Source organism: Macrobrachium rosenbergii, chromosome 53, assembly GCF_040412425.1.
Source record: "Macrobrachium rosenbergii isolate ZJJX-2024 chromosome 53, ASM4041242v1, whole genome shotgun sequence".
In the NCBI taxonomy this organism is placed as follows: domain Eukaryota; kingdom Metazoa; phylum Arthropoda; class Malacostraca; order Decapoda; family Palaemonidae; genus Macrobrachium; species Macrobrachium rosenbergii.
Window position 1 is genome coordinate 51,351,085 of NC_089793.1, and position 68,035 is coordinate 51,419,119.

The following is a 68,035-nucleotide window of genomic DNA, read 5'->3' on the forward strand; positions in this document are numbered from 1 at the left end:
GAGAGAGAGAGAGAGAGAGAGAGAGAGAGAGAGGAGGGATGACGTTAAATTTATGAAAAAAAGTGAATGCTGTATATGAACGAGAGAGAGAGAGAGAGAGAGAGAGAGAGAGAGAGAGAGAGAGAGAGAGATCACATGAATTTTACAGAAAAAAAGTTTGTACATTGTACATAAAAGAAACAGAGAGAGAGCGGGAATGGCCTTTTGACAGCACAGGCTCTTGCTTGCGTGTATTATTTTCTCCATCTATGTAAAAAAACTCATCATTTATCCAGATTCTTTCAAAAATGTTCATCCCAATTCTTACTTGTCAATCAGATAACGGAATAATAATAAATAATAATAATAATAATAATAATAATAATAATAATAATAATAATAATATGTACTGTTGAATGTGATTGCTGCGTCAGCTGTAATAATCTTGTAGGATTTTTCTCTATATTTCTGATACTGCTTTTTCTCTGGTACTACATCTGGCGAGTAACGTGCCGATGTGATTCATCTTCCGAAGGGAGAAGTCAGTATACGGGAATTTCGCTGATAATTATGTATTTACAAAGTAGTCAAATAAGGACATGATCCTTAGAGTTATAGACAATATAGAAAAAATTTAGGTAGAAGTCAAATCAACGATATGGCCAACGTTTCATTCGGCTTCGACCGAATATGATCACGGCAGTGGTTTGGAGTAGAATGATGACGCTGGTGGAGTCTACTCATTTTACAGTATAGTTGATGGGTCATCAGGGGCCAGGTCACATGCTGAATTTTCATTGGCCAGTGGTGCAATGCTGGTCACCTATTGGCTGGAGAAAGTTCCCTGCAAGCCACTTCTACGCTTGCAGGGTTATGTTACTGCAGCCTGGCGGACCAACGAGGCTGGATCGTGACGTCATGGGGTTGTGTGTGACGTTGTGTGACGTCTCTGTTGCTCAAATTCTCATTGGCTGTGGGGTTCCTGTCCCTGGAGAGTCTCGAATCTCTTCTAAAAACTCCGCTGAAGAGCGCAGGCTGTATCAGTTTGGAACATAGGGTGTCAGAATCTGGTTGAGGTGCTTGGCCAGTCCAGGTGTGGGGGCAGAGGGGATTTCCGTTCTTGTCGGTCTTTACGTTTCTGTACAAATATCTCAAGCTGTAGTCTCCGATGGTGGGAGGGAGGTATACTACTTTGGTCGCTGCAGTAACACTGCTGATGATGTCATTGGCATCTTTCTTTATGCCGTCAGTAGGGTTTCTGGAGAGGCACTCAACTTGGTGTCGTCAGACAATACATCCAGCTTCTGATGGTATTCCGCTGTGTTGATCAGGACGGAGGCTGCTGTCTTGTCTGCACAGCACACTGCGAGGGCTTCAGCAAGCAGGAGAGGCTGCAGGAAGTCAGTGGTCCAGACAAGGTTACGGTTCTCATACTGCTGTTTGGAATTGAGCAGCAATTCAGTCTCTAGGTGCTTCTCTGGGGGTTTCGCCTTTACGATGGTATGGCAGTTGAGTCCTAACAGCAACAGTTAGTTTTCATCGGGAGTAGGCTCATAGTTGGTGAGGTTAATATATCCTGTGGTCTGCTGCAGCATCTGGAGCTTGCCCCCATTGAGTGAAATGAGCTTTCATATGATGTCCCACAGACGTCTTCTATCTTTCCCTCTAAGATGGGTGAGGCATGCCTTGATGTTCTCGGGGTATCTCAGGTCTTGGATTGGTATGTCATTATCTTGTTGGTCATTATCTTGTTGGTTGTCTCTTTCTTGCGTATCAAGATGGTCCTCTCCTTCATGGATGCCAGGAAACTGCAACAAAGAGAGGACATCACCATGTGTCGTGCAGACAAGACAGCAGCCTTCGTCCTGATCAACACGGTGGAATACCATCAGAAACTGGACCTAACCTTGTCTGACAACACCAAGTTGGAGCGCCTCTCCCAAAACCCTACCAATGGCATAAAGAAAGAAGCCAGCGATATCATCAGCAATGTTAATGCAGTGACCAATGCAATACACCTCCCTCCCATCATTTGAGACTACAGCTTGGGATATTTGTATGGAAACGTAAAGACCCACAAGAACGGAAATCCCCTCCGTCCTATCATTAACCAGACGCCTGCCCCCACATACAGACTGGCCAAGCGCCTCAACCAGATACTGACCCTCTATGTTCCAAACAAATACAGCCTGTGCTCTTGAGCAGATTTTTTAGAAGAGATTCGAGACTCTCCAGGGATGGGAACCATCACCTCCTTGGACGTAGAATCCCTGTTTACGAGCAAGCCTATGGACGAGACCATCAAAATCATCATGGACCACGTCTACAGGGACCCCACTACATGCCAACTGAACATCCTGGAAGCACCTCCGCGGGCCCTCCTTGAGATATGTACAAAGGAGGCCCCCTTCTCCAGCCACAAGGTCCAGATGTTCAGGCAGAAGGACTGTGTTGCAATGGGCTCGCCTTTGGGTGTTCTTTTTGTGACCTTCTACATGGGCACAGTGGAGGAGAGGGTCTTCTCTCATATAGGGAAACCCCGCATATATGCCAGGTATATAGAGGACATCTTCATGCAGGCAGAAGACGATCGATGAGGTTGAAGCAGTCCGTCACATGTTCCACCAGTGTACTTCCTTGAACTACACCGTCGAATTCAGCAACAACGGCCGGCTCCCCTTTCTCGACGTCCTTGTCTGCAAAACCAAAGATGGCCTAAGAACCTCTATCTATACCAAGCAGACAAACTTAGGCCTGTGCCTGAATGGAGACAGCGAGTGCCCTGTGAGGTTTAAGAACACCACCATCAAGGCCTATGTCAAGAGGACCCTTACCCACTGTTCTTCCTGGCAGAACACTCACCAAGAACTCAGTTGCATCACCCAGATGCTCATTGATGATGGATACTCGAATAAGCAAATATCCAGAGAAGTATGTACAGCGCTGGATCATTGGCACAGCGAGAGTGAGAGACCGCAGCCCCAACCCCACAACCACATCAAGCTGTTCTGCAAGGCAAGAATGTACTCGCAATACGGAGAGGATGAGGATATAATGAAGAGGATCATTATGGAAAATGTAACCCCTACCAAAGTTGACACCAAACTCAAACTTATCATTTACCAACAGAATTGACGCACCAGGGACCCAATTATGAAAAATAACCCGACCCCGCGACAAGAGACCCTATGAAGCAGACAAATGTGGTCTACCAGTTTTCATGCCCTGCCCATGGATGTCCTGGCACTTACATCAGAATGACCACCATGAAGCTGTCGAAGGGGATCTCATGCCATGCACAAGAAGGTGCTACAAGAAACCACACAAGAAATTTACACCATGAAGCCATCTCCCACGAGAAAATTATCCAGAACACCAAGATTATTGGGAGGGGGTCCCCCACCATCGATGTCTGTGCTTGCTTGAAGCGTTACTCATCCAGCAGGAGAAACCACCACTGAACACGACGCAGGAAGTGCTCTTTCTCCCCACTAATTTAAGAAAAATAATACCAGGACAAGAAAGTAATACCAGAACGAGTGACACCCTTGGCCTTGTAATACCTGATGAGACAAGCAGTCCCTCAGCCAATGTGAATTCGAGCAACAGTGATCTTACACTACGTCACGCACCACCCATTGACGTCACGCTCCAGCCACGTTGGTCCTCTAGGCTGCAGCGACATAACCTTCGAGCCTAAGAAGCGGCTTGCAGGGAACTTTCTGCAGCCAATAGGAGACCAGCATTGCACCGCCACCCAGTGAAAATTCAGCATGTGACCTGCCCCCTGCTGACCCGTTGACTATAAAATGAGTAGACTCCACCAGATTACATGCAAGATATCGCATTGAAGTGATCAACTACCGTTACCACCGACTTGCAGACAGGGTTTGGCAGAAGCTCTCTGACCAAGACGAAGAACTAACGACAGACAGCTTAATTTCTTTAGACGATGAAGACTATAGAACGCACCTCTGGTGGCGACGACTTTCCAGATTCATACAGGACGATTTACCGGACCCCATCTTTGTAGACACTGACAGTGATAGCGACAGGGACAACTAAGGAACTAAAGCATGCTTCAACTAACACTCAGTAACTTTAATCTAAACAGTGGACATGGCTGTGTGCGTGAGCACTCCTGTTGTAACCACAGGCTTGAGTGCACATGCATGCCCACTCGAACAGGACTGTCAAATTAAATTAATTTCAGTAGACGACTGACCACACTGCCACTCTTCGAGAGCGAGAGAGGGTGGGAGGCAGTAGCCTTCCCAGCCCCTTATTACACGATTTTGACATTCGCGCGTCACGTGTGTATGTATTCTGAATGACAGTAGGTGAAGGAAGCATTTTGAATGGATGTGTGTGTGAATGGTAGCCCGCACTAACTGTAGAAGATACTAACACTAACCAAAGGGGAAAGTATAAGGGAAAGGCGGTAATTAGAAAAGCAAGAAGTCTAGTGCTCTTGCTTAGCTAACCCGCCCCCGCCATAGAAAAAAGATATATAAATAAAAGAAAAAAAATAAGGGAAAGGCAGTAATTAGAAAGGAAAGGGGTCCTACACACTTGCTTAGCTAACCCGCAAATGAAATAAAACAAAAAGGAAAAAAATATAAGGGAAAGGAGGCGACCTGGAAATCCCAGTGTAATTCCACCCTGGTATCTTCAACCCTCCCCCGCCAATGCTATAGCCTAAGTCCTACTGCTAACACTAACTAAATGTACTGCACAGTGGTTTGAGTCCTCTTTCCCTCTCCCCCTACAGGGAGGGATGACGATTCCAGTATTGAGCCTGATCGAACAGCTTTGGCTTTCGCCCTTTGCCATACCTTCACTGCACCTAGATAGCCTACAAACACACAGAAATAACCGACAGACCCTAAATTGTAAACTAAATGACAAATGGGTCTGTCCCATTCTTCTTTCCTTCCCCTTATACCTTCCTTTCACCCACCTTTAACCCCCTTCCAAAACCTTATCTCCCTTCCGGGGGACCCTCAGGGGTTTAAATCGATTTGTAATCGAACCCTCACTCTAACCTATCGCCCCCCCCCGCTCTTACCGTACCGTACCGTGTCATCATTCTACTCCAAACCACTGCTGTGATCATATTCGGTCGAAGCCGAATGAAACGCTGGCCACGTCGTTGATTTGACATCTACCTAAATTTTTGTCTATAGTGTATATAACTCTGCAGATGTCCTCCTTATCTGAAACTCACTTTGTAAATACATTATTATCGACGAAATTCTCCCTTACTCGCCAGATGTGGTACCAAAGAAAAAGCGGTAATCAGAAATATAGAGAAAACTCTCTGTCAGCTTGCATTAATCTTGTACATTCAACAGTACATGTCTGGAAGAGCGCCTCTTGCCAGTATACAATAATAATAATAATAATAATAATAATAATAATAATAATAATAATAATAATAATAAGCTGTTTCTATTAGTTATGTTAACTAGAGTGAACTTTGATGATTCTCATCTATAGGATGAAAGCACGACTCACCTTCTTCATCTCCTCTCTCTTCTTCTTCTTTATCTCCTCTCTCATCTTTTTCTTCTTTATCTCCTCTCTCTTCTTCTTCTTCTTCTTTATCTCCTCTCTCTTCTTCTTTCTTCTTCTTCTTCCTCTGTTCACACACTGTCCATGATTGCACTTTCTGCTGAGTCCCAGAATTTAATGAGGGCGTATTCTGTCACTGAATAACACGTACTACTTGGAGTCCTCTGAAAGAGAGCGAGAGAGAGCGCGCTCTGAAGGATATTGCATCACTCTATTTCCTGAGAGAGAGAGAGAGAGAGAGAGAGAGAGAGAGAGGAGAGATGTCGACGAAATGGAGATAATTATTCTCTGAATTTTTTCTTCAGCCTTTGTTGTTTCCCGTTTTTGTCTAAATGTCACCATCGCCATTACTGTTGAATGGCCACGAGAAAACACACGGCACAGCAACAGTAAACAACAACAAAAGAGTGAGGGAGTGTGTGCATCCTGTCTCTGTCTCTTCTTCTTCTTCTTCTTCTTCTTCTTTTTATTATTATTATTATTATTATTATTATTATTATTATTATTATTGTTGTTGTTGTTCTTGTTCTTGTTGTTGTATTTGTTGTTTTGTTGTTGTTGGAGTGTTCTTATGGAAATGGATTCCCCACGGCTGCATATCGAATGTCTACCATTTGGCTATAGAGGAAGCGATTATTCCACAAACGCCAGCATTTAAGCTCCTAGAGAGAGAGAGAGAGAGAGAGAGAGAGAGAGAGAGAGAGAGAGAGAGAGCTGCAGGTATCATATATAGACAGAGCGTCGTCTGTAGCTGGCAGTAACCGATGGGAACTGCTGCAAGCGACGACAGGAGAGAGAAAGCTCAAGTGGGATTTGCTGTGGTTGTGAGGAGACGAAGGACAACATTATTGCTTCAAGTGTTGCCTATCGGTATTCTGCTTCACACTGATCATTGTTGCTATATATATACCCCTTACGGTTGCTTGGTGGAAGTTGCTGCAGGTTTTACTGAGACAGTTGCTGTAGCTATCAATGTGAGCAATGCTTTGAGAATGGCTATAGAGTGCACTCTGATGTGGGATTTCACATGGGCTCTATTCAGTGGTGTTTCTTCGGCGTTGCAGTCATGTTCATCAGAGTTAGATTGGCATCTGATTCATCTCTTGCTCAGATGTTTAGAGTCTCCTCCTTCCCCCCACCCCCTCGATTTTCCTGTGACATTGCCTTAGCTTTTCTTGACTGGATTGCTCAGCGTGTTGCTTCGGTCTCTTGCAAGGGTGCTCTAGTCATTGCTTTAGCAATCCTTTGGGTGTTGTTATAACTATAGCCTTGGGACTTGGTGTCTCAGTGGGTGTTGCTGCAACAGCATTTTGCATAAATTCATTGGTCTTGCTGAGGGCCTTTTTGTCCCAGAAGCCAACAGAGAGAGAGAGAGAGAGAGAGAGAGAGAGAGAGAGAGAGAGAAGAGAAAGAATGAAGAACATTTGAAGTTGATCCTTAGGGTCAGTGTTCAGTCAAACGCTTTCAGCTCTGTCTGTCACCCTCGGAGTGTGAGAGCGACTGACGAACGACGGAGTACCCGACAACCAGCTCTAACCAGTTCCATGCAGATTATCGCGACCACGTGGTCGCGTCCTCCTTCTCTGAAAAAGGATGCTTTCCCCTAAGAACATTTCCCAGAAAAGCGCCACTGGTGCCGCCATCTGTCGGTGGCTCCTGGAAACGATAGCAGCAGTCTTCTGTGTTCTTCTCGCCAGGCGTCTTTCTTCAGCAGTGAGGAAAGTCATAAGATGTGAAACGTAGCCCCTTGAAGCATCGAAATTTCATTCTCTCTACAAAGACTCACTCACGATTCATATCTTGATTCATCTGTAACTCTGTTTCACCAAAAGCCTGATGAAGCAGCAGTTGTGCCTCCAGTCCTCTCTCCTTGAGTCAGAGAGGACAGAGGAGGTGGTTCTTCCTTCTCTTCAAAGGCCACCAAATGCAGCCATTGTGGTCCTTGTGAAATTCACTCTGACTCAGTTTTTTCACCCTTATGAACGCTCTCCCTTCCCTTGCACTCTGCTTGGAGTGAATGGAAAGGTGTAGCTGTGACTTCCTTACAATAGAAAATATAAAACCAATGCATACCAAAATCATCAGGTCAGTCATCTTCAAGAAGATTATTACGATAATTATCCAGAAGATGAAGAACCCTATTCATGTGGAACAAACCCACAGCAGACACTGACTTGAAATTCAAGCTTCCAAAGAGCATTAAGGTGTCCATCAGGAAGAAGTGAGAGGAGGTGAAGGAAAATACAGAATGAAGAGATCTCTTTAAAAATAATTAATTAACTAATAAATAGATACAAATGTATTAAAACGCAAGGAGAATAGTATTAGGGTAGTGATGCATTGCATCTTCGCTTGAACTTCTGAAGTTCCAACTGCACGACATCTGCAGTCCAGTGGTGTGAAAAATTAAGGGCACAATGTAGAAGCACAATTTTTCTTGCATTTGTAATATCTATAAAAACAGAAGAAAGAAAAGAAAAAAAGAAAAATAAGAAGGAGATAGTGACTTATGAAGGCTTTCCCGGCTGACAAAATTACCTTTCCGTCGTCCTTATTGATCGACTGATTATGAAATTTAGGTGTTGAAGACCAAGCGCCGGAACCCATCGGGATTATTCAGCGGCGTAATGAAGACGAAATATATAAGTCAATGATATGACTGATAATGATTAGGGTAAATGGCGTCAGTCAAGTCGTGATGTGGAAAAGGGTCTCAGAATAAAAGAGCAGCAAGAGAGACTGACTGACTGACGGCAGAAGGACTCTGTGTGAGTCACAGATCCTCACAGGAACGGAGGATTTCCCTGAGAGTTCGCAAAAACTCTGTTCATGATGAAAGGCATCGTCAGTAACCTTCAGGCGGGGACGTGCAACTTTCCCCTTGTGTCACTTTCTCTCGAAAGTTCTTGGCTGAGTGGTTCGTCTCCTGATTACGAAGTGACAATCAACTAGAGACTGATTATGTTGCTGGCACGGAACAGGCGTTGATGCCATGTCAGTTTCACTGGTTTTTCCTTTGCTGTAATAACTCTCTCTCTCTCTCTCTCTCTCTCTCTCTCTCTCTCTCTCTCTCTCCTCAGCACAATTTTTGCCACCGACCTGGAGAGTTCTGTCTCTCTCACTTGAGCAGCTGCTGCTGTCAGAGGAATAGGATTATGAGGAAGAGGGTCGTTTGACATACATTTCAACGCTCCATAACTATATACTATTTATTCTATAGGAACTGTCAATATATATATATATATATATATATATATATATATATATATATATATATATATATATGTGTGTGTGTGTGTGTGTGTGTGTGTGTGTGTGTGTGTGTGTGTGTGTGGTAGCCGGTAATTTGAGGCCTGGTAATTTCACTCCCGGTAATCTGACTCCAGGTAATCTGCCTCCCAGCAAATTTCACCCCCGGTAATTTCGCTACCAATATTAGGAAAATGCAAAATGTATTAAAAACCTGTTGAAAACCCATCACCAGCCCAAAACATTAAATTAATATTTGTTGTATAAGCAAGTAACTATATAAATGCACGAAAAGGGAAACAAATATTACTAAAAGTCGTCAGTAATATTTTGTAATAAAAAAAACTACTATAAAAATTAAAGCATAAATGTAATGATGTCAGGCTAAAATAAGATGTAAAGTTTTGTAATAAAAAAAGGTAAAATAAAAATTAAAGCATAAAAATGCTGAGAGCTACTGCTCGTAAAAAAATCCATCTTTTTTTCGGGACACTAAATGAACCCAATTGAACATGAAGCGTGTATAACTGATAAAATATAGTTGGTACCAGTGCTTTACATTCGCTAAGTGACCAAGCCCTTTATCGGTTGCAAATATACAAGAAACCTGTCCACGTCATTTCCCCCACTGTCAAACTGCAGGAAAAGTTCGCCACTTTCAAGGAACTCGTATTCATCGGGTATCTCATAGCCAAATCGACTCTGAGGGATTGGAGGGGCATTTACTTTTGCGTGACACACGAAGAGGAGGGCATGTGAGCCACTTCATTTTCATCGAGCTTCTCACGAGTAGTCGCAATTCATGAACGCGAACATTCCGGGGAAGAAATTGCTTGCGCCTTCAAGTCCGCTCAAGTATTGCGAACTCTGGGTTCTGCAGAAGCTCGCGGACTATGATGATGTTCACCAGCGTGCTTAATTGTGGCATCATCTTCGTCGTGTGTCATGGTGGGGACTCGAGCTCTTTCAGTTGACTCTATTACTCTGTAAATCAACAACCAAATGGGGAACAAAATCACTGAAATGATATCGGCTAACTATATTACTCTGTAAATCAGCAACCGAATGATAACAAAGATGGTCACATTTGGGAGTCAAAATACCGGGAGTCAAATTACCTACAACATAGGCCTATATATATATATATATATATATATATATATATATATATATATATATATATATATATATAGGTAGATAGGTAGATAGATAGATAGCAGAGGTCCAGGAGGAGACAGTGTGTTCACAATTCATAACACGGCTGCTTACTTCTTCACAAGGGAGGAGCCGCTGTTCAGAAATGGAGAGAGAGAGAGAGAGAGCTAGAACTTTATTTCTCAAACAGTATTTCTCTGATGATGACGTAATCACCCTCCATCGTGATTTCACAGCCTAAAACGTCGTGTTCTTCCTTAAACGGGTCTCCGGTACAAGATAACGTCACTTATTTTATTCATAAATGTACACGTGGAGTTTTGATAACTGAGAAAGACGCACAAATCCGTTTCTATCAGTTCAGTGTGGAGTGGTCCTTATAACGGGGCTTCTTTCAACCTTCGCTGTCATCCGGTGATTTTGATAACTTGACGCTTTAGGTGACACTTTCTCTCTCTCTCTCTCTCTCTCTCTCTCTCTCTCTCTCTCTCTCTCTCTGTGTGTGTGTGTATGTGTGTGTGTGTGTTCCTGACGTATGATGGTGTTGTTTTAAAACAAGTTGTCTTTTGAATACTGCTGAAATTAGAATATCAAATTACTTATAAGATTGACGCTCGCTTGAAGGGCAGAAGCAGGGAGAGGTTGGTTTCGGTTACATTGCTGAGTTAACAGCAAGACTTTCGTTTTAAAAGAGGTTAGACTTTAAAAGCTAAAGTTGTTTGTATCAAAACTGCCGGAAATGTGTATAATTTAAGCTTGTACACATTCAGACAGACAGACAGACAAAAGGACCCAAAATAAAGGTAAAAAATAAAATACAACCAATTGTCTCTGTGGACTGACAGCGGAGAACCAGTCATAGGCCTATCATAGGCCTATCAACATGCTTATTTCCTTATAAATATTATCTTATAATGCTTATTTATTCATTTGCCGAGTATAATGTACAGTTGAATTTCAACCAAACAACAGGTATATAGTAACAGGTAACAATTGATTCTTGGCCACGTAAACAAGTCTAATCCTTAGAGGCCCTAGGAGGGCTTCCGATTGTCAGCTCGGTATTCTGTTAAACTTAGACGCTACTTGACTTTTAACACTGCTTCTACTTTGGAGTTGTGGAGGCTGTCAAGTATTGCAAATAAGGCTGGACAACACTCATCTGTTCTAACCTGTTCCAGCAAGCTGATGGTTCACTTTCTCCATGCTGCCAACCAGCCAGAAAGGAGAAGATGGTCGTAATATACTTTCATAACAAACCCATCTTGGGTGAACACAGGCTTTGGCTCCGCTGAGCACTGAATCACAACACGTCGTGCAACCACCACTGTTTTCGAGAGGGAAAAGGTGATCCCGGGACACATGAGCAACGTCTACAGGTATAGAGCCGATGTGAAGACAGTTTTGGCACCTGCCGGCTTCAATGTCTATGAACTGTCAATGCACGAGTGAGAGACAGGTGTCTAACATCATGAGCTTATCAACACTTACTGCTATTGATCCGTAGTGAAAGAAGACACAGTGCTTTTGTCACATACCCAAAGAAAGATAGTGTTGCTGAACATATTATTCGGCCTGTTAACTGAAATGTCTTCGGCGCTCCAGATGCTGTGCTGGCTATGTAATACCTGACAGTGCAAAAAGTATTAAACTGGTCGTCTACAAATGAGGCTGCCAAACTATGGGTGGCGAGCTGATTTTGGTGTCTGCTGATTCAGGATTATTCAGGCTGTTAGCGTGATCTGGCACAGAGAGTGCTGGCAAAGGACCGCCTGTACTCTTTGATGAAGGCAGACCGGTAATGCGTCTGAGAATTCCCTGGGATAGAGCACGACTCAGAAATAAGTACTCAGCCCAATTGAAACTAGATATCGAAGGCTGTTCAAGCTTTTGAGGAAAATGGGATGAGGAAGTGCTACTCGTGTGCGAAGACAGCTCTGGCGGCTACTGTAACCCTTGATGTTGACACAAGTAACTGCTCGCCCAAATCAGAAATGCGGAAGTTGCTGCCGATGGTGGATTTCGGCCGGTGGAATGTTGCAGTCTCGGCCCGCTCCCCTGATTTTTATGTTTGTGAATCTCTGTGGCTGCTAAAGAGTCCGGTATGGACAAGGGACACCGGTGGTGAGTGTTGAGGACGTTGTGCCGAGAAGGTGTGCTCGACTCGGCGCTATCGGGTTCCATTCTGCGTAATGACATGAAGAGCCGCTGTCGTACGAGACTAAGTCGATAACTTGACAGATCGACAAATTTGAACTCCCAAGAAATTGATTCAGAAGCGATCTACGACTTACAGATGTAAATAACACTACAACACGCTTATTATTGATGCGAAACGTATACATATTCACTGGCTTGTTTAACTAAATTCAACATCAAAAGCTGAATCTGTATTTCATTACTCTGCATTCAGTATTTTGACCACTATATTGTGCCATTAATACTACATTAATAATACTGATATCAAAAAACTGTTTAACTGATATCATGGGACTTTCCACAGAATTTCTTCTTGCCAACTGAAATCTGAGTGAAAAATAACTGCACAACAAACTTGCTAGGCTGTATCTTTCCATGACCATGTCTTCACTACCGTAAATGTTCATATGTCAGCTTTAAGCCGCTGCTGGTACTCGCCAATAATCTGAACTTTTCCAAATCTCAGACACAGAGGCCCAAGCCACGTCTATACAATTCTCCCAGGTTTTAGCTGAAGATGTCTGTATCTGTTCCCGACCACCATCTCACATATTGCCTTATATCCCGTCTACCAGCCTTGGCACTAATACATTCTTCTAAAACTGACTGTTCGTCTATATTTAACAGAGACTAACTAGTATGTATTATTACATACGTATGAATGCAACCACCGTCTCGGTTGTTTCATGGAAGACCATTTCGGTGCAACGCTGCGAAGGAAAACATTTGCTACGCTCTTGAACCTTGGTGAAATAAATCACGAAACAATCAGTTAACACGGGCCAACATAAGTGGCTTTGCGAAACTATTTTATGTTAACTTAGTCACTTTCTGTGGTACAACAGCTTGTTGATCTTCGCTGGCTGTCTTTTTATTTGAAATGATTTCATTATCTACCTGGTATTTCATTTAATTTGCTAGAACACTTGCCAAATGTCAAACATTGAATATATGAAATGGTCATGGAACCTGATGTCAACATTCTAATTTGAATATCATAACGCTCAAGCTACTTACGTGCAAATCAATTCGCTGTACCTGCTTCCCGATTTACAAGACAAAGCAAAATAAAATCTTACTAGTACATTCATGCAACACCTGACTAAACAAAGTATTTTCTCCGCTTCCTTTCTGCCTGCTGCTTTCATTTTGACTTCTGTTACTGCTCGACCTCCACTTGCTAACGACATGGGACTAAGCGAAGACCATCTTGCACGACACCTTTCCGCCACGCTCCTTCTTTCTGTGCGCTGATGAGACTAAATAAGACGCTATCGGCATACGTTCCGAAAGGCATGGGGACGAACTGGGTTGGTTTTGCGGTTGACTGACGGCCTTCGCAGGTTCGGATCTCTGTTAAACTACTTGCTGGGCGATAATCGTTAGGGCGTCGAACTAGAAAACTTCAAAATAATAAACTTATTTAGGCTTGTTCGTACCTGACTTTACCAACTGAAGAGTTGCTGAACCATCTCAATGCTGTATTTTGTCGCACCGGGTGCTGATGAGTGACCTTGCTGGCTACTCAATGGTATCCCCAGTTATTTTTGCTGGACTCTTCAATATTTCTAACGAGCATTTTTCACCAGTGTGACCTGAAGGATGGCGTGGTGTCGTCGCTTGTTTTTCAAAAGTCTTCTCACTGATCAGGCACAGCTTCCTCTAACTCGTCAGACGATCGTGCTGCTCAGCGTCAGTACTCTGTTCTCTTTCACCATTAGCGTCTGGTAACATTTGAAATGTGGCTCACTGTCTGATGAGTGGCACTGGCTCAAAAGAACTCTCACCTATTTTGTTGTGCCTTAGGCAGTGCCAATTTGTGGGACAGTTGTCTTTGTTTGTCGTTCCGAACCACACTACGAGGCGTGATGTGCCCAGATTTGAACTGCTGCACGTCGCCAATCGGCATCTTGATCGTCGGCAACAACGATCCGTGGACTAACTATTTCTCTCTTGCTTTTTCCTCTGATCAAATAAATCAAACTCAATGTCTTTGAGCAGCTTTGTTTATGCCTGCTAACATCTGAAAGATAAAAAACTTGAGCACTCAAAGATAATATCTACGAGGTGCAAGAAAAATATTACAATTGCTGTCAATTAGCAAATTTCAAATCAGGGCCAGCCAAATCAAGTGAAAAATGACCAGCCTTGTATCAATGAGCTTAATTTCTTTGCATAGAATGAAACTGAGCTTCATGACTGGTATGTGTCTGACTGAATATTTAAAATTACTCCAAGCAAAGCAAGTGATCATATCTTTTAGCAATTTTGGTGATGGAGCATCAGTGAAGCTGTGAAAAAATGGTGTTTGTGAGAAGAGAGGAAGACAAGGGAGCGTGAAACAAGACAACGATCAACGAGACGAATGAACGCAGGCTGCTGGTTATTCCGTAACATTGCTTTATAACTCAGAAACCGCACAGTACATACGATTAAGAGGCAATGTCATTGTTTTGTCTAAAGTCAGACGTAAATAAATGCAAAATATCTGAGACCTGCGCATGTCCAACAATTACTGTGTAAAGCTGCTGCAAACAGCCTCTTGTGGAGTCGAAGCACCACCTCGTTTTAATCCTTCATGAGACTTCGCTGAAATCAGAAGCGACAAAGTGCTCGTGGAAGGCGATCTCTATATTCTCTGAACTTATGTTTGTTTTAATCATGAGCTGACGTTGCTATCACACTGGCTTTCCTGAATAGTAGTTTGCACTCAATTCAAATAGTTGACACAGTCCCATACCTAAATTCTCATAATTTAACACTAATTTTCGTGTATTGAGATGGCTTTGAATCAGGCCAAACACGTGGTCATCTATGAAGCTACACAGTGCAAAGGTGTGGAGAACAACACTACAGCTTTGAGAACTTAAATGTCTGTGACCTGTTAGCCCCATATCACACTTGGAGTATTTCACATGCATACATTGCACTGAACCGATCACGAGAACTACGCAATAGAACGTTTTGTGCTGAGTTATATCTTAAGAGTCAAATTCTGACCAATCTTCCATACCCAAATACAAGTACACAATCGCAGATGAACAGTCTATGTAACACGGCATTGCTATCGAAGGATGTGGTATTCGCTACGAACTGGAAGGCAAATGGCAACATTCGTTTGATCACTCGTAATCGTATTTTTGGAGCTGTTCGACTTTTGGACACCTCACTTAATACAGATTTATGGTTGAAAGACGAAACAGCTGCTGCGCATATGAAGCTCGGCCTTGCGGAAAAACCAGGTTTTCTCTAACAAGGTAAGCGGCTAACAGCTAATTCGAGATCTACCACCCGCAGCTCTGCTCCATGTTTACTACCCGCGTGTAACTGTGTTTCATGGCGTCCCCTCTGCCCTATTTCTGGAAACGAACTGAAAGACCGTTGGAAAGATATTCGACAGACGGCTGAACGAAGGCTGCTTGGTGTAGTGCTTATAGGTAGAGGAGGCTGTGAATTCTGTGAGCCACATTCGAATGAGGAAGCTGCTTACTCACTAACGCTGAACAGACGATCGCTGCTCGACACTGCAATCGACGGCTGCGTCAGTATCGCGAGGCGCGGCTCATTCTCAGGATGACAAGGAATCCACGCCGACAGTTTAGCCACGGAAGGCTGATCTCATCGGCGGATATTGACACAAATGGGTCGAATGGTGGGCGGAAGTAACGCAGCTGAATTTGCAGCTTCAACTGATGTAACTTTACTCGCGATGATGGAAGAAAAAATGTTGACATGCAGCGAACTTCTAAATCAGAGGCTTGATTTGGAAGAACAGGCAGTCGATGAAAACGGCTAACAGCTATATCTGACGATCGGGTGGCCAGCTTTCACACGAACGGCATCGGCCGACCTGTCGAAGAACACAGGAGATTTTTAACCTAACGTGACAGGAAACTGCTTAGCAAAGAGGTGTCGTCTGGAAGTCAGGAATTTGCACGATTAGAGTCAGCGTGATTGCTGGCTCAAACGATCTTCGTCTGAGCTTCCCTGTCGGAATGATCATGAAGGAGTCACAGTCTTTAGAAGATAACTGAACTCACAAATGCGATCATTTCGTCGAAAAGCCTGACCTCAGTCACTCCTGGACACGAGTCCCCCACGTGTAAACAACAATGTTCTGCTGCTGAATTAAAGAGGTTTTGATTTCATCTACCTGCTGACTCAGTGCAAAGCATACACAGCTCGAAGTAACAGTTCAACTGTCTAAAATTTTAAATCTTAAATAAAATATAAATGCCCAGTGAATGAAAACATGGCATAGGAACTTGGTGACTGTTATGAAAGCTTTGGACGACTAAATGTTGGACACGGTGGCTGCATTCGTCAACATTTGTGAGAGAATGAAATAAGATGAATTCACTGATACGATGGAAATCGTATAACGAAAACTATTTCACGAACAAGCCGTTTCTGACTTTGCCTGCCGAAGCGTTAGTAATGGCAAGATAACATGCAACAAAGACTACAGAATGACAAAATTAGCGCCGCTAAAAGCAACGTGGCGCTCATAAAGCGACGAACGCGTCGAAAGACAATGTATCCGAGATTCTCTTGACATGACGGTCGTACCAACTGAGAAGGTTTTGGAATTACTATGATAACCGGCAGATAACATTGAGAACACAAATGGCAATTGAACGATATCAAAAAATCAGTTTTAAAGCTTTCAGACCCGCTCGGAATGCATGCCAACCGAAGCACGCAAAGAGGTTGGCTCTTGAAATGGAGCCGAAATGGACAGGCAAAGTCTGAACATTGAATGGAAGAAACCAAAACACATAAAAGCAAGGCGAAGCTGTGTAACAAGTTCAGGGTTGCCACAACGGGCTGGAGCGGTGATGCAAAGACACTAGCAATGGTCATTCTGTGGCTAAGGCTGCTGATTTTTTTTTAAAATGCACCGATAAGCACACAGAAAATGATCGACCACCGTGTGATAGAACTTATGGTGTTTACTAGATAAATCGGTTGAAGACTACAAATCGGAAGAAGATGAGCATTTTCTGCATGAGCTCCATTTCACTGCATTATTACTTGTATTGACATAACTGGTACATCGTATTCACTATCGGTGTCGGCTTACTATTTTGACTCTGTTTGTCGTTCGATTTTCAATAAAGGCTATGACTGAGCGAAATTGACCGAAAATGAGACAAATAGCGAAGCGTTTGATAAGTCGAAAAATTGAATTTTCTGTTTCGCTATACGAGCTCTTTCATTTATGTTCTCGGCAGAGTTACGGTAAATACTTAATGTACGGTTATAAGCAAACCACTGGCCTGCTGTCACTGAAGTACACTATTAGCTGCGATAATGTAAATGATATTCGTATATCGGCTGGTATTTTCAATTTGGCTATCAGAAAAACGTGTGCTATGTTATCTACGCAGAACGTGGCCCGAGCGAAGAATGTGCCCACTTTGGTGATTGGTGGCGGCTCGGCTGCCGACTGGCACTAGCTGCCCAGCTTGCAGATCGATGTTTGTTTTGCTTTGTTCGGCGCGCCTCTGATCAGTACAACCATTTCTCTTGGCTTTAACAATACTCTTTGTTCAGAAAGGCTCATGCTGAACTGAAAATTTAACACAAACACAGGAGTGATGAACAACTCTGTTTTACGGACTCTTTCCAGAAGAGGAAAAATAATGTCTGGCTGTAATATAACATACAAGGTATCATAAACTCAGTAACAATTGCTGGCTGAAATAGTGGACAGACAACAGTATGTCGTCATACGAACATTTCTCAGAGCAAAGGATGCTCGACTTCAAATGAGACTCGGGCGTAACAATTTATCTGTGAAACAAAATAAGCTACATGAAACAGTCTGCTACAAACAAAGATAAGTTTTTGTCCCAAAAATATTTTCGGTTTTTTCCACCAATCGATAGAAAAATTTTCAAAAATCAAAAAATTGCTAGCAAAAAAAATAATGAAAAAACGCTCTATCACTTGTTGTCTATATGCTGTCTGCAACGTGTTGCTCTTGTTTTTAAGGGAAATTTTTGAAGGTGAAGAGAAAACAACTGTTGCCCCTACTTCGCAATGTTAAAATTCAAATGGTAAAGGCCAACAACAAAGGCTGTTTTCAAACGCTATAATATTCCACTTTTGTATGCTAAGACTATGTCAATGATCAAACTGCTGCAACACTCAGGCTACTTTTAGCTGGCTCTGGAAAAATGGCGAGGCATGTATCTTCTCGATAAGTAACGAAAGAAAGAAGCGACCATCACACCTTAGCTCAATGAAAATGATGATGACCTTGAAAGAGATTATGCTAACGGCACGAGGACTACTCACCTCTTTTTCTCGGGAATTATTTAGGCTTCATCCCAAACCCTGTAACTCAACCATCGGCAAAATGTGTCACTGATGCAAATAACAAACCTATGTAAATGAAAGACAGCTGTAATTACTCAAGGATGAAGACAACACACCTTCATCTAGAAGGAGCTCTGAAAAACAATGTGCATACAGTAGCAACTTTGTTTGTAGGCCTGTGACATGATCAGACCAGCTTTTCAATTTTAAAGGACTTCATCTCCCAACACTGTCTACTCATTGCAAGAGTACTTTGTTTAACTGAACAGACTATTACAAACTCAAAGAATGACTAAGATTTGTTAATTTTGAAGAATATGACATCAGAAAAAAGTTGAAAGGAAATTTAGATCTGAGGATGAAATAATGTCAGGTAGAAAATGTGCAGTTGGCTGAGCCTCTTGCAAATGATATTCAAGTCAATCTACTTTGCCGGCTGCGCTGTCTTTCATTACATAGCTAAAGGCTTTGCTATGAGCCAGTAGACTGTGACCCGATAACTGTGATAGAATTTGCCTTGACTAACCTGCCTGCACTGTGGCTGTGGCCTGTGATCACTGTTATAAAGAACACATGCAGGAAAAGCTGAGAAAATTGCGCGAGTTTTCAGATGGTTACTGCTGAAGGTAAGCTATACTCATTGATCAAGAAATAAACTAAGAAGTCATTGCAATAATGTGACCAACAAATGCACTGTCAGCTTGTTTAACATAATGGCAACTAGACATAGACACTGATGTGTCTGCCATGACCTTATTATGAACAGTCATTTCAGACACTGAGCTGTTTCTACTAATTCAGACAGTCCCAAGAAATTTTAATTTTGAAAGGTGAGAAACAGACTGAAAAGACAGTTGAACAGCTGGCTGTGTAACACAGGTATTGACGAACAGTGGGCAGCTGTGCTAAGGGCATTTTCGCTCTGCAGTGTGCAGAAGCACTGCTGCTGAATGTGCTGCTGATGTGCTGCTAAAGTGGCTTCTCATCCCGGCCTTACCTGTTGCTGGCGCTTTTGATCTGCATGCCAGCAACAGCACTCTTACTAGGTATCTGGTGTCTGAATAGCTGACACAAGCGCGATAAAATAAGCTTTCTCAGGCATTCGGTGGCTGATCTCCAGCGTAGACAGCTTCGGGAGAGAGCTTTATGCGACCATCCTCCACCTGGGAGGCCCCAAAATAGCAAACTCAACCATTTTTGGTAATGCTCTGCTTCTGCAAACTATGAGTTTCCTATCCCGACTCTTTAAGATGGTCGGAGCTTCAGTGACTTGATGGCTATAAACAGCTCATTTCTCTCTATCAGTTTTTGTTCTTCGACCGACAAAGCTGTAGTGTGGCACTCTAGGAATAAGTCATTGAGTTGTTGCAAATATCTCTTCATCTAGACACTATAGATAAACGCTCCATGACTATTTTGCCGGCGAAAGCGAAGGCTTTGGCTCGCCTCTTTGATGCTGTGCCAACTCTCGTGGTCCTCTAAATCAAACGAGAGAATTTTCATGTTGGAATTCCCCAAGCGAGGAGCTGTGCTGGCTTGGTAATGCCATGAGCAACCTAGCTGCACACCGCAATTGCTCGGCAACCACAAGCTGGCATCGCAGATGTCGATCAGCTACACAAAATGTCAGAAGAGTGCTGCCGGTACTCACTGGCAGTGCTGAAGGCTACATTCAACAAAGTGCTGGCGAAAAAATAACTTTGGGGCATTTCGGCAACACAAGTTTGAAGCGACAACCGCATTTGGTCGAACACTGAAATAACGATAGCATGAACAGAGGTTCAAACAATCAGCCAAATGAAATATTGAGCTATATGGGTTTCCTGCTCATTGTCCTCGGTCAGAACGGAAATCTGAGTTCAGATCAATCAGTTCTCCTAATGTGTCCCAACTCTACCATACTATTTGTTTTCTTCGTTTGTGTGATATACTGCTGCCTTGTTCAAAAGAAAATAAATGGTATCGTAGATGATGTTCCTTTTCTTCTGTGCAATATTCATATGAAAAACTAACTAGCATCGAAAGAAAGACACGTAACTACGCCTGGTTATCAAATCATTTGATGATGATTTTAAAATCTGCAGTTTCAACATGCCGTATAATTCCAACTGGCTCTCATTCTCTGCAACATTGTTTGTCATTTAAGTTTTTCAAAAATAGTCAAGCAAGCCAGTACCTATAGATGCAAATTTTGAAAGTTCAAGCAATGGCAATCTTCCCAATAACATAAACACAAACATTGTCATTTTCATACTGTTGAACAACAGTATTGCTCCCTATATGTCGACAACAAATTTCGACATGGATCAGCTACAGTGGAGTGATGGAAGTGAGCTCTTGCATTCTCAGTGACATTGAATGTTCTTTTTAATTTTACCAACAAGTGATGCATTTGTTGTTGTTTGTGTTGTTTTACCAGCCGTAGGCCGAAGCCAGAAAGTCTCATTTGTCATATTTTGCTGTTCTGTAGCCGTTACATAAAGTTTATATACAGTAACGCAATTCAAATAAGCCCATGGTTGCTAGCTATTGTGAAATATTTCATATAAATCATGATAACTGCCAAGTCAACCTTCGGTCAGCGATGCGACGAAAATATTACAATTAGCAAACTTACATTCTAGTAATGTCCAATCATTACTGTAGTACCAACATCTCTAACTTTATATTTCGATTTATATTAATTTAAACTTTTTCACTATCGCGCTTGCTTCTTTAAAATCACGTTAATCTGCGCACCGACACAGGTTTTATATCTGAAGGTATTGATTTGTGAAATACAACACAAACAACTCATGATTGTAGCTGTCGAACGAAAATGACACTGCATATATCGATAACTGCCAAACTTCAAGCTTGTCAACTTTTAACTAGACATATTGCTATTATAAGCGGCTCTTACATTCTGTAGTATTCAATCTTCATTTGCAACAAACTGAAGTCTCCCAGCACAATGTTTCGATTTATGTTACGAAAAAAAACTTTTCATTCATCTGTAACATCAATAACTGGCGAAACATCTCGAGAAGAACTAACAGAATCGAGACCAACGTAATGTTTATGGGCCGACCAGTCGTATAAACATATGAAAATGCTGTTTCGCGCTGTAGAAACCCAACAAGCTGCTTTCATGGTCACCAACTTTTATCGAACGTATTTTCGCATAAATCACGATAACTGCCAAACTCGGCGCTACGTCCCGGCGCTGCTTTCATTTGAAATGAACGCTGCATTGTAATGACTAAATCATTTACAATTTTTGCAGCAAGTGGAAGTGCTAACTGTATTTCGGGCATAATTTTGAAAAGCCATTCCTGTCGCGTGTGCGTTATCTCGCTCTTCGTCGCGTTATGCTGTGACACGTTGCAACCGAGCCATGCGTGGCTTTGCTGCTGTGAAAAATGTGCGCAATTTCGCTCAGCAAACTACAACAGAAAGCCAACTTCGCTGGTAGCTATCGGACACGAAATATTTTCATATAGGCCTGACAACTAGAAAATTCGACTTTCGTCAACACAAACATGTCGAAAACTACAATTGCTAACTAAAGCTGCACCAATCTGTGTATTCAATCAGTGGCACTCGTCAACAAACGGAAGTCTCCAACTTTTAATATTTGGAACATGATGATTTAAAAAAACGTTTTCGTCGGCGCATTAATACATCATTTTGTGATAATATTTTCTGCGTTGCGCGATACACAATTTGTTATATACCAAAATCATAAGCGGTATTGCTGTACAATGAAAAGCTTAGATTAACTTTAACGTTCTTCACGGCGCGTTTATCATAAAGTATATGTAATTTTTGCGCTTTGTCTTATGTTTCAATATTGCTATATGATAATGATATATTTTCATTTCTGATAGTTACATACCGAGCAATAACGAAGGCAAACTGAACTCTTGACTAGCGTGCTGTTTTGAAAAATTTTTTCGCTTTAAACCTTTCCCAGTTTTGAAATGGAAGGCCGGCGTTAGATTGAAACGGACTATCACCATTTGCTCAGGTAATAACCGCTGTTTTTGCTGTACTTCGATGCTTGTTGCCTTCGGGTATCGAAAATAGCTGACGCGTTGCCTATCGCTAATAACGAAGGAAATATTTGGTATCGCCTGCGGAATAGATAGAAGGACATGAGCTTGGTGTTGGAGCGACCTCTGAATAGAGATAAACAAACAGCGCGATCGCAATGGTCTGGAAGTTGCATGCCTGAAAAAATCTTAGATTTTAAAGTAGGCTTAACTCCTAACTGAAGCCGGTCCTTACATTAAGTGACTTTCGTAACTGAAAGCGGCTGGATGATTACAGTGGAGTGTTAGGCACAAATTAACTTCCGTCCGGGACAATCACCCAGATAAGCCCATTCAATTGCTTTGGCCCCGGGTGTCGGAAATGACCAGTGAGCATAATGTGTAAGGACTGCGGGTTTTGTACGGTTGAAGCTTGCAAAAAACGATTTGTTGCTGCCATACTGGCCTACACTGTTGGAAGAGGAAGGGTATCTGAAGCGAGCTCGGAAGTTCGCCACTGCAATTCCTTCTACAGTGGGCAAGCGGCGAAGAAGCTGCACCTGAAAAATGATGATCGGGCCAGCGAAATCTTGAGATCAGTATCGAACTTTCTGAATCCTTTTGCATGGTGATGTCGATTCAACTGCTTTTATTTAAGGCAACCTTGAAAGTCGTGACAATGGTGGTTTATGTATTGTCATGATCGCTCGCTCCTTTGCTGAAGGAAGGAGGGTGTCTGTGTCTGAGCGAAGCAGAAGAACTCCGTAACACTGTCATTGTGATCAACGTATGGCTGCGTCCTTGCAGAGAAGAGCAGATGAAGAGAAGGAAGAAGACAATCACGTCACAACTGTATCTTGGGCAGTGCAACCTGTCTGATGAGCCGGATAACCCACAACTGACGGTAGCCACCGTGTCAGGCCTTGTGAGCAATATCAAAGATAAAGTGAGTGTTTATTTGAACCACGCAGCAGCTTTGTACGGGCTGTGAAAAGAGATATGGACAGCTCTTTGCGAGACTGTGAGGAAGCTCTTGAGAAGCTGCGGTCGTGGTCTTCTTCCAACGGCGCTGTGCGCTGCTCGCCATCGCGACCGAAATGGTGGCTCAACTAGACCAGCAATGGTTGTCAGCACTCGGGTCGGAAGATGATCAGTTCTTTCGAGATGGCGCGCCAGCATAGCAGGAACTCGGCTAACATCTCACCTGAACGTACACTGAGGATCAGGGAGGGGGACTCCAGGCCGGTGTCCTTTACGAAGTCGAATGCGGTGGGCAACATCAGGAAAATCTTTGTGGCGCAACTCTCTTTGCGCCAATGCCGAGACAGCTTTTGAAAACGTGGGGTCGATCTATCGACGACTCTCATAAAGCTCATGCGTGCACGAGTCGGGTAGAAGGAATCGCGATCCCGCGGGGGCCTGAATATGCTGGGTGGGCAAGACCTCTTGAAACTTCTCATCTCGAAGTGAGAATATCTCACCCTTTCGGCCGCAAGACCGACAGTGTAATAACATTGTGGTGCCTGCCGTGAAGATGGTGAAGTCGCGACACTGCGAACAATAGCTCCGACGAGATGCCGTCCGAGCACCGCCCACGAAGATGGACCACTTTCCTGTTATACTACTGCGGAAGACTGTCTGGTATCAGCCATCTCCCATTTGCTGCGGAAGATTTAAAGCCTCTTTGGTGATGGTCTTCCACTCATGAGAACACGAAATTCTGCCAAATGTTACTACTGTTTTAACGGAGATTATTTTGAGCAGCGACAGTAACGGCGTACGTGCAAGAGAGAAAGTGTCTCTCTCTCTCTCTCTCTTTTCTCTCTCTCTCTCTCTCTCTCTCTCTCTCTCTCTCTGTGCCTCAGAAGGCTAGCAAGTCGGAGGATACAAACAACCTGAAGCATTTTAGGAGCCACCAGAATCATCCTTAGATTAGGGGCAATCATCCTTGGCTGATCACCTGCGGAAATCAGACAGAATGGAGGAAGTGTAGATGTCAGGTTGGAGCAGCGTCCTCCACAGCCAGATGGCAAACAGATCGATGACTGGATGCCCCCACAGGCCGAACAACTCTTTCCGCGATGTCTGGATGAAGGGACCACTCTGTCCCAATCACCTGATTCTGGCAGCTGAGCTTGTCTGCCACTACATTCCTCTTGCCTGGAATGTACCTGGATGACAGCTCTACTGAGTGAGCCAGCACTCACTCGTGCACCTTCATTGTCCCAGCTGGTGAAGCGGGAGACACTGAAGCCCCCTGTACATTGACATATGCCACTACTGTGGTGTTGTCACTCATACCTGGGGTGTCCATCACTCAATCCTGGAACTCTTGGAAACCCAGGAAGGCTGCGTTGAGCTCCAGGATGTTGATGTGAAGGTGCTTGTTGTCTTGGTGCCACACCCCCGAAGTCAGCAACTCATCCAGGTGTGCAGCCCATCCCTCGGTCGATGTGTCTGAGAACAGCAGCATGTCCGGAGGGGAGTATGTGGGCATACTCCTATTGAAATTTCTCTCATCCAATCACCAGTCTAGGTCTCTCTCGCCTCCTCGGAAAGAGGGATAGGAAAGGACTGGGGGTCTCGGGACTGGGACCAGAACTCCTTCAGTCTCCAATGTAGAGACCAAAGGTGAAGATGCCCATAAGGGACCAGCTTCTCCAATGACGACAGGTGACTGATGATGACTTGCCACTGCCAAGCTGGCTGTTCCTGTTTGAGACAAACAGCTGTGCAGTATCCTGAACACTCCTGATCATTTGAGAGTCCAAGGGAAGACTACTGCTGTTACGTGTGTATCGAGATCCAACTTCTCAAGACACTATGATCCCAAGATCACAGCAAAACTTGAGGAGGCGATCTCTGTCCTGTAGCAACTGTGAGCAGGAGCTCGCCAGGACTAGCCAATCATCGAGATACCTCAACAGACGTATCCCGTACGAATGGGCCCAAGCTGACACCAGGGGCCGGTCCGAGAAACCCAAAACAAGTGTCCTGAATTGACTGTCTCCCGAAGATAAAGCAAAGTACTTTGCAAAGAGGATGGATGAAAGGAGTATTTAAAAATATGCCCTTCCAGTCCACCATGTAAGCATGAAGTATTCTCCTTGATGGGGCAAGCCACGAAATGCGCCGTCTCACGTGAACCCGAGTCCTGGCGAATTAAACGGTTCAGGGGAGAGAGGTTTATGGCCAGTCTCCAACCCCCCGAGGCTTTCTCTATGAGAAAGATCCAGCTGTAAAAGCCTGGGGACCGATCCAACACAACTTCTACAGCACCCTTGCTCAGCATGGCTTGCACTTCTTGCATCAGTGCGATTTCCTTCGAAGATCCAGGAACGTAGGTACAGGGTGAACCAAGTGGCGGTGAGGGTGGCCGAGACCAAGGGAGTAGATATCCCTCCCGAAGGGCATCCACTACCCAGGTCTCGGTTCCGTATCGCTGCCATGTTGCCCAATGGCTTGACAGGCACTCGCCGCCCTTTGGCAGCAGCTGGAGGGGAATGCCAACCCCAGCATTTCCCCTTCTTCTTCCCCTTGCCCCCTTTACCAGACTAGAAAGCAAGCTGAAAGGGGCGTGACTGCCCACCCTTTCCTGAAGAAGAAGAAGGATGGGTATTACCGCGGGATCCCTTCGAAGTCTGGGACTTCTTAGGGGCCGAGGGAGTGCTAGTCTGGCCCAAAGACCAGGCTGCAGTGGAACGCAAAGACCCAGAGGTCTTAGTCACTGCCTGGTGGACAAGATGGTCGCTGTCATCAGCCGGATATTTGTCCACCGCAGCATCTACCAACTCCCTAGGGAGGAGAGAGGCAGAACCCAGCAACGGTCCATTCCATAGGGTTATTGCCGACTTGGGTCCCACAGACATAGCGAAGTGAGAAAGAACAGCGTCTCTTCGCTTGAGAACCCAGACTGGCCCACAGGTTTGCCGTCTGGTGGGCAAGGTAGGAAATGGCACAGTCTCTCGAAAATGGAGCCTCCCGGGCCTGTCGCGCCCGAGAGGCAGCCACTGGATACTGTGGACGACCACAGATCAACCAAGAGGCTGCCTGGGAGCTGCCATGGCGGTGGCCTTCAGTCCAGACCTCTTAGACAACAATGCACCTTCCAAGAAGGCGTGTAGAATTGCTTCTGTCGAGGCAGAGGAGGGGAAGAGACTTGTCGGAGTGGTTCGCATGAAGCGAATTGTCTTGCCCAGGGACAAGACCATTCACCTGATCAAAAACCCCCTCGGCAAGTGTGGACCATGGCAGCCCCACCAAAACCTTGGGTTCCTTCTTCATACCCCAAAAAGATTCAAGGTATGAAGAACCATCTACAGATGAGACTGCGGCCCCTCCCCCGAGGTCGTTGTGCTGACGAATCAGCGCAATGACCTCTGCAAAAGTCCTCTGTATCTTGGAGGTGTGCATGTCCTGGGGCTTCAAGGCTCGGTCCTCCTGATTTACTCTCCCGGCAGGAGGAGGAACACCGTGAATCCCTGGGATCCTTCTTGCACTCTGTGGATGTATGATCTGGTTGATCGAGGACCAAACCAGGAGTGTAGCCTTTGTTGTCAGACTACAGAGACAACTCTTGAAGTTCCTCCTGTCTGACTCGCACCTCTAAGGAAGACCAGGAGGTTGAGACTGAGGCGAGGGAGGATTGGGCACCCCACCAGTCTTGCCCTGTGGAACCAGCAGGAGCAGCGGGCCAAGAGTAGTCACCAACCCGCGGTGATGACAGCATCTCCAGGTCAGGGAGAATGCTTTGCCTAAGCGAGTGTTGTCCCAAGGAGCAAGTGGTTCCGCGTGAGCTGAGCCAGGCTGGCCATGCAAACGTGACCAGGGACTGGGCAGAATTGAACGATGCAGCTGGCTGGCAAGAACTTGCGCTGTCCTCTTGACGGGCCCCAGTCTTCCTCGAGGTCGGGACCTCGCGAGAAGACTGAGAAGGGAACCTCTTCTCTGTCTGTAGTGTTCAGACTTGAGAGGCGGAAGCACCTGGGAACTGTAGCGGCATTGAGGAAAATTGCTAGCAGGAAGAGCAAGACATCTGCATGTCGGGCTCGCTCATCTGTGCCGAATCGGTACAGAGGTCTCTCGGTGCTGGTCGAGATTGCGAGTCTCCCTTAGAGACCCAGGTGCTCGGCACAGCTCCGCGACGAGCATCCGACACAGTGCCAGCCTTAGGCGAGCCTAGCAGGCACTGCAAAGGTGTGCAAACCCAGGTCTACGTCCTCGGCTCCCGAAACGCGACAGACCCGGGGTCCAGCGCGATTCCGGTTCCCTGGCCGAGGCCGGGAAGAGCCGGCGAGAGATCACTACCTCCTGTGGAGGGAAGGCAGTCCCTTAGAAGTCACAGGGGTAGGATTTCTGGGGGAACAACCTTTTTCTTCTTTTGACTGACGAGCCTTGGAAGAAGGGGATTAGCAGACGACAGCGATGAAGATGGCTGATGACACCTTCCGAGACCTCTTCTTCGACTTCTTCTTTGTCGTCTTCTTCAGGACGGCAGTCTAGTCCCCCATTCAGGAGGGAGCAGCAAATGTCACAGGAGTAGCCGGGGTGGCCAGGGTAGCGGGAGCGACCCGGGCAGCATAGACGTCAGCAGAGAGCCAAGAGGCAACCAGGAGTCAGTGCAACACAGGGCCAGGAGGCCGTCACGACATGAGCAACCCGACTCATGCAGGGCAGGTACAGGAGCCAGGCAGACCATGAGCCAGGACAGGTGGGGAACAGGAAGTTGGCAACAGCAGGAACCATGAGATGGGACGCGGTTGAATTCACCACACTGGAGGGACCTGGCTGGGATAATGGGGCCAGGAAGCCAGGAGGCAGCAGAACACCATGGTGGGAAGCAGACACGGCTGTTACCTGGGTACCCAGGTGAGAGGCGACAGTCACCGGCATCTTGGCAAAGGCATTCATGGTGATGGTACACGTAGTAGCTGTAGCCACAGCATGGGTCACCACTGGACCGCCAGACAGGTGAGACAGCAGACCCTCCAGAGACCCAGGTGGAGCCAGGTAGAAGCAAGGTCTGGAGCCTGCCCCTCAAGAGAAGCCTCTACCGCCATACCTGAAGACAAAGTCGGGTCAATGAAGGGAGACTCCTCTCACTCCGGGGAAAAAGTTTCCCCCCCCAAAGCGAGGTGAGGCCCCTGAGAGGATGTCCCTGATGTCCACTCCCCAAGACTTTCAACACCCGGCAAAACAGTGAAGAAGACAGAGTCCTCACCCAAAGGAAGGCAACAGAAGAGGAAGCTTGCCAGGAGGAGAAAGCGATCCCAAAGGGTCAGCCACCCGAGGAGCCATCGGGGGCATGTAACCCTTGGATGACACAATGGCAGGCTTCCTTTGATGCTGTCTCCTCCTCAAACTACCCATTGCTCTGCCCGGACCAAGGAACAGCCTCAGAACAAGGAGAAGTACGTGAACACACTCGCCCCCTGCAAGAAGAGCAAAGGTTCTGTGGGTCCATGTCAATACTAGAGCGAAAGCTATTACACTTCTTACTGCCCACCCAGGACACACATGCTGGGGGAAGCTGGACTTACGGGGTTTATCAAGGGCTTTCATCATAAAAGTACAAAGCAACAAGAAAAAGATCCCACCGGGAAAAGGCAGCTCAACGGAAGTCCGGGCAGAGAGCGAAGAGAACACGTCTACCCCCAATGACGGTCGAAAGCAAATTGCAATATTTACATCCAGGCAGGCAGGACTCCTGCCTCCCAGACAGTATTCGTTTCAGCTTCACTGAGTAATTCCTAATCGCCAAGGACCGACAGTTTATGGTGTGTCAGAACAAAAATAATTTAACCAATACACTATATTACATTTGCTGGTTTTGGATTCATCACTTTTCTCCCCTGATTGTATGAAGATAATCTGCAGTGAAGGTATGGGATAGTGACAATAATGAAAAATAGGCCCACGAGCCATTACCAGGCCATGGTTTCTGGATGCTCATGTTTGTTATGGAACCGATTAACACAATTTTGTTCTCTAATTTTGTTCTCCTATGTCTTTCATTATATACCCTGATCTTACATTATTTAATTAATATTTTATTCACTTTTCACTTATTACTTTTACAATTCAAATATAAGCATCATAACTACATTAATAGTTAACCAATCCAATAAAGCATGCACCCCTGTCCTTATGGAGGTTTTCAAACATCTTTCATCTTCTTTCTCTGATTTACATCCCTGTCATACAAAAGGCCAGCAATAAACTCACCTCACGCATATCCGAGAGTGTAAACACGATGTTGATCCTCAGTGCTGGGCAGATCTTCGTATCAGAAAAATTTTCCCAGAGCAGGAATGCCTTCCTTGTTCCTCATGCTGCAAGCACATTTTACCTAGTGCTACAATAGCAACAGCCTGAAATAAGCAGTGAACAGTTAGTCTGAAGAAAGAGGCCCTTTTAATAATAATTCAATAGCGCAGCTCTGAAAACTTTGTAATGTGCGCATTCATATACTTGATTAAACTAATTTTTTTCAGTTTCCTTTTCCTATAACAGACAAATTTCATCTATTAACCAAAGGTAGCATTCTGCAATTACTATATTTGGCATATAAGACACATAAAAAACCCAGAAAATCCACAGCACATCTTATAAGATGAAAGTGAAAGTACCTTAAGTAGAGTTGCTTCAAAGTAAACTGTAGACTTCTTCAAGCATTACTAATATCCCTTTGTTGCCTAACACAACAATTATAACAAAACTTACTTTGCAGGTTATTCCTTCAGCAACTTAAGACTGATACCCTGTATATGTTTATTGTTTATAGTGTTCTTTACAGCACACTGTACATAGTACCAAGGTTTTCCAGCTTTCAGCTGGCCTCAGTTGCCTGCTGCCTGTGCTTGTGCCTGCCTAGTCACTGCCTGCTGCCTTAGCTCTGCTTTGTTATCTCACAATCCAATACTTTACTGCCTTATTGTAAGTCTGGCTGGCTATGCACCATGCACGAGAGATGTATCCTTGTATGTTGTCTACCACCAGAGATCTGTTGGCGTTTGCCCACCGTGGCAGAGCACTGATGTTTTTGTGTGAAATTGAATTAAGTGTAAGTCAGCAGTCTTTGCAGATCTTGCGTTGGCATGAGATAGGTGGCTGTGAACTCTGAGTCTGAGAAGTTGGGATTACGAGAGGCCTCGGCTCTTTCCCAGCTTGTTGAAAAATAATACTCTGAATCAACAAGAACATTCTCTTGTTGACCTTACGAGGACATAACATTGACGCCTCTCCCAAGGTGAAGATACGGCTGTGAAATGACAAAGAATAAATCAAATTGTAAACATACTCAAACTTTGCTTCAATAAATTTTAGAATGCTTCCATTAGCTTTTAAGCTATTGTTTTGTTAGCAATTTTTCTTAATTTTAACATCTTTAATTTTTAAAAATATTTTTAGGTACAGTACTGTAATTCAAAGTACTGGCTACGCATCTACAATGAACAATGTCCAAATCATCAAGAGTTCTGATTCTCTACAAGTCTTGGGCTGCCACAAGTTAAGTAGGATAGGAATACAGACCACTAGCTCAGAGATCAAGATGGCTGGACACATGACATGGAACAAAGCGCAATCCTTTTGGGACAAAGATTAGTGACAGGGCCTAGGAGTCGAGGAGAAAGGGCATAGATGAACACCTGAACTACAATGAGATTATGACAAAGGAACTCACTTGATATCTGACTCAATATAAAGGAAAACACACAATATTATATGAAGATGATAAAAATTCACTCGATAATAAATCACTTGGTAAAACATACCGAAATAGTTTCTCTTCTCCTTCAGCATCAAGCCTGGACAGTGACTGATGAAAGAGGACACTTGCCAAATGGTCATCACAAGACTTCAGGATAGGGGCGACCCATTTCTCCAACGCTGCCAGACCTGGGTAAGTATGAAGTTGACAGTAAGTCGCTGATTCATGTTTAAGAACCTATGAGGTCATTCAGCCCTGAAAGGGGGAACTGACAGCAAGAAGCACTGCAAGGCGTAACAGGAGGAAAACCTTGCAGTTGCATTAGAAAAATTTTTTTGAGGGTGGAAAGTCAGATGACAGTAAAAGACTATGAACGGAGATACAGTAAAAGAAACGAGAGAAGTTGTAGCTAGGGGCCGAAGGGACGCTGCAAAGACTCTTAATTAATGCATACAGTGCACCACATGAGGTGCACTGATGGCACCACCCCCCTACCGGGGATTCTATTGAACCCCTTAATAAATCGCCATACTCAATCTTTAATGCTTTTTAATGGTTCCAGAAATACAAATTAACTCAAGTTTTTAATATTCAATCTTGGGCACGAACCAGTATTTACTACAACAGAGAGCACTGGCCCATTGAGTATTTGGCTTTACTAGCCAGTGTTCCCAGTCTGCAGTTTAACAGTACTCAGGCTAAATGTCAGACTATACAATTACTTCTTGCTATAAAGTATATGTTTTATTGGATTTACAATAAAGGCAGTTGCCCATTCATGTGGAGGGCTCTGTTCCCAATAGCGCCGTAACCAACAATCAACTGATAACTGAAAATCGGCAATAGTAACTGGTAAACCACTTAACGGTGCCGTAACCGGATATAGTACCAATAATCGGTTATCAGTGCTGATAACCCGTTACTGGTGACCATAACCAGTTAACAGCACCTATAAACCACTTACCGGTGCCGATAAACTGCTTACCGGCGCCAAAAATCCAGTTAACAATGTCGCTAGCCTAGAGCCATAACACGAATGTCATTAAATGATGCATGCGTAAGCAGGACTGCTATTCTTAATTTAGAAATGCAATCTGGCCACTTGTGGAGGCTTAACTTAGCATTTGAGAGATGCTTATTATTATTACAGGCTAGATACAGTAAGTCTATATGCTTTAAAGTGTAAAACTTGATCATCCTGTCTAGCATTAGTCTTGCTAGTTTTGAGTTTGTACCTGCAGACTTTGAAGTAAACTGGCAACACTTAAAAAGAATTATTTTCAACTTCAGCCCATATTAGACACTTGTTCATTACAACCCATTAGTCATAAGAAGCCTCCTTTTATGCAGAATGATCCCACTTGCATCAACACGATTCAACTAAACAGAATGCTCCAACTATGTATGGTGGTACAGTACATTCATCCTCATTCCTCTGTGCCAGTCTACAGTGAACATCTCATTTCTCAAGTAACTACCGTCCAAAAAAGATAGGTAGCACAAACAAGGCAGAGATTGGTTCAACCAGAAAGGAAGACGGAAGTAGCTGCAGGCTTGTGGGCCTTCTCTCCTAGATATAATTAAAGCAGCAACTATTTGACAAATAACTCTAGCAACAAAGGAAGCAAAAGGTTGGCTATATGCACCATTAGAGATAAGTCACATAAAACTTCCACTGCTCAATAGCAGAGCTGTGTGAGGACTAAACCTTATCCTGATCCTGAAAAGTGCTCTTTACAAAGGAATATAACATAGTTCTTTCTTTTATTTCCTACCTTCCTCATTTCCATGCATACTGTACGTGAGCAAGGTTAATGTGTCCATCATCGGGGATATCAATGCGCCAACATTGAAATGGGTTATGGGACGAAGGCAGCTCATGACCTCCCTCAGTTGTTGGGGATGTTCTTGATGCTGTTACTCAAACTTTCAATACCTGTTGAAGGTGTATGATCCACCTGCAAAAAATATCGCAGGGGATTGTACAGAAAGCCATGAAAAAACTAAATTCTTCTAAGACAACTTCTCATTAGAGAAAAGGTCATTCAATCATGCTATAAATTTAATATTACAAGATTTAAATATCTAAACTTTCCTAATAATATAAAAAGGTACTCTTTGTCAGATATGACAGTGGTGACAGAAACACTGTGTCATATATAAGGATGCTTTATATAACTTCTAGATAACACGAGAAAATTAGCACTTCAGAAGTTTACAATAAATATAAGTGGATAGAAACAACTGGAAACTATCACAGCCACGTACAAATCTCCAAACCACACAAAGCCATCAATTATATCTTACAGACCTATGTCAACAAATTACTTTATCATGAAAAAAAACCTGGTAATCTTCTGACATACCAGGACATTGCTGCAGTTTTCAGACAGATCCTGTCTAACAATCACAATAACAACTGCATTACTATCAACATTTTGATAGGAAGCAAGTCTGTTTATGGCATAGGTTTGTTAGTTTGAATTTATTTGCATCTACATAAACAAATGTCTAAGATATTAGGAATGATAAATATTTCTATTAGACGTCAAGCACTAAATACCTTCACTTCCAAAGTGTTTAATCACTGTCAGATCTACCTTGAAAATAAGTTAAAGAAAAACACATCTATGTGCAAGATGTCTCTTACCTTTGAACCTTCCTGGCACTGTTCTTAAAATAATTCCACAACAAGCAGCATCAGTAACAGGTCAAATAATTTGGGATAGTGATGCTAAGAGTGTCCACATCTCGTTATACCCCTGCCCATATGAGTGCATTACTACTTTTTGCAATCTGGGGCCTGAAGTAAGAGGACAAGTGTTTACAGTACAATTTTATCTGTCAAAGGGAGTAAATGATAATGTGGCTGACAAAGAGAGTGCAATATCTAGTTATGAAAAATATATTAACAAGACAACCAAGCCAGGATTATTTGGCAGTTATTCTCTTAAAATGAATCAACTGCATTCTCTGAACAATTACAGCTTCGTAAACCTCAGTAACTGGGTACAGTAAAATGCTGAAGTCAGACAAATCTTTTCAGGTTTGTGTCCAACACTAGTGATTTGCTCTTGATTGCTTTTTGACTTACAGCTTCTGAACCACTTATAAACATCATTTCTTGTTTCCCATAGTTGGGGTGTGACTACCTACTCCTGTGGATTTTAAATGTTATTTTGTTGTCTTTGTTGCACATTCACAACTACTGCAAACTATTACAACTTTTGTTTTTAGATGTTGCAGACTTTCTCCTTTCTCTGCATTCTTCATTTTCCTTTCATGCACACAGGTAGGGATCAGCATAGCGATTTATAACAGTGCAGTATTTGATCTGCTGTTCAGGAGATTTCTTTGAACAGTAGTTTTCAATACTTCATGGTATTCCTAACACTGCCCGAGAAGAATAAATTTACGATATAAAAATGATATTTTAATGATAAAATAAGGTTTGTTCATACTTACCTGGCAGATATATATATAGCTGTATTCTCGAAGTCCGACAGAATTCAAAACTTACGACCTGCGCTTGGTGGGGTCAGGTGAATTAATGCCCATTCCGCGCTGGGAAGCGGATATCAGAACCATTCCCATTTTCTTCAGATTTTCATAGTGCCGTTGTCTCCTGAGGAGGAGGGAGTGGGCACTACGAATATATATCTGGAGTAGTATGAACAAACCTTATTTTATCATTAAAATATCATTTTGTTCATGAAACTTACCTGTCAGATATATATGGCTGAATCGCACCATTGGAGTGGGCAGAGACAGCATAGGATTGAAAACAAAACAATGTAGATGATTACACAATGGTTCATACCTTTTAGCATAGCTGACCGTGATTACTGTACCCCAAGTCACTGCGTCTGCTTTACTGGAGTTTCCAACGAGGTGAGACCTATATGGTTGGAGAGTTCCAGATGATCTGCCAACGGACAGTTGACCACTATGTGACCCAGATATAGCCCTCAAGAAGAAACAAAGAGACAAAAATAACCACCTGGCCCTGCAAACATAAGTGACTAGTTAAAAACTAAGGAAAGGAAGACTGCCCCACAACCACACAACCAAAAATTTTTTAAAAACTATTCCTAACCATACATTACAGGATAGGATGGGTACTGCCTCCTTCCCCCAAGATCGTACCAGCCGAAACGTAAGGTCCCAATGAACAGCAAGACTCATACACTGTTCTTCGTCCTTTGGAAGTAATGAGAGGCGAACCACAGAATGACTTCTCCAATAGGTGGCATTCATAATATGGATTCAGAGCCATGTTCTTTGAAAGGCTACTGACGTTTTAACAGCCGAACCTCATGTATTAACTTTCCAAAGTTCGAAGTCACTCTCCTGACAACTTTTATGCGCTTCTTGAATGGTGGGCCTCAAGAAGAAAATGGCTGACATGGGGCGTCAAGGTCTTCTCACAAGCACCATAACCTATCCATAGAACCTCTTGACTCTTTTCGTCTTGTCAGAAGTAGTTTTTAGAGCCCGAACAGGGCATAGCAATCTTTCTGGTTCCTGACCCAGAATACCCTTAAACCTTTCATTTCAAAGGACTTGGGCCAGGGGTGAGACGGGTTCTCATTCTTGGCAAGAAACGACGGTTGAAGAGAGCACACCGCATCGTATCCTTTAAAACCAATTAACTTGGATATTGCATGAATCTCACTGATTCTCTTTGCAGTAGCGAAACGCTAAAATAACGTCTTCTTTATTTACGTCCCTCAAGAAGCAGCATGGAAAGGTTCAAGGGCTTTGCATGGGAACTTAAGAACTACGTCCAAATTCAAAGCCGGAACCAATACTGATGCACCTTAGTCGTCTCGAGCGACCCTGTGAGTCATGCAGGTCCGTATTGTTGGCGATATCTATTCCTCGTGCGAAAGACGCTGACAACATGCTCTTGTATCCCTTAATAGTGGGGCTGCCAGCTTCGGAACTTCCTAAGAAAAGGAAGTCTGCAATCTGGCTCACAGTGGTGAGAAGAGGAAATCCTCTGCGTTTACACCACTGTCGAAATACGGCCGCCGACTGGTAAACGCGATCGAATGTTCTCCTGGCTCGTCGCTCTTACCTGCTTGAAAACCTCTGCGCTCTCGCCAGCATTTACGATAGTCGAGCGCCCAGTCAGACTGAGGCCGAGAGAAGGTTTTGATGTTATCGTTAGTGGAATGTCTGAGTAGATCTGAATGAAGATAGCACCCTGGAAAGTCTACCAGTGGCGACATTACCTCGGGAACCACTCCTTGTAAGGCCATCTGGGCGATCAGAGTCATCCTTGTGTCTTGCTGACGGCGCTAACTTCCTGACCACTTCTCCCAGGATCTTGAAGGGAGGGAGCGTATGAAGTCCAGACGAGACCAGTCCCAAGAAGAGGCGTCTAATGATACACTCCTGGATCCAGGACAGGAGGGCAATATGAAGCGGAAGCCTGTTGTTCTTCGATGTTGCAAACAGGTCTACTGAAATTAATTATAAACCCCACAGTTTTTGACACACCTCCTGGTTCAGAGTCCACTCTGTCGGGAGCAGTTGATAGCGGCGACTTAGCAGGTCGCTCACGTTCTGAGCGCCTGCTACAAACCTCGTCAGGATAAATAACGTTCTCGGAATAAGCCACAACAGGATCTCTTTTCGCAGGGCGAACGAGAGCGAGAATGAGTGCCTCCCTGCTTTTCAGGTAAGCTAGAGCTGTGGTATTGTCCGCGTTTACCTGGACTGTGCGGCGGACCGCTGATCTTCGAAGAATCGAGAAGGGCTGAAGGAATAAGCCTGCTTTTTCATATTGATATGCCAGGTCACCTGTTCCTCTCCAGGTGCAGCGCTTCTCTCTTCTGTGCTCCCACCCGACATTGGCGGCGATAGAACAACATTAGGTCGGGGTTCGAGGCTGAGGTTGCCTTCTGAAAGCTTCGAGGGATCCAACCACCACCTGAGATGCTCCTTCACCTCGAGGGAAAGTTTGAGAGACAACTCGAGATTTTCCTTGTCTTCCCAGTTGTCTTGCAGAAACAAACTTTTCCAGTGAGGAAATGGTCCCCAGCAGACTCATCCACTCCCTCACCGAACATGTTTCTTTCCCTAGGAAGGCTAGGACTTTTCCGTAGCACAGCTGTTGACGTTCCGGGGACGGAAAAGCCCGAAAAGCCACTGAGTCCATCTGAATCCCCAGATACACGATGGACTGTGTTGGGGTCAGGTGTGACTTTTCGAGGTTGACCAGCAGGCCGAGTTCTTTCGTCAGGTTCAAAGTTGCTTGTAGATCCTCAGACACCTCTCCTCAGATGTGCTTTCGAATCAGCCAGTCGTCCATTAAGGGCGACACCGCATGCGCCTGTCAGATGCAGCCACCTTGCTGCATTCCTCATGATGATTATCACATGGGAGCTGTGGACAGGCCAAGCGAAGCTCTGAATTGATACACCTTTCCCTTCAAGGCGAACCTCAGAACCTTGACTGAGGATGTATCGGTCACGTGGAAGTCACGCGTCCTGAAGGAGTCGAGGATACCATCAATCCTGGTCTTAAGGCTCCTAGAACAGACTGAGCCGTCTCCATCTTGAAGTTTCTTTCCTGGCGAAGCCAGTTCAGGCTGCTGACATCCAGCACAGGTCTCCAACTTCCCAACTGTTTGGGTTCAGGAACAGCCTGTTGTAGAAAGCCCGGGAATCCAGGTCTACTGAACCTGTTCTACTGCTCTCTTGGCGAGCATTTTGCATGGTCGTACAGGATCTCTTGTTTCTCTGGACCGTACAGCGGAGAGGTCCAAGGGCGAATAAGGGAGGGGAGAAGGAAAGGGATCTTGTATCCTTTCTCTAAAACCCGAAAGGACCAACTGTCTGCCCCTCTCGGTTTCCAGACCTCGGCAAGCACTTAAAGAAGCCTGGCACCCACGTATCTGGAGGAGAATCCATCACTTCTTGCCCCTACCTCTAGCAAGGGCTTTTCCTCTCGAGAGGTTCTTTCCTGGAGGAAGAAGGCTTCTGAAATGATCCGGCTTGAAGGGCTTCTTCATCTTGGGTGGCTGCTGTGGGTTGGCGTCGTCGAGTCGCAGAGGAGCGGCAGAGGCGCCGATGACTGTGCCAACAGGTCCTATGTGGTCTTCTCTTGCAAGCACCGTGATGTCCTTACTGTCAAACCGGGGAAAGATGACTAGAGGGGCAAACAACAGTTCTCCTTTCTGTGCCAAGGCGGACTTCGTGGCGAAACCGCAGAAGAGTGACCTCTTCTTGAGCACTCCAGTGCATAAAGTCTGAGCCAATTAAGTCAGAACCATCTCGGACTGCCTGTCATGCAGAGACAAGATCTTTCGAAAGGTCCGACAAGGAGATCGGAGTCCTGACTCGACAAGGTCAAAGCTCCAAGGCACCAGTCAAGGAAGTTGAAGCTTCTAGCGTCTTGAGCCTTCAGATGGTCCATCTCCGTAGAGTCAGGAACCTTGGCGTCGGCAGATGAGACCTCTACTTTCGAATCAACGAGGAGAAGCGAAGTCTCGCAGATGAGGAAGAGAAGCGTAAGCCTAAGTCTTCTCCGATCTCTCATACCACATGGCAGCTTTACCCGAGAGCCTTGAAGGGAAGAGAGCGAAACTCGCCCAGGCTTTGTGGGAGTCCATCCACAAAATGGACTTTCTTGAAGGCCAGCAGTGGAAGAAAGCGATTTAGTCATCTTCCTCCGGGGCTTTCCTAGACTTAGTCGAAGTCAGTTGAAGGAAGAGAGGTACTGCCGGCGAAAGCATGGAAACAAATTCTTCAAAAGCAGCGAGAATCTGGTGAATCGACGGCGAGGACTGATCATAATCTCTTCTTCAGACTCCAGTCATGAGTCTGTATCTCCAACATCGGGCGAGGAAGTGCAGAGAGAGTTGGAGAGGAAACACGCCGCAGGGACCTCTGCTTGGAAGGAACGGCGTGCAAAGCAACAGAACCAGGAACCCTACGGCGACAGCAGCGGCAGGTGGGCGTCTTGAAGAGTCATGAGCGTCTGTCGAGCGTCCGCGTCTGGCAGCATGACGAGCTTCTTGAGCGTCCAATCGAAGCGTCGTCTGGCAGCATGGCCGAGCGTCAGGATCGTCCCTTAGGCGTCGTCTGGCAGCATGACGAGCAGGATCGTCCCCTTAGGCGTCATTATGGGAGCCTGGCGAGCGTCATCAAAAGGTGAACGTGACGTCTAGAACGGAGAGGCGTCCTGGGGTGGCGTCAAGGCGGTCCTCCTCCAGCACCCTCCGAGGGCGAGTCGAGTTCCTTCCACGGCGAGCGGGCGAAGCAGGCGAGGTGACGAGGAGCAGGAGGGGAGAGCGCCTAGATCTCTTCACTGGAAGTCAACATCCTTCCGGCCGAGTCACGGGACCTGGACTCTCTCTCTGCAATGAATGAGGAGAGTTGCTGCTGCATGGAGGCAATAAGGGTCCTCGTTGGTGACGCCTCTCTCTGGAAATTTACGTAACCTGGAGGAAGAGGGACGAGGGGACGTCCTAATCCTCTTCTCTTGAGGAGAAGGCTCTGTCTCTGGAGCGACGGGCGCTCAAACCCCGTCTTCTTCGGATGACGTCCGCAGCCCAGTAACTTTGCGGGGAGCGCATCCTGAAGCTCTGGCGAGGAGCACAGAGTAGGAGAGAGAGGGCGTGGCGTCCTCCTCCTAAAGCTTCTCTTAAGAGCCGAGTCTACCTGGCCCAGTTCCAACCCCTGCGTGGGAGGGCGTGTCAGAAGGCGAGAAGCAGTTCTTCAGGACACGAGAACACGAGCTACGCGCCTGGGCAGCCTGGAAACGTCTTCCAGGACCTGCGAAGGGACGCCAGACCAGTGGGGTTCCCCCGTCACCCTCCTTGACTTTCGACATGCTCTCCTGAGTCTGGGAGTCAGCAGAGGTCAGGCCTGAGGCATGATGGGGCCGGTCTGACGCCCCCTCCACTACACTGGGGCACTAGTCACTTCACAACACTTTTCTTGGAGAGCTGACACCTTAGATTCAATACGAATCGATTCCATCACGGCGGAAATAATGATGCTCCACTGGCACGATCTCAGGGCTGGAACAAAACCTGAGGTTAGGTTCTAAAGGTACAGGGGAGTTAGGGCCGACATCAACACTTCCGCAAAGAAGCACTCCTGGAGGAAGACCTCCTCAGTCGATCACGCTCAACTTCCTCACATATTTATCATACGCTCTCCATTCATTTTCCAGACAAAGAAGCATTCATCACACCTATCATTCAACATGCATATGCTTCCTACAGTTAGAACATACAGTGTGAGGTCAACGCGGCTTTCGGAAACCTCACACACACTCAGGCATCACACACACGGTAACTAGCAGAGCTGGGCCAGACACAATGATAGATAATTCAAAACCAAGAAAGTCAAAAAAAAAGCGTATGCCGATCTACCGATCCAAAGTCAAAATGCAAAGACAATCAGATATGCAGCAAAAGCAAATCCTATGACGGAGAGTGCAGACAACAGGTGTTGACAACACCGACGACAGAAAAATCTGAATAGAAAATGGGAATGGTTCCTGATATCCGCTGGCGGGGAGATGAGTACTAACCACCTGGACTCCCTGTGTGTCGTAAGTTTATCTGTCGGACCAGATACAGCTATATATATATCTGACAGGTAGTTTCATGAACAAACATATTTTACAGCAACTCATCAAAGCAGTTGCAATGTCCTCAGACATTCCAAAGGCTTATGGAAGTAACAGGAAAATTACTTTTATTTTGATGTCATAGAACTAACATTTTCATTCCACTGCATGGAACTGTTCTGTATACACAAATTTGAGCAGAGAGAGAGAGAGAGAGAGAGAGAGAGAGAGAGAGAGAGAGAGAGAGAGAGAGAAGTCATACACATAAATGAAAACCTTCCACGTTTGTGCCCACATCACACACACACACTGCTTAGACTGGTACAGTGCAGTGATTCAGGCACTTGGTCACAGGAGTATTTATGAATATGTATAATTCCATTACTTGAGCAATAGGTACAAAAATGACATTTTTATAATAAAATAACATTTTATATATACTTACCAAGTAATTACACAGCTATTCGTTCACTTACACAGCCCTTGAATTCAAATTTCATAGGTAACACTTCAAATGTCTGTGTAGGTGACAATTCCCTGCCCCTAACCGGGAATATCAGTAACGACTTTAAGCAGATAACATCAATCTGTTCATGCCTCACATCCATCAGCAGGGAGGAGGTGGGCTCCGATCACGTAATTACTTGGTAAGTATATATAAAACTTTATTTTATTATAAAAATGTCATTTTTATATAAGTATCTTACCAAGATATTACTGTATAGCTACAGTTCCACACCTGATAAGAGGTTTGATACGTGGACATATTCTACTTCAAAAACATTATGTAATGAATTTGAAAATAGAAAAAACTGCTAGCATTGAAAACCAACTTGTCGTTACTTATCACCTACAAGAGCTACTAGGATACTGCCTCCGGTAGGTGTTCATCTTAACTTGTAGTGGGGTGGCGGTATAACCATGGGTCACCTCCTACTTAGTGGGAACTTTGCAGCGAAGTACTCCTATGGCTAGCAAAGCATGATGGGTGTTCGTCCTTGCCCTGGGTGTAGCACCAAAATAAAAACAACCAGACAACATTGTCACCTACACTAGGATAAAACCACAACCCATCCACTGAGAGTGGTGGGTGCTTCAGGTGCTTACAAGGTGAAGAGACGGTAGGAAAAAACAATCCTATGCTTCCTTCGTGATACCATACCAGTCACTAGAAATGGTCTCAAGGCACTGAAAGATTCAACACTGTTACCTTCCATTAAAAATAGTGAGAAATGAAGAATGATTACACTCCCAGTTCGAAGGCAGAATGGACATACAAGGCATAAAATGTGCAAAATAAAATTAAAGAGCTACTATGGCATCCTTAGCTTTACTTGGAAGAAGGAAAACTGCTCTCCTGATTCTGAGTGTGTCCCAAGTTAGAAGTCCATGAGGGCAATACGTTCTAGTCAGTGAATGAAACGGATCTTGCCATATCACCATATGCAGAGGATGGTCCTTTGAAATACTCCAAAAGACAGAGACCTCCCTATTCTCCCACAGAGCTGGAGAAGGCTTGAATGCTTGGAGAATATGAGCATACCAAAATCACAGTTGATGGATCGTTATTTGTAGATTCTTCCATAGAAGTCAAGGGGGAGCCATAATATATTGATTATGGTGAAGGTAATGTAAAATATAGATACCAGCGTATGAAGAGTGAAGAAGACCACCAAGTTTTGATGTAGAATGTGGAAAGAAGGGTATTAGAGAAGAAAATATACCACTGCCTACTGCAATTGCAGATAATTTATTGATTATGTCTTGCAGAATTGTATTTCATGAGAAATCATCTTGTAATATTGATAAAAGTAATGACAAAATTAAGGATTATGTTTGTATGGAGATTATGTTTGTATGGAAAACCAACATAGTGGGGAAGCCAATAACTTGTGCAGAATGTCACAGTACTTTTTCTCACTTGAGTCATCCCAGAATCCACATAAGAATCCATACTGGAGAGAGACCATATATTTGCACTGTATGCCAGAGTACTTTTACTCACTTAAATCTTCTCAACATTTGCATGAGAATTCACACTGAGAGAAATCATTCACATGCTATGTATGTCAAAGTAATTTTGTCCTCCATTAATCTGAAAGTGCATATCAGAACTCTTACAGAGAGAAACGATTTACTTCCTCATATGCAAAGAAGCTTTACCATTTCAAGACATCTCCAGTTCCACATGTGAACTCGTACAGGGCAGAAACCATTCACTTGCTCTTTATGCAAACAGTTTTTTCTCATTCTGACAGTCTCAAAATACACATCAGAAATCATACTGGAGAGAAGCCATTCGCTTGTTCTGAATGTCGAAAAAGTTGAACACATTTGAATAGCCTGAAATTACACATGAAATTTCATCTGAGTGCGAAAAAGGTTTGTATCATTCCTCTTCTCTCAAAGTACATTTAAGAACCCATACTGGAGAGAACCCATTCACCTATGCTGAAGGAGTTTTCTGTATCCCATGTTCTCAAAAGGCACATGAAAACTCATACTAGATAGAAATTATTTATATGCACTGGGTGTCCAAGTAGCCTTTTCATTAGAACCACCTCAAAATGCACATGCAATTTGTATAAGAAAAGTCATTCTTCTGTAAATAGATTTATAATATCTCACAACTCATTAAGGAAAGATGCTGTTCATGTGATTTTTAAAAATTAGAGTAAGTCGAAATTGTGGTAAAGGCAGAAGCTGGTTGAATTGCCAACCAACTTTGGCTTGAATAAATTTGTTGATTCCAAACAGAATCGAGGGCTGTTGTGTTTCTTTTGAGACAGATTGTGTCCAAATGATCACTGCATTGTGATATTTGTTTTCCAGACGATGCTTTTATTTTAGTTGAAAAAGCACATACTTTAAAGCATGAAATTATTTTGAATCTCTTATTCATTGTTTTTTATCAACGGTGATATTCAAAACATGTTTTCTCAGGTTTGTTTTTATTTTATTTCAGAGTATTCCAAACAGAGAAAAATTTCATCAGATCTAACTAGGAGTGAGTATTGTGCGTTGAACATCCTGTGGAAATGCTGTTAATCAAAGAGGAGAAGGAGAATTTGGAGGAGGATCTTACTGAAAACACAGATGAAGACTCTTTATATGCAGATCCTTTCTTAGAAGTCAAGGCAGAACCAGAATTTTTCTATCATAGTGAATTTGATGATAACTCTTCATCCAAATCTATTATACGAGGACAGCTCTCAAGCTGTGATGATGAAAGCGGAAAGAAGATCTGTATTGCAGAAGAAAATAGACATTTGGGTAGAAAAGTATTTTCAAAGAGAGGCAGCACAGCAGGGAAGCGAATAACATGTGATGAATGCCAAAGACATTTTCACAGACACGACACCTGAAATCCCACATGAAAACTCATGTGGGGAGAGAAACCATTCACTTGCTCAGTATGTCAAAGAAGTTTTTCTGTCTTAGGTAGTCTCAAAAGACACATGAGAACTCATACAGGAGAGAAACCATTCACTTGCTCAGTATGTCAAAGTAGTTTTTACTCATTCTGAAAGTCTCAAAAACACATTAGAAGTCATACAGGAGAGAAACCATTCACTTGCTCTGTATGTCAGAGAGATTATCTTAGTTTAAGTCATCTCAAAAAGACACATGAGAACTCATACAGGAGAGAAACCATTCACTTGCTCAGTATGTCAAAGTAGTTTTACTCATTCTGAAAGTCTCAAAATACACATTAGAAGTCATACAGGAGAGAAACCATTCACTTGCTCTGTATGTCAGAGAGGTTATCTTAGTTTAAGTCATCTCAAAAGACACATGAGAACTCATACAGGAGAGAAACCGTATAGTTGCTCTATATGCCAAAGACACTTTTCTCGTCAAAGTCATCTCAAAACACACATGAGAACTCATTCAGGAGAGAAACCATATACTTGCTCTATATGTCAGAGAAGTTTTTCTCGTCAAAGTCATCTCAAAAGACACGTGAAAACTCATACAGGAGAGAAACCATTCACTTGCTCAGTATGTCAAAGTAGTTTTACTCATTCTGAAAGTCTCAAAATGCACATCAGAAACCATACAGGAGAGAAACCATTCACTTGCTCTGTATGTCAAAGAAGTTATCTTAGTTTAAGTCACCTCAAAAGACACATGAGAACTCATACAGGAGAGAAACCATATACTTGCTCTGTATGTCAAAGAAATTTTTCTTGTCAAAGTCATCTCAAAACACACATGAAAATTCATACAGGATAGAAATCATTCACTTGCTCTGTATGTCAAAGAAATTTTTCTCTTCAAAGTCATCTCAAAACACACATGAAAATTCATACAGGATAGAAATCATTCACTTGCTCTGTATGTCAAAGAAGTTTTTCTGGTTCAAGTTATCTCAAAACACGAAATTCATACTAGATGGAAACTGTATTCTTGATCTTTGTTCAGGTAGTGTTTCTAATTCTGAAATTCTCAAACTACACAGTGCAAATCATTGCAGAGAGAGGACATTCTCCAGTCCTAATATCAAAAATGTTAGACAATTTCAAATATTTTGAGATTACTCAGAAAAATGCATAATATTTAATGGGCAATTAAATGTACTGAATGCCAAAAAGGTTTCTGGTATTCTTCTGCCCTCAAAACCATTACGAGAACCCATATTGGAGAGAAGCCATTAACGTCTCATAAATGCCAGAGGAGATATTTTGAATCAAGGTGTCTCAAAAGGGTGTGAAACTCATACTAGAAAGAAGTCATGTACTGTATACATTTTTAGTTTTTCTTTTGTTTACACTTGTACTCAATGAACACTGTTCAGTACTAGGTTAAGAAATTTTCTGGTGTCTACTTCACTTTTCATGTTCACATGTACTTTTTGTATGATTTCTAAATTAAGAATTAGTTTTGTCATTGGTTGACATGAATATTTCGTACTTTTGTTATTTAGCATTATGCTAAATGAAGTTGTAAGCTTGAATATTTCAGTGAAATGTCATGCAGTTTTATTTAATTACTTTTCGCTATGTTCTTGGTTTTAATATTGTACAAAGAATGTGATGAAGCATAAGTAAATCCTAATGCTTTGTATTAGCCCACTGGACACAATGGACTGACTAAACTATTGTATTATTATAATCTGTTATAAGCTAACCAGTCAGAAGTGTTGAGACAGGAATTTCCTTGTAAATGATGAAAGTACTGTATTACTGTATTCTGATTTAAGCTAACCAGTCTGACATGTTGAGACAGGACTAGTTTGGTAAATGATTAAAGTAATTTATTTTTTTTAAGCTGTTATTATGTAATCTGTTTCTAATTGTAACCATTTTTTTAATATTTTTACTACTGTTCTCAATATTAGTACAGTACTGTCATTACCATTCTTATAATTACTATTTTTGCTGCCACCTTCAGTAACTGCGTGGATATTGCCAATTATCATTTTTATAATTTTATTTCATGTATCTGGATTGTGTATATTGTACAGTATCCACTTTGTATATCCCATGTATATGGCACTGAGCCAAAATAAATATCTTATTACAGTATTAATTATTATTACTATCATTATTTATTTATTTATTTATTTTGGTTTATCACAGTCATCCTATTCGACTGGGTGGTTTTTATAGTGTGGGGTTCCGGGTTGCATCCTGCCTCCTTAGGAGTCCATCACTTTTCTCACTATGTGCTCTGTTTCTAGTAGCACACTTTTCTGCATGAGTCCTGGAGCTACTTCGGCAAATAATTTTTCCAGAATCCTTTTCAGGGATCTTGGGACTGTGCCTAGTGTTCCTATGATTATGGGTACAGTTTCTACTGACATGTTCCATATCCTTCTTGTTTCGATTTTCAGGTCTTGATAGTTATCAATTTTTTCTCTTTCTTTCTCATCTACTCTGGTGTCCCATGGTTTTGCGACATCAATGAGTGATACTTTCTTTTTGATTTTGTCAGTCAACATCACGTCTGGTCTTTTGGCACATATCACCCTATGTGTTCTGATACCATAGTCCCAGAGGATCTTTGCCTGATTGTTTTCTATCACTCCCTCAGGTTGGTGTTTGTACCACTTATTACTGCAAGCTAGCTGGTGTTTCTTGCACAGACTCCAGTGGAGGGCGTTTGCTACTGGATCATGCCTCTTTTTGTACTGGTTCTGTGCAAGCGCCGGACATTCGCTTGCTATGTAGTTTATGATCTCGTCTTTCATATTGCACTTCCTGCATATGGGTGAGATGTTATTTCCATCTATTGTTCTTTGGACCTATCTGTTTCTTAGGACCTGATATTGTGCTGCTGTTAGCATTCCTTCTGTTTCCTTCTTGAGTTCTTCCCTCTGTAGCCATTGCCATGTTTCATTGCTTGCCAGTCCTTTTGTCGGTCTCGTGCTGTCCGTGCATTGGTTTGTTGCGCCATTCCTCTGTTCTGTTTTTCATTCTCCTGTCTGTATATTTCTGGGCCTTCGTCTACTTTTATCAGTCCTTCTTCCCATGCACTCCTTAGCCACTCGTCTTCACTGGTTTTCAGATATTGCCCCATTGCTCTGCTCTTGATGTTGACATAGTCCTCTATGCTTTGTAGCCCTCTCCCCCCTTCCTTTCATGTTACGTATAGTCTGTCTGTATTTGCTCTTTGCTGATTGTGTCCTTCATCTCTTGTTTTATATCCTTTCCTATTATTCCCAGGTATTTTTATCTTGTCTCATCTATGTATTTGGTGCTATTCCTGTCTGGTAGCTTTATCCCTTCAGTCCTCGTTACTTTGCCTTTTTGTACATTGACCAAGGCACAGTTTTTTATTCCAAACTCCATCCTGATGTCCCCAGATGCAATTCTTGCAGTCTGGATTAGGGTATCTGTTTCCTTGATGCTCTTACCATACAGCTTGGTGTCCTCCATGAATATCAAATGGTTAATTCTGTATTATTATTATTATTATTATTATTATTATTATTATTATTATTATTATTATTATACATAATATATAGATGAACTGTTTGCTCGGATCACCATTCCAGTAAGAATTACACAAAGTTTATCCTTTAAAAGGGAAGAATTCTGCAATTATATGCATTAATCAAAAACTTTTGATTTACTGTAATGCACAAATCAATGAATGATAACTGCATCAAAAGATATAACATCAGGGATGGCCCGACTGTGGGGAAGGATGGGGGCCGGTTACCCCCTCAATGTTGATTTTGAGTTGGTCAAAAATAGACAGCATTTGTTGTTTAAATACACACCTGTATAGTGTGTGTGTGTATATATGAGTGTGTGAATTGAAGAGTGTACCAAAAGAGCAAACTGCCCAAAAGACTAGATGACAGTCCTGATTCGAGTGCTGAGTTCAATTTGTTATCATATTACAGAAAGGAAATGAATGGAGTGTTAGATATGATGATAAGCGTGTTAGCTTCAAAATATGAAAATTTCAGGTCCTCATTCAGATCTTTTTCAGAAGTTCCCAATCCTAATGTAACTGTCAGTGACAAAGAAAGCTTTTACAGAAGCCTTAAAAATTTGGTCGGAATCGTACCCCTGTGAATTAGGCGACACCAAATCATTGTCTGTTGAATTAGAAGTTTTCAGGACTTATTTTTCTGAGTATGTGGAGCAGCATCCTGAAGTAGATCAGAAAACCATCTGTACAGATTTTTGCATTAAGAGCTCATAAAGAACATAATTTATTTCTCTATCTGTCAAAAGTTTTCAAATTGTTTTTGACTGTACCACCTTCAGTAGTGTAAAGTGAACGGTCATTTAGCAGGCTGAAGCTATTAAAAACTTATTTGAGAAACCGAACAAAAGGAAAACGTTTACATTGTCTGATGCTGCTAGTTTGTGAAAGTGATTTAACTGATCACTTAGATCTTCAAACGGTTGCCGCAGATGAATGGAAGGCAAGGAAAACTATATAGGAGAATAAACATTTAAAACTGCACTCTCATTATGAAAATTGTATAGAAAATTTCACTCTAATGAATCCCCATATTGTTTATTCATTCATCACACTGAAATTAACGCTTTTTTTTTTCATCCCCTTCCAGCTTGACACTTTCTTTTTTTCAGATTAATAAATTATAATCTGTCTTTTCTTGTCATTATAAAATACTCTCAGGGAAAAGTGTTGTTGTTGTATAAAAAATAAAAACAATAACCATAAAAAATTTTGTTTGTATATAATATTACCTATAGGATATTTATTGTATCTATTTCAACTTGGTCAAAATTACTAAGCTGTCAGAATTGCCTTTACACCCCTCAATCAGATGGTCCTTAAGGCATCCATGGTAAATATTATAGCAATCATTGAATAAAATTATATGAAAAGAAAACTGGATCTTCTGAAGAAGAGGTTGGGAGTTGTCCCTTTTGAAAATATTTTCAAGTTGGAACAAGAAGGAAATGTACGAGTCAAAGAATTGCAAGATTCAAAGATGCTGCCAAAAGACTTTATGATAATAAAGGCTTTGCTATTCAGTGAGCAGACAGGACCACTGCTTATGTCCTGCTACCACTTTAAATGTAGTGTGAAAAATTGTGAAACATTTTGAGAGACTGTTTTAGACACATTACAGGAAACCCAGTCAGTAAGATTGAAAGACCTAAACAAGTTAATGGATGTCATAGTCTCCTGGAAAGTAGGGAACTACTGCAAGAGTGCAGAGTTTTTGATCGGTGGGGTCTTGTGACCCTCAATTTGACAGCTGGGAGAATCGTCTTCATGTGATTGAATCCTTCTATGGTAGTGAGCTGATGTTTGTCAATGGTAGCCCCATGGGGACCTTGTCTTCCTTACGAGGAGATTTGCGCACCAGTGTCATCCAATCGGTGACCTGGTGTGCGGAGAGTAGAGACCTCGAGGAAATGCCACGAATATGGGACCTTCGGCAGGAGGGGCTAAGGCCTTAGGGTTTGTCACCCCAGGGCAATGGCGGGTGTAGCTACTTTAGAAGGGCATTTTCCCCATAGGGTGGAGTACCCATAAGCCTTACAGGCTGTTCAGTAATTTGCACTGTGGTCTTTGTGTGGCACTGTCCTGGTGGAGGATCAGGCCTGTTCGTTTTCACCCAGTGGCTGGGTTTGGCTTAGTTGGACATGGTCCCTTTGCAGAATTTAGAGGAACGCTCTGGCTGATTTTCAGCCTTTAGGTGGCACTGCTCAGTGGAATGCCCGAATTTCTTGCAATGATCACACACTGGTTTCTTAGGGTGGTGCCCGTTCTTGTGCTGCTGCTGAGAGCTGATTGCAGTAGGTGAGGAGAGGTAGAGCTTGCGCCCGTGAGAGCTAAGATGAAGATGGTTAGTGTCACAGCTGTCAGCCCAACGACAGCACTCAGTCACCATCTTAGGAGCCTTATCACATAGATAGGTAGCCAGGGCTGGTGGAGCATAGGATAGGAAGTCCTCAAGGTGGAAGAGCTCAAGGATGTCGTCCGCATTAGTGGCTTTGTGAGTACTTAGCCACCTTTGAAGGCTTAGCTCTTTTTGAAGATCCACTTAGACCAGTTCTGGCCCACTTCCTTTGGCATGCCTCTCCATCTTTTTCTCCAACAGTCAGGAGTAATCTCGAAGGCTTTGGTGATAGCTTGGTGGACGAGGGCGAGATTTCCTTGGTCACCCGCTGGGAGAGCGGTGAAGGCGATGGCACCCTTTCCTTCAAGGTGCTTTCTGAAGATTAAGGATACTTCTGCAGGAGAGAGAGATGGTTGATAGGTCTTCAGGACCTACTCGACATGGCCAAGCCAGGCTTCAAGCTCAGCTTCATCCCATTTTCTTACGAGGGAGCCTACACCACTGAGAGTCAAATGTGGAGAGGGCATTGGTGTGTTGTGCACGCCTTGGACTGCCACTGCGAGCTGATGCGCCCTTCCTTCCTCCCTCTCCTGTCTGTCTTTCTCCTTCTCCTGCCTTTCTGCCTCTTCCCATTTCTCCTGTGCTATCCTTTCTCCTTCTCCTGTCTTTCTGCCTCTTCCCGTTTCTCATGTGCTATCTTTTCTTTCTCCTGTCTTTCCACCTCTTCCCGTTTCTCCTGTGCTATCCTTTCTTTCTCCTGTCTTTCCACCTCTTCCCGTTTCTCCTGTGCTATCCTTTCTTTCTCCTGTCTTTCCACCTCTTCCCGTTTCTCCTGTGCTATCCTTTCTTTCTCCTGTCTTTCCACCTCTTCCCGTTTCTCCTGTGCTATCCTTTCTTTCTCCGTTTCCTCCTTGGCCCCGTTTAGCTTCTTTCGGACCCAATCCCTCAGGGCTTGGCCCGTCAGTTCCAATTCCTTCCCAGCCTCCATGTAGAACTTGAGCATGTCATTTGTTCCGACACGATATTCAAACCGTCGATCCTTTACATTAGGAATTACTTATGGCAAAGCTGGACACGGCCATTAAACTCTTGAACAAGGTGGTTAGGCAGTAACTACCATCAGGTAGGTGGGGAATATCCGCCTGCCCAGATGTAAACATTCCAGTTTTGCTTTCGGCCAACATGCATTGCAGACGTGGTTTTGGATCTCTTTGCCCAACTGTCGTTAATCCCTTTATTATCCCAGTGGGATCTTTCTGTATTTTTGTGTATATATTACGTGTCTTTGATATTTATTAATATACACACCCACGATTTGTGATAGCCTTGCAAGCCGTCGTTCCCCTGTGTCTGTGTCTTGGGTTTGATGGCCAGGGGCGTATTTAGAGGGGCGTAACTGAGTGGTAATGCTTCTCTTCCAGTAACCCTTTATTTAGATACTGAAGGCGTTCCCCTGTACGTTCGGAGATATTAGATTGGGATGTAATATCTTTGCTCCCCTACATTGATTGGGATGTAACAAGTGCGCTCCCCTTCTTGGGCTGCCGCCCTCCGTGTACAAGGGCATGACTACTTCCTTTCTACTTGTGCTGAGTTGTTTTCGCCACCTGCGCCATGGAGAGTTGCCGGGCGGGGAGGTTGCGGGCGTCGTCAGTAAGTTTTCGCTTCCATGGTGGCCTCCCCTCCTTCCCTCTCTCTTCCTGTAGGTTCTTCCTTATCTCTCCTTCAGAAGAGATCTCTCTCCCTTGTCCTCTTTGCTCACTCGTTGGGACAAGACTGTGGGGAGAGGGGGGTGGGCGTGAGTAGTGGCAATCTCTTCTCAGGGGCCTCCTCTTGCTGCATAGGGCAGTCCTCCTTGAAGCGAGAGAAGTCTCCCTGTACTAATCATCTTTGCTTTTTCTTTCAGGTTGACAGTGAGCACTGTAGGCACATCAGTAGTTGGCTGGATATCTCAGTTGGGATATCTTTGCATGAAGGAGTCCTGATGTTCATACAGTGTTGCTTCGAAATTGACCACAGTACCTGGTTGGAATGGCATAGTGTCATGATGTTCTTTTCTTTTTGTTTGTTTTATTTGTTTCTGGCTTTGTTTGTTGTTAGAGTCCCAGGAGGCTTAGGAAGACACAGTGCAGTTTTCTTACTTCATTAACACACCAGTAAAGAATACATTATATATACAAGTTAAGTGAATCGAAGTATGAGCCTTGTATCTTAATCCACAACTGGTGAGGCTCTCGACCTCACTCCATTAGGCCCTTGCTCTTCCCTTCTCTGCTTCTCTATCTATCTGCTTCTCTCTCCCTTTAAGCTTGCTTATTGAAGGTTCTTCATAGGAAAATGTCCATCCCACCAACAGGCGGGCAATAGCCTCTGTTCCACCTTGTAGACGTTTTTAATGGTTGGAGATTATCTAACGATGTCCCTTTGGGTGTGATTAATTGATTTAATTCCCTCTTTCATGGGTGGATCTAATGATGTCACTGGAAGTCTTCAGGTTCTGGCAAAAGTTGAACGGTCAGCTCACAGGTGAGACAGGTAGGCATTTTTGTTACGACTGCGCGTAGATTACGCTTACAGAATGTTTTGGCTACATACTCATAACACTTCCTGCTTCATTATTCTCTCTCTCTCTTTCTCTGACTATCATTTGTCTATTAATGGTTGTCTCTCATTTCTTTTTCTCTCCTTTATATTTACACTATTCCTAACTAATATTCTCACCAGCTATCATTACATCAGTTCCACGTCGGGATCGTTCCGACTCTGTTCCCACCTAGGCGCTGCCTCTGGCTTATCTATGGTCCATCTGCTCCTGCTGTTTCCTGTTATGCTCCTGTTGACTTGGCAACAGTCTCTGGGTGGCTCTTCCTGGTCTCATGCTGCAGCTGTCCTGATCGTTCCTGTCACTGCTGGTGACGTTCATGCAACGTTCCTGGCCGGTGCTGTAGCTCCTGCCTTCCGAACCACTTCTGTAGCTCCTGCATCAGCTGTCCTGATCATGCCTGCTGCTTCTCCTGGTGGTCGTGTCCTAGACCGCTTCCATTGTGATCCTGCCTAGCTGGCCTGAAAGTTACTATGTTTCGTGTCCACCATCCTGTAGATGTCAGAATGAAGGTGAAGTCGCCCTGTAGAAGTAGCTGCCGTCTTCTTCAGCTTATCTTCGATTTTCCCTTCTGCTGCTTCTTCCCTTCCTCTCCCGAGGTTTGAGGGCGTCCCAGGAACCGGATAGACCTCTGTCAGTCAAAGGAGAGGAAGGCTGCTTTTTTCTCCTTGATGTTGATTTCCTTTGGTAGATATATGAAACTCCAGAAACTGTGTGCTGTGCTTTATTCCTATTCCTTTAGAATTTCGATATACACTGACTAACTTATTTACAGTTTTACAGTTATAGTAAACAAAAGATAAATACCATATGAGTAATGTTACAATAGATTGGATATTTACAGTAGAGTAGTTAAGTTGTTTTCAGATAACAGTATGTACACAAACAACTAAACAAGTAGTTAACATAAACATCCCCCTTTCTTTGGGTTTTGACAAAAATAAGAAACTAAACAAATTGATACAACATAAAATAAGGAACAAGTAGGATACATTGTAAACATTAAAATATAAAAACAATAAATTATTCGCCCTTCATCTTTTCTTGCAGACGAGTTGATCTTCTTGGCAATTTATGCATGTCACAAATAGGATGATAGCTTGTTTGTTCATCATTAATGTTGGTTTCCCTCAATTTAACTAGTTTCTTCCATTTCTGGTATTGCTGATGAATCCTGTGTAGTTGGACGGATATGAATTCTATTTCTTCTATAAGTTCCTCCTTCCTTTCCTTCAATTATATGGATCGGTTTCTTGTGCAGTTTTATCATAATTTTCCCAACCCTTCTTGTCTGGTTTTTGAGAAACTGGTTGTCATTGTTTAATGGTGTCATTATCTTGACAGTTTTATCGTCCAAATATTTCTTTAATGGACTTTAGTTATTTTCATCAAGTCACACCGGATGATGTTAAGCTCTAGTAACGCCATGAATTGCGATTTCCATTTTCTATAAACAGATTTCTTCTTCATTTTTTGATCTTTTTCTAACAACACTTCTGTATTTGACTGAAGATTTTGTCCCGTGAGATGACATCCTGTGCTCTTACCTCATTTCCAAAACCAAAACTTTACAACTGAATCAGCTGAACAGTGGTCCTCCATGAAGCCACTCCAATTGCCTAGGATTTAGTTTTAGCTGAAACATTTCTTGATTATCGCTGTCACATGATTTGAAGTTGTTGACGTTAGAAACTCAAAAGGGGTAATCATTGTGTTAATGCTGGATTCTTAATCAGTCAATGACTAGCCAAAAAGCCTCTTGAACAACAATTTGCTAAATATCTTAATGTTTTACTTGGGTATATCCTCCAAAACTGGTCATTTCAATATCCATCAACGAGCTTTGTTGGTGGCTGAGGTTTATCGCTGGCATATTCTTAACTTTCCATTTGCTTTTTTCTCTCGACATCCCATTTGAATATTGCATTCAGTTGGTTCAGTCTCGAAATCATGCTATCTTTTAACAAAGATGAGCTCTTTTTGAACCTTTGATTTTAATGCAATGGGTAGGCTAAACGTCGGAATCGGTAATATTCTTGCTAGTAATGATGAATCGTCTTAATTTTAACCTCTGGAAGGTCTAATCTCATGGTCTATGTCAATTTTGTCTTTACAAATCCTTCCTTGATTACAAACACGAATCCCATCTCTTGCATGTCGTTTTGGTGGCGTAAACACATTAGGTCATTTGAAAATTGAAGGGTAATTTTCATCAGTGGTTCTTCATTCAATGTCTTACCAATGTGAAAGCTCTATTTTTCCTCTTTGGGGCAGGTTTCACAGACGTTGGTCGCACTTAATCCTTTTTTCCCTTTTGACATGATTGCATTCGACGTCGCACCGGTTCAAATCAAATTAAAACTTGTAAACAATTAGTAATGCAGTTAATGGCTTTTGAATTTCTCATTGAAGAAAGTGCCATGGTCATGTAATGATTGTAACACATCTGCCTCTTCGTTCTTCTCTTTCAAACAATTTTAACCGTTTTCCACAGCAAGAAATGGTTTTTCAATTGAGCCCAGTTGCTTCAGACTTTTCCCCAGCTGGGTCATTTTGATTTTTCAAATTGACGTCTTATACCCACAAAATCGACACTTCACGGCATACCTGTCCATATTTTTGAGTCAACCTTATTAAAGAACCATCTGTAGTTTTGTTCTCCAATTGTTCAGCTTATTAAACTCAGAACCAACAGGTGACATCTCTTTGATCAATTAAAGTTGCTTCATGCACCAGACATTCCGAGAGCTTTTTCAAATTTGAGTTTCTTTCTCGAAGTAGCAGCTCCTGATAGTTTCTAAATGAAAACACAATTTAAAATCCTTGATATCATTGCTCTTTTTCTTCCACAAAAATTACATTTATCGCCCTGAAATTGAGTTCTATCAAAATGAATTAATGGCTGTTTGTATGTAATTTTCAAAACCTGACAGGACTGTAAAACTTCACTGGTCCGATGAACGCGATTACTTTTCTAAACTCCTAATTACATCATCAGGTTTATCTTTTTTTTCTGCTCCTCTGTTTCAAAATTTTGTTCAAATCACGCATTTTGTTACCATTTGTGAACCAACGACCACAAATCATCAGTATAATTGCAACCGTTAATTTTCTTGGGTTTAGAGATAGTGCGAAGCTTGGTTCTGAGAATGTAGATGTCCACTTGTCAATTGGAGAACCATTTTTTGAAAGTACAAGATTATCATCCAAGGGGTTTTACGGTCAAAAAATATGGGCAACGAAACACAGAAGTGTCGATTTTTTTCAGGAAAACACGTTTTGTATCAATAGTTTTTTCTTTCAATTTTTTTGGGATTTTTAAATAACTGCTGCCACCATGTTGATTTCCTTTGGTAGAAATATGAAACTCCAGAAACTGCGTGCTGTGCTTTATTCCTATTCCTTTAGAATTTCGATATACACTGACTAACTTATTTACAGTTTTAGAGTTATAGTAAACAAAAGATAAATACCATATGAGTAATGTTACAATAGATTGGATATTTACAGTAGAGTAGTTAAGTTGTTTTCAGATAACAGTATGTACACAAACAACTAAACAAGTAGTTAACATAAACACTTGATGTCCTTGGATGTCTAGGGACTGCCTCCTTCCGAGGAGGCAGTGGGTCTCTTGTTGGCTCCTCCTGACCTTCAGGTCCAGGAACCAATTTGTCCTAGAGGCTCCGCCTTTAAGATGGGTGCTGCTTCGGGCGCTCGTTAGCGAGCCACCCCGAGTGCTCGAGATTCTGTGGAATTTCGAGTATCCTGATCTTGTCTGGAGAGTACTCTCCCCAGCCCAGTGTGGGAGCAGTGCGAGAGAGGGCCGAGGCACCCAGGTGTCTCAGCTCTTCCTGCCGGCACTACAAGCGCTCCCCGAGTGCTTTCCAGTGCTCGGTTGGGTTCCCAGCCTGATATCTCAATCCTATCGGTTTGAACACTAGAAGAAGCCGGTAGGGGGTTCCTTTCGGGAGCCCTGTGAGAGTTCTAAGGGACTGACTCTCTTCTGGAAGACAAGTTTCTCTCGTTGGCTCTTCCCGCCCTTGGGCGGGAACCGATTTGCATTCTCCTCCGGGGTCTTGTGTTTTGGGGGCCGCGAGAGCGTGGCCTCTCAAGGCTGCGCCCTCGTTGCCAGTCTTAGAAGTCTGCGTCTAAGACTGTTTCTTCCTCTCTGGTTTTGAGGAAGCCCCAGGTTTCTAAGGTCCCACGAAGGTACACCCAGTCTTCTTCTACCCTACCAGGAAGGTGTGCAGCAGTTCTCCTTTTAGCCCCCTGTCTGCCCTGGGAAGGGGCATAGGTATGAGGAAAGGGGAAGGACAATAAGGGCAGCATTTTTTTCTGCTTTCTGCTGTTGAAAAGGGGGTACCTGACGAGTCATGAAGCAACATGGCACCGTACTGGCCGGAAACCTTCGAGTTCCAGCCACCCCTCTTCAATGTGCGGTCCACTTCCAGACTTCAGTTCCTGGCTCATCTTCAACCTCGCCCTTGGGAAGAGGTGAAGGCATTGCTGAAGATGGTACGGTTAGTACTCATTAGGATGCATATTTGTCTGGGGACAAGAGATGACTTATCTAATTTGCCGGGACTTGACAGCCTCATTCAAGTTTGAAGCCTGATCTCACATTCGAGCAGAACGCTTAGTGTCCAGACGTGCTGGTGTTACGGCTTCAGTCTCATGTCAACAAGTCAGAAAAGAGTGCAGTTATTCCTTGCTCGACAGGAACAACCAACTTGACAGTGGAGAGTCGTTTTCTTTCACCTGTAGTCCTTGGGAAAGCTGAGCCCTCATGAGTGGCTTCACCTTTGTTCCCTTCAGTGGAGAATGCAGGAGTTCTGGTCTCTGACAAAGAACTCTTTATTCCTTTCCATTCCTCCCTGGGAGGAAGTGAGTCGGGAATTAGCCTCGTCGCTAGATGACAGGAAGCTCTGATTGTCTCTCTACACTCCCCTCCCATCATGCTCCTGTACTCAGGTGCATCAACTGAGGGATGAGGCGCACACCTAGGAGAGTTGCTGCCTCCAGGTGAGTGGAACCAGAATGACAAACACCTCCGCATCAATATCCTGGAACTCAAGACAGCTTCCTTAGCTCTTCAAGAGTTTCAGGATCAAATGATGGGGCACTCTTGGGTGCTGATGAGCATCAGTACCCTCATCCCCACGATAGTAGCATATGTCAGCAAGCAAGTGGAGTAACTGGCTTCCTTTCAACTCTACATGTTGGTGGTGCAAGTGTACAAGTGGGTGGTTGCACACTGGTGGAGCTGTTAACCAGGTACATTCTGGAGGACTGGAATGTAATGGCAGACAAGCTCAGTCACCTGGGTCAGGTGATTGGGACTTGGCCCCTACACCCAGACATTTCAGAAGATTTTCCAATCTTTGGGACCTCCAACGACTGATAGACACAACAGAAATTGCCGTGTTCTGTTCTGCGTTCCAGTACCATGGGCGTTGATAGGAGACGCCTTTCAACACCCATGGAAAAATCTTGAGGCTTACGCCTTCCCTCCATTTTGTCTAACCCATTGGGTAAGCAACAGGGTCATGATCACCCTGAATCACAGGATGATCCTGGTGGCTCCCAAGGAGCCACATGTTGAAGTGGTATCCAGACCTGCTAGCTCTACTATCCAAGGTACCAAGAGAGATTTCCCCTTGACACAACCTGCTATACTAGCAGCACATAGAGAAATATCACCAGTCTGTGGCAGGTATGTCACTTCATGCTTGGAGGCTATCCAGCGTCTCGTGTGAGCTACGGGTTTCTTGTCACACTGTGTCAGAGATTTCTGGATACTTATGTATCCTCTGCGACTGAGTACCAGGCGAAATGGGTCGTCTCCTGTGGTTGGTGTCATCGATGGGGTCTCTCTCTGGTGGGAGCTGCTCTCAGCAGGTAGTGGACTAACTCGTCCCTCTTGCCAAGAGAAACTTCTCTCCATCTCAGCTTGTTGGGCTACAGAGGCCAGTTGTACATTTCATGTGTTCAATTGCCCTTAGCCAAGTCCTTCTACTGAAGGGCATCGATCTCCCCTTCCTCATGGGAGATCTACATGCTGATAAGAAACATCAAACAGTTTTGACCTCCCTTACAAGTCATCAGACAGGGATTGACCATCAAGACTGTGTTCCTTCTTATCCTTCATTCTTTGTTCCACACAACCAGGAAGAGAGGACTTCGACAAAAGAGTTGACGAGCTATGTGGCCTCCGATGCTAGTACTCAAGGAGATGAGGATCTGTTACGCTTGACATGTATTTCCTTGGCCACTGTGGTGGCTGCTCAACAAATTGTGTAGCTCACCCAGATCCCCTATGGACAGAGGCGTCGTGAGGGGGCGGGCTGGGGGACATATGTCCCCGGGCGTAGCATTGTGGGGGCGCCAAACTGAAGTTGAGAAGACATCTATTTTGGGGGAAATGGGCTGATGAAACCAGCAACTTAGAATCTTTAAGTTTTATGAGCTTTCAGTACATATTTTTATATTTAACGAAGATTGACTTCCTTTAATGTTCTTTATATATAAATGTAATCATTATGTGTTAATTACTATACTATCAAATTTTATTACGTACTTATCAAATAAGTGGTTCAGTGACTGTGAGTCAGTGCAAAGATATTGGATAGTTACCCCCCATCATTCTAGTGTTTCGTTTTCTTTCGTGAGCATTTTTTGTGCATAGCAAACTGTAGACAACAATTATTTCTGCAATTTCATAAAGCTGGGCTGATGTTATTATCAATACATAAAGTATTTTATTTATTTATCTTTTGCAACGTAAAATATAGTAAGAAATTTTAATTTATGCAACCTTTTTTCATTCTCGAATGAGAAAGACGTCAGTCACAACAACACTGTCAACACAATTTCACAATTTTATACACGCCGTGAGAACCAAGGTATGAAAAAGTTAGCACAGACGGTAGCCACAGAGCCCAGGCCCCAGAGGTAGACTAGGAAGCGATTGCTAGTTTGTCTCAAGCGGTTATTGCAAGGGTAAGTTTTGCGTGAGGACAGCACCTGGTATTCCATCAACCATCCTCTCAGCATGCTCAGGCTAGCATAATCACGATATACTGCTTAAACAAAGTGTCCAATCCAAAGTCCCCTTCATATTTGTCTGCTGAAGTTCAAAATTAATTCATCCAGATAATTGTATCTACTGTTAAAGCACTTTACTGAATGACAACCGAAGAGCTAAGTATTACGGTATAATGCTTGATTCCACTCCAGATGCTGCGCACACGGAACAAATGTCAGAGATAATAAGATATGTAGAGATAATCTATAGAGAAAAAACAGTTTACGTGAAAGAGAGTTTCCTTGGATTTATTCAAGTACACCAAAAGGGTGCAGCAAGTATATGGTAAATGCAGTAATGCAACAGCTGGAGAAAGATCATTTGCCTTTTGAAGACTGTCGTTGTTCTCAATGTTATGATAATGCTGCTGTCATGTCTGGACACAAATCAGAGTACAACAAAGACTTGCTACAGTGAACCCTAAAACAATATATGTGAACTGTAACAACCACTCACTAAATTTGGCTGGGGTTCATTCCGCTAGTCATGAGGTGGTGATGGTCAATTTTTGAACTGTGCAGGCAGTGTATGTTTTCTTTTCAAGGTCGATCTATAGATGGGAGAGATTAAGAAGAATTTTCCTATATCTGTGAAAGCTGAATCTGAAACACGCTGGAGTGCTAGAGCTGATGCAATTCGACCCATACATGAAAATGTGGGGGATTTGGTCCAACTTTTAGAGACCATCGGAAGTCATTTGAATGAAACATTTACCAGAAGTGAAGCAACACAGCTATTGAGCAGAATTTTGACATTTTATTTCTTTGCTGCACTAAGAAGTTTTTGGAACATTTTACTTTTGGAACATTTTACTTACCAAGATTGACAGAGTCCAGAAGCGGCTGCAGCATCCAAAATTGAATTTCCATGAGGCAGCACAAGATACCCAGGCGTTGCAAGTTTATTTCCTTGCTAATCGGGAGGATATCTGCCAGACATCTATCAAAAAAGCAAAGGAGCTCTGGCATGCTTGGGATGTGAGAATTGCCAGACGATGTAGAGCGAGGAGAAAATGCCTGGTGAAACTGGAGATGATGCTGCTGCAGGCCTCTCAGCAGAAAATGAGATGCAACGTCTGCTAAAAGGTACTATTGACAGAATGCATAATGAAATGGGCGAACGGTTCATCCGACTGCATAACTTGGATTCAAAGTTTGGCTTTCTTTTGGATATTAAGGAGTTGCTATCTACAACCAATGAAGCATACATCAAAGAAAGGTGCATTAATGTGGCAAGTTTCTATGACACTGATTTATATGGCTTGGAACTGTTCAGCGAAATTGTAGATTGCAGAATGCTGCTCAAAACACGAGATGCTGTTCTGATCACCAACCCACAGGAATTACTTCGTTTCATTGTACAATATGGGGATGAAAGTGTTTTCTCTAACCTTCGAGTTGCCCTTCAGATACTTCTGACCATTGCAGTATCAATTGCTAGTTGTGAGCGATCATTTAGTAAGTTGAAACTTATCTTGTCGCATCTGCGTAACATCTATGGGGCAAGAGAGATTGTCAGCTTTAACTCTACTAAGTGTAGAGCAAGAGATCGCAAACAAAATAAACTTTGATGACGTGAGAGACAGATCTGCGGCTGTAAAAGCTAGAAAGATAAAACTGTAAACATATTGTAACGTGCATCAATACTTAATGTCCTACAATTCATTGTCAATCCTTTTCTTTGTTTAGGTTTTCTGTTATCAATATCTAATTATCTTTACATTCTAATACCTTTATACCGTCTTATTTCCTTGCATATGGTTGATCCTAAGCATCCATCACTTCAATCTTTTTGTTTTCATTACTTTGACGCACGTTAAACATTCTTTAAAGAAACGTAAGGTTTATAGTTAGTTCTTATCAGTTTTCTTTTCAGGCATTATAACTATTCGGTCTTTTACCACAAATTCTATTTTTTTTTTCTAGTATTAACTTGTATGCTGGCAACAAATTGTAGATTTTCATGATTTTCTTAGCCCCCCCTGTATTCCCTAATGTTTAACTCCTTTTTTACTCAAATTTATTTAATTTGCCATTTGTCTTTGGTTATTAAGAGTTACTGGTTACTGTGATGCTTTACTATAACCTGCATTTTTAGCTATTTTATCAACATTTTGGGATTTATTTATGAGGCTAATGATTAATTAATTGCAGTAAAATAAACTATTTCAGTTTGCAAATTCGGTTTGTGTTCTATCGTCCCAGAATATTATTATGCAAATTAGAATGTTTTGTTTTCAACACAATATATTTATAATAATGAAGGCAAACATTTCCTGCCAAGATTAGCACACTCAAATGAAAATAGTTCTCCCCCGGACGGGCCCCTTTGGGGCGCCATAAAAGGTTTTGCCCCGGGCGCCAGCAACCCTCACGACGCCACTGCCTGGCAACCACCGTTGTTTCACTCTGTTCTTCGTGGCATTTCCTTTTATATATACAGTATATATATATATATATATATATATATATATATATATATATATATATATATATATATATATATATATATATATATATATATATATATATATATATATATATACAGTATGTTCTTTATTTACTTAAGGTTAGTGTGTGCGTGTTCGCTGCCTTGCAATCGGCAAAATGAAACTTTCCATGCCAAGCTGCTACACAGAAAACACACGACGTCCCTAACACCCTAATAGTGAGGTTAATGCCCAACATATTTCAGAAAGTGTCCCAAAATGAACTCGTAACGAACCTCCTAAGATAACGACAGCAGTTAACATTCACGAATCCATGGCTCTTGGAATTCGAGAGTATGCCTTTGACTTTGACGTTGCAGCGAGGCTTAGAGCAAGAGGGGAATTGTCCCTAAAGGTGAAGGAATGTTAATTGTTGTGGGTGAGTACTAGTGGGCATCCTGTTGCGGAATGCCCCAACAAGGACGTGGAAAATGTCGTTAATTGGCCATACAGAAGCCAATGAAATGTCCGGGGAATGCTCTTTGGGAATTCTTATTGAAAATGAGCTTAAAAAAAGGAATGAGTGCTCTCGTCATTACGAGTCCTGGAGAATTTAATGAAATTCTCATTATGATAAAAACCAAATTGTGTATTTACAATATAAAAAGTAATTATGTAAACACAATAAGCATTCAGAAAGATAATAAAAATATTATGCGCCAGGATTATGTTTATGAATAGAATTAAACTGCTATCAGATTAATATACCCACTATCATTCTACCCCCGCAGTGGAGTAGTGCCGTCAGTGCACCTCACGAGGTGCACTGTAGGCATTAGTAGCTGCAACCCCTTTTAATTCCTTTCACTGTACCTCCGTCCATATTCTCTTTCTTCCATCTGACTTTCCAGCCTCTCCTAACAATTGATGTCAAGTACAACTGTGAGGTTTTCTTCTGGTCCAACCTTTCAGACCTTCCTCCTTACTGCCAATTTCCGTTTCAGCGCTGAATGACCTCATAGGTCGCAGCGCTTGGCCTTTTGGCTTAAATTCTGTATTATTCAACTGTTGTTGAATTGAAGCTGGAGGAAGTGAAACACAAAGCTAAACTAATTTCGTAAATCTCGAGGTCTGAACAAAGCTTCCAAAGGGAGTTTTGATCATTTCCAAATACTTGATGAAGAACCCAACAATTTAGAGTCCAGGATATTTAAAAAAAAATCTGTTACTATCATTAAAACTGTCTTAACCTCGTCTGAAGGATTATGTTTATGTATGAAATGCATGTTACACTAAAAGAAAAATATCTTTCTAAAAGGTCTGTCAATATAAATATTATCTGTTTTGGGAAAAATTCTTTACATTTTTCATTTTTCTGTAAGCAGCAAAAGTGGAGAGACTTAACAAGCACAGGAAACATTCCTGACAGGCAGAAATTCCAAAACAACAATAAATTAACAGAGATCTAGAAGCTTCGATAACCAGACATTGGGGAAATGAACAGCAGGCTACATATATATGCTGCTTTCCATCCTTTTGAAAGAGCGGTCCGGCCCTTCAAGCAACGGGAATAAGAAGCAGAGAGAGAGAGGGAGATCGGTGTTGGTGGGAGATGAAAAGATTTTGTGAGAGCATCATAACTTTATTGCAAGCAAGGTTTTTGAGGGGCGTTTTATTAGCTAAGATGAACGGACATATTTCATAGTTTGATATATGCTAATAGATAGTCCTAAACACACAAACTCACACACACATCCATGTCATATTTTCCTGTTTTGTACATTATTTCCCACCAAAAACTCGATCGATGTAGATCCCTCATCTGAGGCTTCGATCATACAATTGAATAATGATACCACAGTAATTGTGTTTAAATATTTTCAACGATAAGTCAAGACCCAATCTGGACTTTGTGACCTTCTCGTTGATCTAGAGACAGGAGTTTTTAAATCACGCATTCGTTGAAGTGGAAAGAAATGGAGTTAAAAGCCTACTAAGGTTCACTTTCCAGGAAAATGTTTGTTATCCCTAAAGAAATGAAATCCTCTATTTCTCCATTGCTAGATACTTCTCTCATGCGGTGCACTGTAGGCATTACTTGGGGTTCCTTGCAGCGTCCCTTCGGCAACGGTTTTCCTCCTTTTACTGTACCTCCGTTCACATTCTCTTTCTTCCATCTTACTTTCCACCCTCTCCTAACAATTGTCTCAACATTATTTTCAGCGCTGAATGACCTCATAAGTTCAAGCGCTTGGCCTTCGGCCTAAATTTTGTATCTCAGTTTTAATCCATTGCTGGATACTTCCGTGTTCTCTAGTCGTGTGAAACGGGAACTGACGTCCGCGTTTTCCTTTCCCCTGCTTCTGCAACTTGTTTATTTTTGTCTGTTCACGCTTCCCGTGTGTAACGTTCATTCCATTCTTCGTGTTTACTTTGTAAGCAGTTTGTTTCTGATGTCCAATTCGTTTTCTGACTTCAACGCGAATGCCAGTGTTTGCATCTTCTACATGCGGCCTCATTCTGGGGAGTCATGTTCCTTTTCCTGTTTGGCGAGTGATCGTGGCTCCTTTTCGCTATGCACTCGTGAGGGGATAGTGCCGGCAGTGTATCTCACGTGGGCACTGCAGGTATTACTAAAGGGTTTGTGCAGCATCCCGTAGGCCCTTAGATGCACCCTTTTTATCCTTTTACTTTACCTCCATTCCCTTTTTCCTTCAGTGTTGCTGTTCAACCTCTCTCACTCTTACCCCTGGTACATCTGTGGGGCTCTCTGCCAGTTCTACCTTTAGATCCTCAGACTTCATCTCATTTTATTCTGGATTTCTTTGTCTTCTATCAGACCATTCCATCTCCCTCTTCTCACAGTTCGTCATTGGAGGGGTGGGTAGAGCTCTCGGCTAGCACGCTGTTGGCCCAGCGTTCGACTCTCCGACCGGCCAATGAAGAATTAGAGGAATCTACTTCTGGTGATAGAAATTCATTTCTCGGTATAATGTGGTTCGGATTCCACAATAAGCTGTAGGTCCCGTTGGTTCTTAGCCACGTAAAATAAGTCTAATCTTTCGGGCCAGCCTTAGGAGAGCTGTTAATCAGCTCAGTGGTCTGGTTAAACTAAGATATATTTAACTTTTTCCCTCTTCACACTGTCTCGAGCGCTGAGTGGGTGAAGGTGCCTCAGTGCTTGACTGGGCTGCCTTCGTTTCTTAAAACTTCAAAATTGAAAGAATGAACAATATATTGAATTTTGATTTTGGCCAGCCAAAAAACATGAGACTGATTGAGAACTAGCTCCAAAATACCAATCAACTAATAAAATCCAAATGTTCTGAAAGGTTCGTTAAAATAATACTTAGCATTAAACACTAAGTAGAATTATTTTGTTAATATATATATATATATATATATATATATATATATATATATATATATATATATATATATATATATATATTAACCTGATTATTGCCGATTTTGAACGACAGTAAACTCCATGGAAATAATAACTGCAGATATTTCAAGTGACTGAATATCTGGAGGCTTCCTATAAGTGCTTCTTATATTATGTAATCTCGAAAATTTATGTGATTTTAAGAAATTAAATCGAATAAATTTTTTTATATGACGCATTGAAGAAGCACTCACAGCATTTGCTTCAGATATTTAGTCAGTTAATGTATCTGCAATTATTATTTCCATGGAATTTACTGTCGTTCAACATCGCTAATAATCAGGTTAATATATATATATATATATATATATATATATATATATATATATATATATATATATATATATATATATATATATATATATATATATATATTATATATATATATATATATTATAATTTCTTTGTTATATCGTGAACATTCTGGTACGTCCTTATATGACGTGTTTATTTCATTTCGTTTGAAATTTAAAAGACTTACAACCTTTCTTTGTAATTAAGCAATTTCCTCTTCTTTGATATGATCACGCCACTTTGTTTAAGAAACCCTTGTCTTAGTCTTTCCTTGAATTCATTACTACTGCACCATAATGTTACCTCTGTTCCTTCTTTCACGTTTCTCTGATCAGTATATTCTCTAGTCGCTGAACTTTATGAATACTAAATCATTCTCCAACGCAAGGTATACATACAGTTAACAGAGGACCAACCGGAAATTGTTTATATATCCTCAGTCCTTAACAAGACTGCAGCGTGACTGTTCATTCATGATATAGCAACCGTCTACTTCAACAAAAAAATGTTTTGCTCAAGGAACAGATTTATGTTGCTTAATTTAGCCTGTAATTAACATGATTTCTGTTAAAACTGGTCATCCCGCCCCAAAATTATCCCTAATTATATCATTCAGATTAATAATATGATTTATTAATAATATGATTTATTAATCATCATAACGGGATTTTTATTAAGAATGAAATTTGCAAATTTTTTATGACCAAAGCAATGGTAATTAGGCTACATTCAAACACGCCAGCACAAGATGTGAGGAAATGCAAAACGGTTAGAGTTTGAAAAATAGTACCAGTGGTGTGGGATGTTTAGCAGAAGTATTGCTATTTTATATTCATTTTGCTGTAAATATGATGAGAGGCTCTACTTTTTACAACCATTCAGATGTATATTTGGTTGCAGCTTTATATGAAACCGAGAACCATATTTTTATTTATATTAAAGCAACATTCCACTTTGCAATGTGGGAGCCTTCTACAAAATCTGAAGATTTATATTTACAAGCATAAATCCTAAACATTTTTTTTCAAACAAGCGTAAAAGTAAAATAACAATAACTGGGCATATGTTCGATTTATTTTGTAAATGTCATTTACATTTGTTGTATTCATTCATATTTCTTGAGGCTTACATCCTTTGCTATGACGAAATTCTCTATAACAAGCTTGTTAAGGTTGTCTGACACAACGTCCAAACTGTGGCTTTGACGAATCGATGCCTTGTTCTCTGGCGTACTTCGTAGCTCGTACGATGAGTTACTGTGTGAACTGGTACGGGTTTACAGGACTTTTAGGATCTGACTTGATTTCTTGAAGGATTCTCGCAAAGGAGTCTTTCAATTGATCGTATCATCGTTGAGTAAATTCCTCTGAATGCTTAGTGATGCTGGTAAGTATCTAAGAATCTTTCTATGTTTTACGAGTTGAAAGGACTGGGAGCCTTTGGTAATCGTTTTATTTGGCAATGCAGTTAGTGATGCAGGTTTTGTCGTAACCTTGTAAATTTCTTTGGTCAAACGTGCGTGTCTTGGAGGGTATTTTTGTAACTTGACGTAATATTGGTCCTTAGGCTTAATTACCGAATTCTGTGCAGCTATCTCCCTCCTCATTTGCCTATGAAAATCTTTTTTTATAAATTTATTTGGTCAAATGTGCATCTTCAGTAAAAGTATTTTCAATAACTTTGCCTAATATTGGTCCTTTGGCTTAATTTCCGAATTCGGTGCCGCTATGTCTCCACGCATATTGACTTCGAAAAATGAATTTTTGCACTCAATGCATTGTAACGTTCTCAGGAATTTTATCGACTGGAAGTTGGAATAACTCTAAATGTTCCCCTGATGAAATTTGCGGTGTCAGGTTGTCAATCGTCTGTCTTCGGAGATCAATGCTTGCCGCTTACCTGCCTGTTGTGCATTGTGATCATTAAAACAATCCAAAATCGAAACATGAGATTATGTACTTGTGTGTGATATGCACTCCAGTACTGAATTTAACGACGTATAATTGTAATTATGTTGAGCTCGGCTACAAGCGTTTAACTTTGCTTAAAGCCGAAATGCTTGGGCGTTCGCGCCGTCTTTTGTGGAGTCCGACAGTTGATTT

At 42.7% G+C, this 68,035-nt stretch overlaps 2 protein-coding genes across 2 annotated transcripts in view; one reads left to right on the plus strand and one right to left on the minus strand.

Annotated features, from left to right (window-relative positions):
* LOC136834451 (uncharacterized) overlaps positions 1-5,979 on the minus strand; it is a 21,114-nt gene extending 15,135 nt beyond the window's left edge. The window contains exon 1 of the mRNA XM_067097053.1: positions 5,497-5,979. The gene's annotated coding sequence lies outside the window, so the exon portion shown is untranslated. The remainder of the gene's footprint in view (positions 1-5,496) is intronic.
* Positions 5,980-44,421: 38,442 nt separating this feature from the next.
* On the plus strand, positions 44,422-45,030 carry LOC136834149 (gastrula zinc finger protein XlCGF57.1-like). The gene has a single exon (XM_067096412.1). It carries the CDS (start codon positions 44,422-44,424, stop codon positions 45,028-45,030), a length of 609 nt encoding a protein of 202 aa, XP_066952513.1.
* The last annotated feature ends 23,005 nt before the right edge of the window (positions 45,031-68,035 follow it).

Bases quoted from the DNA above. Each gene is read 5' to 3' on its own strand.
- LOC136834149 (XM_067096412.1), top strand. From the start codon at position 44,422: ATGAGAACTCATACAGGAGAGAAACCATTCACTTGCTCAGTATGTCAA.